Source organism: Rattus norvegicus, chromosome 15, assembly GCF_036323735.1.
Source record: "Rattus norvegicus strain BN/NHsdMcwi chromosome 15, GRCr8, whole genome shotgun sequence".
NCBI lineage: Eukaryota > Metazoa > Chordata > Mammalia > Rodentia > Muridae > Rattus > Rattus norvegicus.
The window spans coordinates 69,946,826-70,018,914 of NC_086033.1; the positions used below are offsets into that span (position 1 = coordinate 69,946,826).

The window sequence follows — 72,089 nt, forward strand, 5'->3', positions numbered from 1 at the left end:
TTAGAAAGGGAAACAAAATAGTCACAGGAAGCAGAGGGAGGGAGGCAACTGGCTGGGAGAGGGGAGTGAGGGGGGATGGGGGCAAGATCAGGTATGGGGAAAGACAGGAGAGAGGCCCGGAGGGCCAGGAGAATGAGTGGAAATTTGAAGCTATGGAGGTTTGGAGGAAGAGGGTGGGGAGAATCTCTAGGAAGTCCTAGAGATCTGGGATAGGGGAGGTTCCTAGGAGTCAATATGGGTGATCTTAACTCAGATGGTGGGGACATGAAACCTGAACAGGTTACCTCCTACAACCAGGCAGAATCCCTCTATCTGAGGGATAAAGACACCAACCCCACCAACAAAATTTTTGATCCAAAATTTGTCCCATCTAAAGGAAGTGCAGGGACAAGGATGGAGCAGAGACTGAAGGAGTGGTCACTTGAAATAATCCCACAGGCAAGCACCAATCCCTAGCATCATTAGTGGTACTCTGTTATGCTTGCAGACAGGAGCTTAGCATAACAGAGGATTTCAAGAACCTCTGAAAGGCTCTACCCAACAGCTGCCTGAAACACAGGCAGATACCCACACTGGAACATTGGACAAAGACCAGGGATTCACTGGGTGAAGGATTGAAGGCCCTGAAGGGGATAGGAACTCCACAGGAAAACCAAAAGAGTCAACTAACCTTGACCCCTGGGAGCCCCTCAGAGACTGAGCCACCAACCGAGGAACATACAGAGGTTGGAACAAAGCTCATGCTCTCCACCCCTGGGCACATATGTAGTAGACATGCAGCTTAGTCTCTGTGGCTCCCTTGTCTGGCCTTAGTAGGAGGGGATGCACCTAATCTGGCAAAGACTTGATACAACTGGGTTGGGGGACACTTGGGATACCATCCTATCTGGCACTTTGCTAAGTCTATCCGTCAGAAAAGAATTTTTTAGGTGGTTAACTTACTTGTTGCTTTTCAAGAACAATGATACTGAGCTGTGAGTGTATATCATGTCACTGTTGTTTATAGGTAAACCCTCAAAATGTTGATCTGATTGAAGAAGGTAGTAGAATAGTGATAAATAGAAAATAGAAGAGGCAGCAGGTAGTATGGAGGGAAATTGCATAATAAATACCATGTAATCCCCGGAAGAGAATTTAAACAGCTCAAAGCCTAGTAGCATATACAATGAGATTAGCACAGTTGTTCATGTCTGTCCCTTGTAATAATAGCTACTGTCTATAGTGGCATAGGAGCCACCATAGGCAATCTCTTTCAGGTGCATTGACAGGAGCATGACAGTGATCTTGAATAGAACATAGATTTACAAAGCTTCCAGCAAATAACCTCAGTGCTGAAAATAACTCTAGTCCTGGAGGACAAAGGCATATAAAATTGGCAGCGGTGTGTGATGCTTGTAGAAGAAAACGGGAATCATTCAAAACTGTCCACGGAGAGGGAGGCCCACAGCCACTGTCAGGATGACAAAGAGGATGGTTTCATTGGTCAGTGATACATCTTAAGAGGCAGAGGCTAAATCCGCTCTGTGCATTTAGCCAGACATAGTGATCCAATAAACTGACTCTTGTATAAACTCTTGTATAAAATACAAAAAGCAGAAGTGTGGCTAACTCCATTTTAGACCAGCCTAAATCTTGGGACGGAGAAAATAAATAAAGTGATAGATGTTATTAGAAGGAACAGACATGTGCAAGTTATCTTAATCTCTCTGATAGTACTTTCCCAGGCTTTGAGCAATTTAAAGTCTTTTCTAAACCACAAATTAACTTTAACATTTCTAAGGGACACGGATGTGTCTTAAATTGATAACCGGAGTGTCAAGCATCACTTCCAGCGACAGAAAAAGAATCCACAGTCTTTAATTTTTATGTCTAATTGACTTCGGTTGAGGTGTAGTCAAATGTATATTATTTCTTAATTTGACACCTTCCAGTTAAGAGGTCTTATTTTATATGTGTCAGAGATGCAGGTGTGAAAATTAGCCACTAGGAAGGCTAACTGCTCCAGATTCTTTTGACCTTATGGCTGGAAGGGATTTAATTGTAACCTCATAAAGAGAAAGGAATTCTGGCCACTAGGGAAGATGATTACATGGTCATTGACAATGTGAACTTGAACGGCTACATTAGCTCTTTAATTATAATGAATCCAGAAGAAATGTTCAAGGTTGGAAAGAAGGCACTGGGTAGGGGATAATGACAGGTCCTTATGCAAATGGCTTCAACACTAGAAGAACGAAGAGGTTGGACCTGCTTTAAAGAGTCTCTTTCATTGAAGACGTCAGCTAGGAGTGAGAAGTACAAATCTTGAAAATGTTCAGCGTTTGTCATTAAAACTACCCTGTAGCGTGACACATTTCTAGTCACTAAATCTCAAACGAAGACTTTTCTTGGTCTGGAAGACGTTTGTTTTGTTTCCTCCTCTTTCAGTTTTCCATGCTTTTTAATGCTTTCTAAATAGGAAAATAAAATAACCAAGATATATATAGCAAATCCCCCTGCAAACAAAGTTTTTCTTGTATAAAAAAGTTTATTTCTGATTTCTAGCTCTGGCTTCAACTTCTATCAATTCCAAGTACCCAAGGCTGTTCTTAACAGACAGAACATGTGCTTTAAACCTACATGAATAAATTAATGATAGAAAGACTGGATGATTATGGAGACATGAATGTTGCAATGGAGAAATAAAAGCAACTAAAACTGGATTAAGTGAAACTGCTTCAACATTAAATCTCAATTTACATACCTTTTACGACACTGAAAATCAATGTATTTCTTGGAATTCTGTAGGGGCAATCTGTTGGGAACACTTGTGAGAGACTCATTTTTAGTCAGAGATTACTTAATTAAGGTAAGGACATAGAAACAGCTTTTTGTACCATAGGCAAAGTACTATCATTTGTCAGAGTAATGAAACAGGATTTTGTATATAGGAAACCAAGCTTTGCCCCCTTGAAATAGTGAAAGAAAAGAATAGGACTGAAAAGCAGGAGTCCTTAGCATTCATTCTTCACCTCATAATGTAAGGAAATGAGAGATTTTTCTTCCATGTATGTAAAACTTGTTACAATAATTTCCTTTCCCCTCTTTTTTTGCTTCTATTGGGGGGGGGTTAATTTACTTGTTACCATGACAGAATACCTGACCAAAAAAAAGCAGCCTAAGGGAGGAAGAGTTTATATTGGCTCACATTCTGTGAGGATACAGTCTAAGGTGATAGGGAACAGATGGCGGCAGAAACAAGAGGAAGCTGGTCACCTTGCATCCATAGGAAGCAGACAGTTGAATAGTTAGGGTCAGGTTACTTTTTCCTCTTCTTATTCAGACTGAGACCTTAGCCCATGTCGTGGGATCACCTATATTCAGGGCGGGTCTTCCTTCATCAGTAAAAACTCTCTGCAAACACCTTTCATTATCACCAAAAGATGTGTTTCCATGCCAAGTCTAAATCCAGTCAATTTGACAATGAATATTACGGTTCACACTTTTGCATTTTTGTTTGATTTTCCGGTCTTGATTGAGATGTTACTCTTTTTGTGTTTCTATGTCTTGTAATGCTTGGTGCTCAAACCCATACATTGCACGTGGTATGTAAGCACTCTGCCACTGAGCCTCGTGGTCCATGAATTACCTTTCTGGATGTTACCTTTTGGTGCTCCCTAGCTTGCAGCAGAAGTTAATCTAATCACGTTATCTAATCACGATGTTATTGACATTGAATGACAATTTCCTCAAGTCTTTCTTTCACCAAGTTGTACATGCATGAGTCTTATTGTTTATACTAAGTCACTTGCATATATATGCATATTTATGTATATAAATTTGGACACAATTGGTTTAGTGAATTAGTGGGTTTGTGTTTACTTAATATGTCTTTTGTTTGTTTTCAGTAGAGGGATATCATCCTTGATTGATGTTGAAGAGGCTCTGGGCGACCTAAGCATGGCAAACATGTCTCTCTCAGGTTTTCCTCCTCTCCCCCATTCCCTCTGCCTTGCTAAAAACCATTAGATCACATGCCTAAATCTAGTCCCAGGGACCATTCCCTTATTTGGCCTTTTGCTCCTCCTGAGGCTGACTACCACGGACTAGCTATCAAAGAACTGAAGTCCAACACCCTACCCCCTTTGGCCACCTTAATTAACAAGCCCAATCAAACTCAACCATCTCATCCTAACACGTGGATGCCCCCTTTGCCTTTATAAATTGTCATTTGCCTATGGGCCATGCCTGTCTTCTCTCTATCTAGAAATAGTTCCTTGTCCTCCAGGGACAAATATCTCTTCCCCTTCTCTGCCTTGTTCCCTTCCCCATTTCTCCATTCTCTATCTCCTGTGTTTGTCTCTTTCTTATTTTCTGCCTTTTGTTTCTCTGGAGCAAATAAGTCTTCTTTGTGCTGAGAACTTGGTCTTGGGGTATCTTGTGCCAAATCTTGGTACCTTTGATGTCTAATTATTTGGTTTTGTAACACCCCTCCTTTCCCTCTCCTGTGTCCTTTATCCTATTCTTCATTCCTCATGTTTTCTCTTCACCCTTTCACAAATACTGGCAGTCTTCTGCATACCAACAATTGCTTTCTATTTCTTATATACTTGGTTTTCTCTACCTGATTTTGTTTCATATCCCCCTCCCCTGAGGAATGTGGATAATTTTAAAGATCCTTCCAAATCATGTTTATCTTCATAGTGAATGTGGAGGACAAATATTTTGTATGGAATAAGAAATATGGATACTTGACCCATAGCAATGACCATGTCTTGCTTTATTTTTCTTCCTTCAATATATAATAATAGCAGAGTAAACATATCTAGTGGGTTCCTCATCTATGTTTGTGTTGATGAAGGAAAGAATACCGAGGTTATCTGCAGTGCTTCCCGGTGTGTTGGTAGATGTTGTTTGTTTCAGTACAAATCATGAAGACTTATGTGACAGCGGTGGGCTGGTGTATTGGATATCTGAGAAGAAAAGAAGCTTTGATATATAGCATTTGCCACTTTGATGTTACAAATACTTCTACCACATGGTTTCTTTTTCTTTTTTCTTTTTTTTCCAGGTGTACTGGCTGGTTTTCTGTGTCAACTTGACACAAGCTGAAATTATCAGAGAGAAAGGAGCCTTCCTTGAGGAAATGCCTCCATGAGATCGAGCTATAAGGCATTTTCTCAATTAGTGATCATAGGTAGGAATGTCCATTGTGGATGGTGCCATCTCTGGGTTTGTGGTCTTGGGTTTTATAAAAAAGCAAGCTGAGCAAGCCAGGGGAAGCAAGACAGTAAGTGACTTCCCTCCATGGCCTTTGTATCAGCTCCTGCTTCCTGACCTTCTTAAGTTCCAGTCCTGACTTCCTTTGGTGATGAATAGCAATGTGGAAGTGTAAACTGAATAAACCATTTCCTCCCCAACTTGCTTCTTGGTCATGATATTTTGTGCAGGAATAGAAACCCTGACTAAGACATGGTCAGGATAAATTACTGAATACAGGGGTAGATAGAATTTGTACCTGTGAATTGGTCCAGCATATCCCTGTTATATGAGAGATCACAGGCTTTGAGAAATGGGTACTGGACAACTGATCTTAGCTTGTCCAGCATCATGATTTCCTTTTTTGGGGGGGTAGGGGGTCTGCCCTCCCTATGACATACTTGTCAAATGTTTATTATGGTGGGGTGGACCAAGGAATGAATTTCTTATAAAAGTTGGGTTTTGATCCATTTGAATGGTTTCATAATCAGAGGAAGTATAAACCAGGAGTAGATATATGACAGGAAAGATTACATCCTTCCTCTCAGCTTGGAAGAAACCCTGTTACAGCAAAAAGGGAACAGAAATTGAATATACAGATGAGGAAATCTCAGGTCTCTAGGCTGCCAAGCAGTCTTGGATCAGCGAGACTCCTTAACTCCCTTGGCTTAAGTAAGGTCCGTGGTGTTTGAAATTCATGATCTTAATGTCATAAAGGATTTGTCTGAAAGCCCACAATCTACTCTGCCCTTCTCTAGTATGTGTGTACTGCTATCACTTACCCGGAAATTAACCTCTGGAACATTTATTGCAGAGAATCATTCGTCTACAGAAGATCTCTGTCACAGCAACATTCTCCATTAGGTGAATTGTTTTCCAAGCATCTTTCCTAGAGTTTCAGCTTTTCTCTGAGTCATTCCTGGGAGTGGAAGGACAATCACAGTCAGAAAGGCTTAGACTCCATTTATAGCACCAGTATAGCAGCTCTGGACTAACCTACTGAAAACATTTTAATTTCCTTTATTATTTCATTTGCACAAACTTTGCCCTGCTGAAGCTTTAGGTCGAATTCTGAAGAGGTCATCTTGAGTCCAGGGTCCATTATAACACCTTTTTAGCTTCTGCTTTCTTCCCAGACATAGGTCTTTGTGATCTTCTCCAGTGTTCCTACAACTAATGCCTACAGAGGTGGCTCTTTGGGGAAGGATGGATTATCTAGAACATATAAATATGCAACTAGCTCATAAGGCAAATTCTGTCAGTGTCTTAATAGAGCGCAACTTAAAGCCAAGGGAAGGAGCCCTAGGAGTCGAATTTCATCCATGGGCAGAGAAGTTAGTATATGGGTCATGCTATGGTTGGGGTGGGGTACTTTATTTCTTTGAGCCTTTGAAATTTATCACATAGGTGACTAACGGAGGTAACAAACTTAGAATTGTCTGGAGTCAACACCTTTTCTTTAATCAGGGACTCATCTTGAAATAGACTAAATCTATGGTCAATACATGGAAAGTTGCTTGTGTCACCATCAGTAATATTTGCTTTTTACTAGAAAATATAAATGAGGGAAACAAATTATGATATAACTGAACTTTTGATGCAGTAAACCAAACCAAACCAACCAACCAACCAACCAACCAACCAGCCAGCCAGCCTGCCAGCCAGCTAACCAACCAACCAACTAACCAACCAACCAACCAATCAACCAACCAACTAAACAAACAAATAAACCAACAAAAACAGCTCTTAACACTGTTCACTAATATTTTCCTCATTCAGTATTGAGTATGCTTACTAATAGGCCTTGCAGATATATAGAGGGAGATCACACACCAAAGTCACAGCTATGTGTGATAAATAGCAGAAAGACAAACATGTTACTTTGGAAAAACAAAACCACCAAATGCACAGTAAAACCAGAGGACACCCCAGAGTATGGTCATTTATAGAAACTGTTGAGCACCAGACTTCAGCGCAGAGAGCAAGCAAAGCTATGCAGAGAACATTGGCTGAGTTCTAACATGCCCTAGGCTGCAAATGGAAGTGTGAGTGTGTAAAATGTGGAAATTACCTTGAATCCCAGGGGGTTTCCTGTGGGCCGTCACAATGTAATTGCACAAAATAGGATTATGTAGCGAGCATTCATTTGCAGAATGTGTTCACTGTAACACTGAGAGTTTATTGAGTGTAACCCACTTAACAGGATACCAGACATATTTAGTTCTTTAAAGGCAATTATGGGTAGGATATGCAATACCTTTGAAGTACAGTGTGTGCTTTTTCTTGTTCTGTCCCATCTTTTCTTCTTAGTTTGTCACTAGACTCATTTAGCGAGACTATTGGACTTTGATGTTAACTACTCTCACCCTTTCTACGTGAACTTTACTTTAATAAAAACACTTATTAAATGTCTTTGCCTATCTTAATTTTATAGGTTGTATAGCTAATAACATTAGCTATTAACTTGACACACCAGGGAAGAAGGCGTTTTCTCAATTGCTGAATGACAATGGAGGATCCAGTCCACTGGGGCAGCACTGTCCCTGCAGTGGTATCCCTGATGGGTGGTCTTAGGCAGTGTAAGGAAGGTAGTGAAACAGGTCAGTAAAAGGAAGCCAGGGCAGGCCAAAGGAGGGAGCCTGGAGGCAGTGTCCTCTGTGGTCTCAGCCTCAGTTCCTGCTCCAGATTCATGTTTGATTTTCTGCCCTGACCTCTCACAAGGATGGTCGATAATGTAGAAAGTGTCAGTCAAACAAAGCCTTTCCTCCCCCACTTTAGTCATTGTTCTATCACAGCTGCAGAAAGCAAACCGGGACATGGTAAGTATTTCCTCAGTTAGACTTTCTTTTTTTTTCTTTCTTTCTTTTTTTTTTTTTTTTACAAAGTCAAATAGAATGACAACTAGTGGCTGGCCATTGTACTTGCTCCTGCCTCTGAAGTGGAAACAGACAAGTGGATGAACTGAATGGGGCAGTAAAACCAGAGAACACCCCAGAGTATGATCATTTATAGAAACTGTTGAGCACCAGACTTCAGCGCAGAGAGCAAGCAAAGCTATGCAGAGAACATTGGCTGAGTTCTAACATGCCCTAGGCTGTCTACTAAGTCTAACTTACTACTACTACTACGACTACTACTACTACTACTACTACTACTACTACTACTACTATCTACTACTACTACTATCTACTAAGTACTATCTACTAAGTCTACTAACTACTATCTACTAAGTCTAACTTAGTCTTCGATCTTCATAACACATTCTTATTTGAAGCAATAGAATCCATCCATTCATCCATCCCTTAAAGGATGTTGTAAGCTAATCACTTAAACGTCAAGGGACATGGCATGTTCCTGTGTGATTTTCCAGAAATTGGCACACGTATCACTGTCATGGAGACTCAGGAGTGATAGTTTGTTGGTATGCTTACTGCACCCTTTCGTAAAGCACATCTAAGTATTAACAGCCCCTTTGGTTTTCCTCTTTCTCTCTGTGAAGACAGGCTGGAAAATCTACTTAGGAGGCTTTGAGAACCTGTCCCACCTAGCTTTGCCTATCCTAGAGAACTAAGTATCAGATCTTCTGATCTTGACTGGCTTACAGACCAATAGTTTCTTTATGTAACAAATATTTACAAAAAGAATGTGCAAACTAATTGTTACTTCTAACTCTGCTGTCATTGAAAGAGTGGATCTTGATTGGAAAAACAAAGAAAAGCCAATTTCTCTAGAAAGGAAAGAGACACTGAAGGATGAGTATGTGTGCCAGACTTTACAACATCTTGGAGTGTTTACTGAGCTTCTTCATGTTTATTACAATATACATTGATTTCACCATGAAATTAAGGGCATGTTATTTCTTTGTGGCGAAGAAAGCTATTCTGTGACCTGTGTGACTTCATTTCTTGTTAATGAGTTGGCGTTTGGATTGTTTGTAGATTGTCTTAGGTCTCTTAGTTTGTTTAAAGATGATTATTGAAAAGAGATGAACTTTTGAAAGTAATATGTCAGCATTGTCTTGAACTCATGGTAGTTATCTTTGAGGGCAGTGGTTTTTAATTGACTTCTCTGAATAAATTGGAGAGGTTATCCAAGGTGTCTCATCAGAAGCATCCCAGACTTGGTAGCTCTAAAGGCACCATCGCCACACATGATGGGGTCTAATGCTAACAGGAACAACAGTGTGTTTGTGGAGGTGGGATGCTATTCTAAGTTAAAATAATCACTGGGGCTGGGGAGATAGCTCTGTGAATAAATTGCTTATAGAGCAAGCATGAGGACCTGAGTTTAATTCTCAGAACCTATGTAAAACATTTAGGCATGGTGGTTGACACAATTTCAGTGTTTGGGAGACAGAGGCAGGTAGAGTCCTAGGGCTATCCAGCCAGCCAGTATAGCCTAATATAAAAACTCCTGGCCAATAAGAGCAATGACAGAAACCTTTAAAAATAAAAGGTTTTAAAAAGAAAAGGGAGCTAGCCCTTGAGGAGCAAAACAATTGTGGCCTTCACATGTACGTACATACACACATATATGTCAAAGATTAATAGTCAGTTAATATTTATATTATTCATAAGAACTTCTGAGTGCTTCATTTTCAGTTGTAGATTGTCATTTATCAAGTAATCAAACTATAAAGACTCACTGAATGAACACTGAATGACTACACAGTCTTATTAATTTGGTCAATTAGAAATAAAGCATATGGCAAATGTAACTTATTAGCCACAGGCATAACTGGTAATCCATCAGGTAGTGCTTAAGAAAGCATTTATTGAGAATAGTTAGCTCTTTGCTACTCTTTTTGTGACCCTCTCTCTAGCAGTCTTAGCATCTCCCCTGCTTGTTGGAAAGTACAGAAGAGTCTCAGATGCTGCCTGGAGTTTCTGAATTAAGATCTGCACTTTCACAGGGGCCCCAGGAGATTCACACATACAGTTTGAGAAGTATTACTCCAAGGCAACTTATAGCTGAGGTAGATTAAAAAATGTCCGGGAATGCCTCTGCCTTGCCTGAGCTTGCTTGTAATGACAATTAGCTGAAAACACATGAACTAGCAATTAACAAAAGACAGAAAGAGTTCTGTGCCAAGCTGGTGGTATCCACAAAAAGGAGTACAGAGAGAAAAGCACAATCATAGCTAATTAGATTTACTGGTATTTCAATTTTTTACTTCTAGTACCTGCCATAAACTCCTGCAGCCCTAGGGGGCAATGTAGTCTAGTAAAAGCAGGTTGTACCATGTCTCCAGTGCTCTTTGTGGTCCTTCGACCTTGACAAATCATTTACAATCCCCCTGAGCCTCAGAAATTTTAGGAAAAGGAAAGTAGTGTTGTTGCAAGCAAAATATATTTCATGCCCAGCTCGGATCAGGGACTCTGTTTCTCCCTCGTTGACTTCCCATGTTTAATTTATAGAATGAAGACCACTTCCTGCTCTTCAAAGGCGGCTCCTTTGGAAGAATGCTGTCATCTATGGCTACGTTGATAGGGTAAGTAAGGAAGGAAGCTTGTAAGCAGCTTCTCTGCACTCCTGAAGGGGAGGGAGACTTGTAATCACTGCTGTTACAGTGGTCTCCAGAAAACCAGACAGTAGCTTTAGCCTCTGGATTTTCTTCCTTTCTTTCTTTCTTTTTTTAATCTTTATTAACTTGAGTATTTCTTATTTACATTTCGATTATTATTCCCCTTCCTGGTTTCCGGGCCAACATCTCCCTTGCCCCTAACCCTCCCCTTCTATATAGGCTCCCCCTCCCCACCTTCCCCCCATTACCGCCCTCCCTACAACAATCACGTACACTGGAGGTTCAGTCTTGACAGGACCAAGGGCTTCCCCTTCCACTGGTGCTCTTATTAGGCTATTCATTGCTACCTATGAGGTTGGGGCCCAGGGTCAGTCCATGGGTAGGGGCTTAGTCCCTGGAAGCTCTGGTTGGTTGGCATTGTTGTTCATATGAGGTGTTGAGCCCCTTCAAGCTCTTTCAGTCCTTTCTAAGATTCCTTCGAGAGTCCCGTTCTCAGTTCAGTGGTTTAATGATGGCACTCGCCTACGTATTTGCTGTATTCTGGGTGTGTCTCTCAGGAGAGATCTACATCCGGTTTCTGTCAGCCTGCACTTCTTTGCTTCATCCATTTTATCTAGTTTGGTGGCTGTATATGTATGGGCCACATGTGGGGCAGGCTCTGAATGGGTGTTCCTTCTGCCTCTGTTCTAAACTTTGCCTCTCTATTCCCTGCCAAGGGTATTCTTGTTCCCCTTTTAAAGAAGGAGTGAAGCATTCACATTTTGGTCATCCCTCTTGAGTTTCATGTGTTTTGTGCATCTAGGGTAATTCAAGCATTTGGGCTAATAGCCACTTATCAATGAGTGCATATCATGTGTGTTTTTCTGTGATTGGGTTATCTCACTTAGGATGATATTTTCCAGTTTCATCCATTTGCCTATGAGTTTCATAAAGTCATTGTTTTTGATAGCTGAGTAATATTCCCTGTAGATGTACCACATTTTCTGTATCCATTCCTCTGTTGAAGAGCATCTGGGTTCTTTCCAGCTTCTGGCTCTTATAAATAAGGCTGCTATGAACATAGTGGAGCACGTGTCTTTGTTATATGTTGGGGCATCTTTTGGGTATATGCCCAAGAGAGGTATAGCTGGATCCTCAGGTAGTTCAATGTCCAATTTTCTGAGGAACCTCCAGACTGATTTCCAGAATGGTTTTACCAGTCTGCAATCCCACCAACAATGGAGGAGTGTTCCTCTTTCTCCACATCCTCGCCAGCATTTGCTGTCACCTGAGTTTTTGATCTTAGCCATTCTCACTGGTGTGAGGTGAAATCTCAGGGTTGTTTTGATTTGCATTTCCCTAATGACTAAAGATGTTGAACATTTCTTTAGGTGTTTCTCAGCCATTCGGCATTCCTCAGCTGTGTATTCTTTGTTTAGCTCTGAACCCCATTTTTAAATAGGGGTATTTGTCTCCCTGCGGTCTAACTTCTTGAGTTCTTTGTATATTTTGGATATAAGCCCTCTATTTGTTGTAGGATTGGTAAAGATCTTTTCCCAATCTGTTGGTTGTCATTTTGTCCTAACAACAGTGTCCTTTGCCTTACAGAAGCTTTGCAGTTTTATGAGATCCCATTTGTCGATTCTTGATCTTAGAGCATAAGCCATTGGTGTTTTGTTCAGGAAATTTTCTCCAGTGCCCATGTGTTCGAGACTCTTCCCCACTTTTTCTTCTATTAGTTTGAGTGTATCTGGTTTGAAGTGGAGGTCCTTGATCCACTTGTACAGGGTGATAAGCATGGATCAATCTGCATTCTTCTACATGCTGACCTCCAGTTGAACCAGCACCATTTGCTGAAAATGCTATCTTTTTTCCATTGGATGGTTTTGGCTCCTTTGTCAAAAATCAAGTGACCATACGTGTGTAGGTTCATTTCTGGGTCTTCAAGTCTATCCCACTGATATATCTCCCTGTCTATCTGTACCAATACCATACAGTTTTTATCACTCTTGCTGTGTAATACTGCTTGAGTTCAGGGATGGTGATTCCCCTTGAAGTCCTTTTATTGTTGAGGATAGTTTTAGCTATCCTTTTTATTCCAGATGAATTTGCAAATTGTTTTGTCTAACGCTATGAAGAATTAGATTGGAGTTTTTTTTTTTTTTTATTAACTTGAGTATTTCTTATATACATTTCGAGTGTTATTCCCTTTCCCAGTTTCCGGGCAAACATCCCCCTCCCCCCTCCCCTTTCTTATCGGTGTTCCCCTCCCCACCTCCCCCCATTGTCCCCCTCCCCCCAACAGTCTAGTTCACTGGGGGTTCAGTCTTAGCAGGACCCAGGGCTTCCCCTCCACTGGTGCTCTTACTAGGATATTCATTGCTACCTATGAGGTCAGAGTCCAGGGTCAGTCCATGTATAGTCTTTAGGTAGTGGCTTAGTCCCTGGAAGCTCTGGTTGCTTGGCATTGTAGATTGGAGTTTTGATGAGGATTGCATTAAATCTGTAGATCACTTTTGTTAAAACGTAGGCTGATTATTATTGATACATTAGTTTGAACTCTTTTCTTTCTGATTTGACTATAAATGATCTTTCTTGGTTTTAATTTTTATTTGCATGGGATACCTCTATCTGTCCCTTAATTTTCAGTTTATATGTGTCGTAAGAGTTAGAATCAAGTCTATATAGGCAGCATATGATTGACTCTGTCTCTAATCCTTTCACCTACTCCTTTTTTTATTATAAAGTTTAATTTTTTTCCATCTGAAGTTATTCTTTACATATAATTACTTACCCCACCATTGTGTTGTTTTATAGATATATTATTATCCTATGACCCCCCATATTTGTCTTATTAACAAATTAGTTTTACATTGAGAATATACCTTGAATTTGTTTTCATTATTTCTGTTAAAACTTTGACAACCCTTGTTTTACTCTAAACATTACTTCCAACCTTAAATTAGAACTAACTGTATCCACGTTTGTCATGTGCATTAGTCATCATTACTTCAGAATGCTAACTGCCTGCTACCTGCTATGTGGCACATAACTGCTGTGAGAGAAATCTGTTTCTCTTCTATTATTCCACAAGCAAATGGTAATCAATGTAAGATGTCTGATAATGTACTAAAATGATCATAATTATCTGATGATTCAGTTGAGTGTCTTACAGAGAGTCTAAAGTTATTATCATGTCAATAATTCCCTTAGGTCAAGCCACTGAGGAATTACGATTTTACTTTCTTTTTAACCATCATTTACCCAATGTGGATAATTTTTTAATCTGAGACATTCTGGGAATTTTCTTTCCTAGTGGTTGTCCCTTTTTCAGAAATTTCTTCATGGTTTTTCTTGGCAGCACGCACTCTCAATTTTATTGAAATTCTTTTCTCATTTTTCCAAACATTTTATTTGTTTTTTTTATCATTTAAGTAATATGATTTGATTTTCCTCCAGATTCCATTATTACTTTGAATTGTCTTTGATTCTTTTTGTAATTTCTTCTTAGGTAATTTGTCTTCTCTCCTACAGAGTTGGTTAGTTCCTGTCCCTCCGGATGTCTGAAGTTGCTGTACTGTGTTTTTCTCCCACTTGTTTCTGGTTAATATATGTCATCTCTGAATCAGCTTCTTAAATTAGTCTTAGCAATTTGAGAAACTATCAGTCATTTTCTCTTTTAATATGGCTTCTATTTTCTTGATCTTATCTTTCAAATGTGAAAATCTGAACTTTTCTACCTCAGGTTTGTGTTAAATTATAAGTATCTTCTTTAAATGATTCTATTAGCTCATCAAATTATATATACATATATATATCATCTGCTCTTTAATCTGCACTTTAATTTTCCATTTTATTAGCATGTTTTTCTCTAGAAGAAAAGGTTTGTGTTATATTAGGAGTTTGGACATTTCTGTGATAACTCATCCTGCTGGCAAACTTTAAGCCCATCTTTTATGATTTCGAAGCATACTTAATTTTAATGAGCTTACTGCTCTGTGAGTTTGTTTTTGTTAGTTTGTCCATCTTGATTTCTGCTCATGTCTCCGTGGACCTCATATGGTTAATATTGACAGTGAATTCTATTCTCTTTAAATCTTTGTCTAGAAACTCTTTGAGGCGTGTGAAGTGCCTTTCTTCAAGTAAGGAGGAACTTGTTTTCTTTGGACATGCATTAGAAGGTACTCCTAACTAAAGTTCAGTTTCTATTCAATTTCTGCTTGGGGTTTCTATACCTGGTGTGAAATCTGGTTGTAAATACCTGTGAATATGAACTCCCTGAGATAAGACTGTTTCCGTCTCACTTTGTCTAGCAGCCTTTTCTTCTAGATCTCTTATCCACGAAGGCCCAAACTTACTGTTTGTGATCTAAATTTTGCTGTTGTTTCTGTTTGTTTTATTCCTGTAGCACTAGTGATTAAACCTGAGCAAACTAGGCAACCATCCTACCTGTGCACTAGATCTCTCCTGCAGAATCCCATACTCTGCAAACCCCAGGCTTCATCTCCTATTTCTTGCAATGCTGGCACCCATTCCAACTCATGTTCAGAACTCAAGTCCTGTGGCATTCCTTTGCTTTTACAATTTGACTCCTTTTTGGAACACATGCGTTTCAATTTTCTTTCAGGCCCGTGTAAATTCCTTAGCAAGCCAGTCAGTTCAGCCATGAATAAAATAAAAGAAAAAAATTATTATTTGTACACAGTTTATTTTAAAAGATCTCTCTAGAGATCTAATTTGACATTTATGGGCATGGCCTATTTACAAAAATTATTTCATTTTTCTTAAACATTCTTTCACATAAAATAAGAGTATCTAACACCTTTAAAATTGTTTTACATCTTTATTTATCTGGACCCTGGCACAGGGTTTATATGGCTACCTAGTTAAATGCCCACAGGCTTTCCTCAGGTAGCATTGCCCCAATCACCAAAACCTAATGTTTCAGTTATCTGTGGGCTGGATGCTAGGCCATGCTACCTTTCTCCAAGCCTTCATCCCACCTCTCAAGTCCTGTGCCATCCAAAGAACCCCCTCTCTTTGTGTTTTACAGTAAGAACCTGCTAACCTTAAGGAGGCTTTGTTCCCATGATCTGAAGCTGTATGTTGCAGTTAGGACCAGCTCTGATGTCCCAGTTGCATATCAACATCCAGTGACCCCCAAATCTGAAAACATCACATCCTACTCAGCTGATCCCAAGCAGCCAAGTATGGGTAACAACATCATCAAAATGATCATTCAACAAAGCTGGGACAGATATCCAGACCAAAAGACCCAACTCACCACCGGACTGCAGGTGTTGAGATCCCATTGTAAAAACACAAGTAACTCATGCCCGCGGGCATGCCGGCAGGCACGCACACGCGACACTATATCTCCTTCAAAAATAAGTACCCCAATCGCCACCCCTTGTTCATTTCTCCTTGGGGTAGCCAGGCCCAAGAGCATCTGATTGGACTCGAAGTAGGGAAGTTTAGCAGACGGGAGAGTGCAGCACAGGATCTTAGTTGGTGATGAGAGCACCAGTAGTGAAAACACCCAGGAACAGCTTCAGACAACTGGTTTGGTTTAATGGGGGTGTGGGGAGATTTATGCTCCTGGGTAGGTTGCCAGGGTCTCTGGAGCAAGGTTTGTGTGGCTGTGTACCGTTGGTCAGGGCAGGGGTGTTGGAAGATGCTTCATCTACCTACTCAGGCCTTCGGGGCTAGAGGGGTGGTTAATAAGGCTAAACAAAGAAAGAAGCCTGATAACTGCCAGGGTAATCAATTCTTACTAAAGTCGATGTTGGGAGAGCTGGCTTTATGACACCAGGATGGGAGGGGGTAGGTAGCCAACTCTTGCTGTCCTCATGTTTGAAGTATCTGGGGTTGAAGTTCTCTCAACCCTTCCTCCATAACCCTGGGCCATTACGGTCCCATACCCCGTATGTTCACTGAGGAAAATGTTTTATTAAGGTTACTATTACTGTGATGGAACACCACCACCAAAACCAACTTGGGGAGAGAAGGGTCTATTTGGCTCATACTTCGATACTGTATTTCATCATCTAACTTAAGCAGGAACCCAACGGGGCTGTAACCCGGAGACAGGAGCTAATGCTGGGGCTATACGGTGGTATTTACTGGCTTGGTCATCATGTTTTGCTCAGCCTGCTTTCTAACGGAATCCAGGAAAATGTCCTATGTAGCCTGAACTTTTGGAGGCATTTTTTCAATAGGGGTTCTCTCTTCTCAAATAACTGTAGCGTGGGCTGAGTTGGCATAAAACTAGGCCGTGCAGTAAAGTTGTGAGAAACCAACACATAAGACAATGATCTGAAAATAACCTTTATTAACTTCAAGGAGCTCCAAAAGGACATGGATAAACGCAAATAGAAGTCTAAGAAAACACAAAAGGTTGAAGAAAATAAGGAAAACAATTCAGGGTATGAATGTAGAATTCAATAATGAGTTAGAAAATCTGAAGAGAACTTGTGTTTCAGTTTGTACTGAAATAAAACTTGAAATAAGAAAAATTAGTAAGCCGAACTAATAAGCATAGCAACCCAGTTTGCTTTGTAAAACATTTTTTTTTTTAATTTCAGCAAGGAGAAACCTGAGATTTAAAATACTCCATGACTTAACCAGTCTCTGCAGCTGGACCATTTGTAGCCAGAGTGAACTAACTCCATTGAAGGTTTTGTTTGGCATTTTTCCCCCTTCACTTTTTATCTACTCCAGAGATAAAGTAAAGCTAAAATGTTAATACAATTAATATCCACAGAGAGCATTCGGCTGTCATAAGCGTTTTGTCTTATGTGTTTGTTCTCTTGATGTTTTTGGAGATACACAAGGAAAAGTTTTAGATATGAGAACTTACATCTCAAACTGAGACTTTAGTCACAAAGTAGGCTTACAGCTGTCTTCAAAGTGGTCCCTTTGGAGATTTTAAAAAATTATTTTCCTGGAAAAAGGGGGAAATTCTTTGAGAGGAGGGACTCTTTTATCTTGAAAATCCAAGGATTCATGTAGTGCTTGGTGTATAGCTAGTGAATCAATGAATTCTTTGTTGACTTAGAAGAGCCTAAGTTAACGAGAAAGGAAGTAAAAGTTATCCAGGATAAGAAATGTGTGTGATGGAGATGGCAAGAGAAAGGGGCATGCAGAAGGACAGATAATTATCCTTCTTTGAGAATCATGGTAGAGCATTTCAATCTGACACGAAATGGAAACCATGATGTAAGTCTAAATGCGTAAACATTTATTCTATTGATTGATTTCCCATTTGCTGCTACACCATTTGGTGTTTGGACTCTGTCTTCTTTCTGTGTGTTTAGCCAATTATATAGCTCCTAGGAAAATCGAATGGGTTGATGAATTCATTCTGCTGTACTATCTGTAATCAGTGTCATTTTCACGTGTTATTGTCACCATTCCTGATGCCAATTTTAATGATAATGTTACTCCTACTGAAACAGTTACTATTACTGTCAGGAGGGCCTGTAAGAGAAGAACAGAGCCAAGCAGGGAATATTATCCCAATTTTTTGGAAAAGAAGATTTGAAATGATTCCAAACTTGAGTTCGGGTGTTCTGTCCGAAAATTCAGTGCTTCTTCTGAATTGTGTTTTTGCTCTTAGTATCTATAGATACTTGCTTTGGGCCGGCACTGTTGTGAACACCAGAGTAGCTAAGAAACCAGACAGCAGAATCCTCATGTTACTACAAGAATATGATTACTGTTAGCTGCTTTTTAAAGCTTTCTATTATAATCATGTACATCTTTTGGGTAGAACTTATCCCTAAATATTTATAGATATTGCCAATGAAATGTAAGTAATCATTAAGCATGTTTACTATGTGTCAGTCTGATCATCTCTGCACACACTGCTGTGAGGAGTTAAGCCTAAGTCCATGCCCACTTATTCCTATGCGTAAGTCTTGCCCACAGGCAGGAAAGCAAACAGTAAGAAAGGGAACAGGGAAAGCCTCAGGTTAGGGACTGCAGTGGAGAGATGATGACTAGGGAACAGCTATGAGATGGCTTTAAAAACAAGCTGAGGTCAGATTCTAAGTCTTGGGGCCACTTGGGGCCTACTGTATAATTTGATTATTTCCCTAACCAGACCTTTATGTGACTTGCATCTTTTTTCTCATCACACCAGCTACCAGAACATTCTCATGTGGAGCATGTGGAGTATTTGCTGGCAGAGGAAGCAGAGAGCATATGATTGATGAGCTTCAAAAGATCACTTTTGTTCTTTCTGAGTCTACTCCTGTTTGCATTTTTGCTTCTGTCTAGGAACTTGCAGGTCCATTAAAGGCTACAAGATCACGCTACTCTGTTCATTGAAGTGACTTCCAAGTTTCAAAAGAAAATCAAACATTAATTTTCAAATGAGATACTGGTCATATAATCTTGTAATGACCTTGTACCTTGGCCCAACACACTTTTGAAGGCAGACAGTTTCATTTTGATACTCTCTAAGAATGAGAGGTATTGCTTTTTCTTTCTGATACTCAGTACGGCTCATCTGATGTTTAACCCCCTTATCATCACCCCATCCACTCGTCTCATTCACAGTACAGAGGAATATATTTTATGTTCAGTCATCAAATGGAGAAACATGGAAAACTACTGGAAATCAACTGCAAATTGATATTTTCACTTTATGCAGTGTTCAACCCTTTGGTAATAACCACCTCTATGTAATCTCTGGACTCTGTGAGGGAAAGTACTTTACTGGTAAAAGACATTGTGAATAACGGAAATGTAATCTTCAAAGGGATTTGATAATGTCTATAATCCTCTGTATTATAGGCCTTGCACTTGTTAGATGAATATCAAATATGATTGTAGCAAGAAATGCATTGTTAATAGCATCTGAAGTTCAACTCAGACCTTAGGTATATTACAACAATGACACAGACCACAAGGTACTGAGCAAACATGCCAGGCAGTAAAACGGTGTCCTAAAAAAAGGAAGGGACAAGAAGAATTGAACACTTTTTATTTTGGTTTTATTCATGGAGAGACCTTTAGAACTTGTGGAGAGGAAGAATAATTCCATCATCCTTTGGGGATGTACTGAATGGTTTTGGGCCCCAGGTTACCACTTAACAGAGCCAGACCAGAGATGCCCACAGTTCTGCTAGGTTTTTTTTCTTTCTGTGAATGGTGTTTGAGATGGGAGATAAGTAATATCATGCCTTTGACTCTTACTGAATATGGACAGAGGAGGAGACTAGGGGCGTGTGCAAGAGAACATGTTAGAAAGTCATTTTATTCAGTGATAGGAATCATATAGTTGTTTTAAAGATTTGCATACACTCAGGAATTTTGCTGCAGTGTGATATAGGCCACATACGTAGTATCATGCTAAATTGGAATCCTTTTGTATTCTGTCTCACATGCATATACCTGTACATGTGTGTACCTGCTGGGTACACATCAGGCAGCATAGGAGGTATCTTACGGAAGGTCCTGCTGGTTCCCAGGCAGGGACCCTGAGCACATCTGCAGGATGAGTCCCAGGGTACTTCTGTAGGTGCTCCCAGCATGGCCTCTCCTAACATTCATTGCATCTCAGCCATTTGTTCTCCATGAAAGACTCCTTTCCCCAATCTAAGTTCCCCTGTAACATGGCTTCCCAATAGTGCCACTCAGGATTCAAATCTTGTCCTTGAAGGTCTTGGGGTATCATACTGAGTATCTGGACTCTCATAGCAAAGAGACAGCTTCTCTTCTCTTATGCACTTACTTTCTCCCAAGGTATCCAGGAGAACTTTATCCTTCAGGATCCCGAAGGAACCAGGACATGAGATAAGGGACTCTTCACCTCCTGCCTACAGACTATTAGAAATTCAGGGTGAAACAACTTAGAAGGAAACATATAACGGCATCTTGCTGAAAATAACAAAGGCTTCATTCTCAATGATAGCATCTTGTATTTTCTTGGTTGCTTTCTCTGATTCAGAAGGAAATAGACTGCAAATGTGTTTCTTCTGTATACTTCAACCTTTTAGACTGTAAACTTCCAGGGGCCAAAACCAAGATTTTAAATCCCCTCATAATTATATTTATATGTTATAATATTTATAGTATCCAATTATATTAAACCAAAGATAATCATGGACAGATAGAAATGGACTGAGTAAAGGAGCAAGTGTGGTTATCCTTGTCTTATTTGAGGAATTTCTTCAATATTGTAACTTGGATTTCCAACCCAAAGGGTCTGTGCTTCTTGGGAGAGCTATAGCCTAATCATATAGACATGCTTAAGATGTATGGATCCCTCTTCCTTCAGGTCCCACTTAACCTGTAGTGGCCTGGATGTCTCAGATACTCTGAAACACAGGTGGCAGGCATGGAGGTTGTGCTGGTCTAAGGAGGACAGCACTACAGTGACTTTTGGCATGTCCTGAGAGCTCCTTTTCTTCTCCCTGTACAGAGAAATGCCAGTAATGATTCAGTGGCGTCTCTCATTTGACAAAGCAATAGAATCAGCTCTTCCTTAGGTCAATTCGAGCTCCACTCTCCATGTTTGCATTAAAAGGTTAATTGCTTTCCACCTACAAGTCCCCAGGTTGGCTTCCCTGAGAAAGAAAAGCCGTTTCAACCAGTGCTGATTTGTACTGCAGTATCATCGGCTGCATCAGGTACACAGAATCTCTTTATTTGCGGCCAAGTGCACATTCCCATTTGAGAGACGGTTGCTGTTGGCAGCCAGCAGTGGCTGGCTGGATAACTGCTTGGTTCTAAAACCCTTGAAGACTTTACTCGGTCTTTTTATTTACAGAGGACTGGTGGAGAGCGGTACCTTATTTTCAAGGGCAGCCTTTAATGAGCACCCAGTGGCTTTTTGATGTTTTCCCTACCACAGACTGTGGGTAAAGGCAGTGCTAGGCATCAGACGTTTTCATCTGTGGAAGTATTTTGTATTGAACCCTGTCAAAAATAACACTGCCTTTGGGATACAGAAAATCCAATTTGATAAGAATGTTCCTCCTTTTTTTTCTTCCTCCTGGACGAATTCTATCAGTGAGGGTGTAGTCTTTGGACTTCAGACATTTTGCACGTGGATAGTAATTTTGGTTGTGGCTTTTTGTAGTTTAGTGATGACTTGAATACCTATGGTCCTGGTCTAAAATGACCTAAATTAGAAACTATAAAGGTGAGAGAGGAAAGAGGAGAGCAGTCAGTCATCTGCTTTCCTTGGTGACATCCCATAGACATAATTAACTCAGGAATGGGAGTTTCATGAGCATTCAGTATCCCCAACTGCTTCTCTCCCAAAGCTTCCTGGGAGGAAGAAGAGGGATTTGGGGCTAGTGGTAAGAATGTGTGTTTCCAGGCCTTGCAATTCTGACTCTGAACAGGCAGTAAGTGTTCAACAGGAACTGTTGGTCCAAACAGAACTCACATCGTGGGTTTGCAAATCACTATTCCTGTGACTTGTTCACTAACAACATGTATTTAAGCATCTATTGTGTTGCAGGGCTACCTACGGATAAAGTTTTGATTTGATCTTTAAGGCCTATAGTTTAGTAGAAGGAAAGAGACAAGAGAGTAAACAAATATAAGATACAATTAGAACTAAAACTTACGTACAGATACAATATTAGCACAGGGCACTGTTCCTTACCTATTTTCTCTATGACCACCCCTTAAAGGAGATTAGTCCTCTTTTATATAATTAAATGCTTTATTTGAAATTTAACCATTATACATATTATATATGGGGTTATGTATTATATATCAATTTATATATGATGCCAATAAATTCTTTGCATTTTGCTTATTGGTTAAGTTTGCTCTTTGACATTTTTATGCATGTCTCTAGTGTGTTTTGTTTGCTATCATTCCTTAATCCTCTCCTATCTCCTTTTCAACACTGTCACCCCTCCTCTTTCCTGCAAGTCTCTTTCATATATTCATGTCTTTCTGGAATATTCTCTCTCTCTCTCTCTCTCTCTCTCTCTCTCTCTCTCTCTCTTTCTCTCTCTCTCTCTTCCTGTGACCCACTGTTTTTAACCAGGTTTGTCTTTGTCACCATACATTTAGAAATATCCACTGGAACCTGGTAAACCCCCTCTTTACTTCTCTTAGCTTCTGTTAGTAAGAAGCAGTTCAGCATTAAGAAGTAATGCTCTACAATTGACTCTGTTTTATTGGATATTTTATTTATTTACATTTCAAATGTTATTCTTTTCCCAGTTTCCCCTCTGGAACTCCCCTATCCTATCCTCCCTCCACCTGCTTTAATGAGGGTGCTCCCCTACCCACCTATTCACTCTCACCTCCCCACCCTGGCCTTTCCCTACACTGGGGCATCGAGCCTTCCCAGGACCAAGGGCCTTGCCTCCCATTGATGTCCACAATTGACTCTTAACAGGCCCAATTTTGTTCAGGGCTCGTCCACAAAAGTTTAGCTGCTGTGAGTTCATGATTGTGAAGCTATGTCAAGGCCAGAAGAAGATAGCATTCTGCAGCCATTCTCTCTAACTTTGAGTTCTTAAATTCTTTCAATTCATTCTTCTATGATTTTCCCCAAGCCTTAGAGGTGGTGGTGTACACGACTGAATTCGCGATGAGAAAAGAGCTGCAGACCAGAAAGAGGATCAGGGTTGGGCTGGTTCTGCAGCCTCCTCAGTTTTCAACTCTCCAATTTCCAGACTCTGGGAAAAAAAGGAAACCCCATTGTTTATAAGTACCTAATTTCTAGTATTCTGGTATAGCACTGCAAGTACCTGATTTCCGAATGACATCACTTCAATGGAAAATGTAGGTTCTAAAGGAGGTGGCAGTAGTTTTTCCACTGAAAATCCCCCAGTAAGACATAATAGAAGTGACATGTGCTACTTAAGGCACTAAAGATTGCATAGGTATCCTCACAGCTAGGAAGAGAGAGAGCTATGTATGACTACAGAATTATAAGTGGGAAAGTGGCAAGCTATAAAAGGGAGCTTATCTTGTGACATGCAGAAATAAAGCTTTCAGATCGAGGCCTCTGTGGGCTAAAGCACACATTGCTAAACCTCATGACCTGAATTTGTCTCTGGAACTCACGAGGTAGAAGAGGAGTACATATTCCTACAAGTTATCCTCTGACTCCCGTGTTTGTGCAGAGGTATGAACACACACACACACACACACACACACACACACAGAGTAAATAATAATTGTAAAAATTACTCTAGACTAGACTAGGTAGTTTTCCTTTTACATTAGCCAGAATTGACTAAGACAACAGGGCATTGAGAATATTTGGTTAGTGGTGAGAACTTAATAACTCTCCTGAGTAGAAATAAATCCTCTGAATTCAGGGGGGGAAGTAACAGGAATTCAGGGGCCCTGGTCAGAACTCAATGTGGATAATGGGAATTTAATGAGGATAATAGGCAGAGTCAGTGGTCAAGTGGGCAGATAGACAGAGTGGTCATGGTGAGCATTATAAAGTGTACTGATAAAGTAGTCATCTGAATAGTTTGATATACTGATATTTTTGATGTTGGCTGACTGGTCATGGTGTCTTTTGAATTGAAATAAATGGGCAGTGTGTGATAATGAATGAAGCAAGCCCTCTTTGGGCTTTTAGCAGTTGTCTTACTGTGGTTACCACAAAGCTGAGTTATAGTCTGGAACAGTTAGGATAGGGTTTGAGTTCATCCTCCAAGAGTTTGTGTTGGAAATCTGGTCAGTTCCCAAGAGGTGGTGGCAACTTCAACAGGAGGAACCTAGTTGGGAGTTGAAAGATCATTTCTCTTCATCCTGTTTGGGCTCCTGTCTAAAGCTGAAATGATGTCCCAGATTGAGCCAATTCACAGAAATAGAGACTCTAAAATAGAAGGGAGCCTGGAAACCTGGGAGGAAGAGTTCTGCTTCCCAGCCACAAAGGATACTATGAGCCTTTCTTTCCTTAAAGAAACATTCAGTTACTCATCTGGATGACTCCAATGGGAAAGGAAGGAGTTCAAACTAGCTAACTTTTTGGCTCTGAATAGAGACTAATTATTTGTGACTTAAACTACCTCAGGATCAAAGAGATGAGTAATGGAATTTTGTCTTTAGTCTGTCCCAGAGTGGCTCAAGCCTGCCTAATGCCTATTTTCCTGATCTGGAATTTATAGTTGCTGGAGTCATATTTAGGCAATAGAAAATTCCTGATGTTTCCCAGGCCCATCAAGAGCATTGTTAGAGCAGGAAAGGCTGCCTAGAATCAAGTCCAATGGCTACATCTCTAAAAATCATGGTCTGAAAGCCACAGTGGTCTCCTGGAGAGGTTGTAGGGAGCTGTGATTCCTGTCACATCCTGATTTAACTCAGCTGTGTGGCACTTGCAGGCAAGTGATAGATTTCCACGTAATTAAGTGATGAGTTCAATCGAAACTTCCAGGTGTTGTTTCTTTACCAGGGAAAGTTAATAACTCCTGACAACCACTCTGCAGTTTGAATAGGCTGTAGTATCTTGTTATTTACCAAAATATCAATCTATGTTTTTTTTTCTGTGAAGACATTTTTGAACAGTGTGTTAAAATCTATAGCCAGACACAGGAAATGTGATATACATCTGTCATTTCAGGAACTTAGGGGCCGAGGCAGGGGGAACATGAATTCAAGAATGTGTTAGGCAATATGGAAAAAAAAGCCAAACCAAACCAATCCCCTCTTCACTACCACCACCAACAAAACCAACCAAACAAAAAGTACCAAAGCAAAGGTGATTATTTTAGATAATGTGTATATATACAAATCAGCAACTGAGATATGTAAAGAGCAGAAATGAAGTTTTTTTCCCCTGTAAAATCAGCATGAAGCTATGCATGACCATGTAAGCTGCTCCTTCCCTACAGTCTGCCCCATAAACTTCCCACTTACTTACTCAGCCCTACAATCCTATGAGCTAATTCCTTACTTTGTCTCTCCCACCGGCTCTCTTTCCCTAGTTAAATCTCAAAGGACACAATGATTGATGTGAAGAGTGTTCTTCTATTGATGTTGATAAACATCATCAGAGGAAGTCTGCTTTCAAAGAAAAAAACCCAGCATATCTCTTAAGTGTTTTTCTCAGAGTTAAAATTTCTCTCCAATTCTGTTATAATCCTGTCCATGGGGGTCTTGATTACCTCTAGATTCCATGCTGCTCCACTAATTGATGATATTATACTAATGTGACTAGTGTAGCAACTTGGTAAAACATGCTCAAGACAGACGATAGGAAACAACATTGCTCTGAATGTAGAAATCTTCTACTGTGTAATAATTATGAACCTCCTAGTGTTATACTGTATTCCTTCCAAACAAAAGACAAATTGCAAACCACCTACAACAATAATGGTGATATTGGACTTGAGAAGTAAGTTATTCATTTTGACACGGTACTCAGACTTATTGGTCAAATCATTTAAAAAGCTATTATGTTTGGAGCGTCTCAGAACAAAAGACATTTAATAGATAGAGTTGCTTGCTATGACAATGGATTCACTACTAAACTGTTCAACTTAACAAATCCATCTGCTGGTGGCTGACGGTACAATGATCTCTATGGGGCTGCTATGGGTGAATAGTGTCACTGCTGTTTAGAATTTTGATGTAAGTGGTGCTAATTTCTGAAGATAACTAATAATCTACTCAGAAACAACTTCTGGCTATTATCGAATGCTATATTAGATTATGGACCTTTTAGATAACCATCATTATATCTTTGTTCTCTGGCTTAGTGAAACTACTGGGTGTATTTAGCAGTATCCTCGTATCAAGTGTAGGTGATATATCTGAGATGAGGCTTGAGAAGACCTTGAAGTCTCAAATAAGTTATTGGAGAAGGGAAGAAGCTACAAGCATAGCACCATCTGGGTGGCAAAGATGTGGGGCTGGAACAGTTTCTTCCCGGATGGGATTAAGTTGGCTTTGAAGATGTATATATAATACTGTTTCTCTCATTGCACTCAGAATTTATTTAGTGCCAGTCACCTGGCAACCTCGTCTTCCTCATGCCAGTGACACTGCATATAAAAAGTTTTGGTTACTTCTCTGAAGTGACTAATCCTATGAAGAGAATAAAAGTTATGCAACTGAGCCAGAGAAGTCTTGAGATCCCCTCTGGGGCTTATTACTTACATGTTCTGTGACAAAAGTAACAAAGTATTCTCAACCGCCATGACTGCCAGGAAGTTAGACTTACATCTTTTTTTTTAGATTTTTTTATTATATATTTCTTTACTTACATTTCAAAGGTTATTCCCCTTCCCATTTTCTGTCCAGAGCCCCCATCCCTCCCCCTCCCCCATACTTCCCTCCTATTGCCCTCCCCCATGTAACTTGCATCTTTTCTTACGCAAATAACAATGATTGACTGGAGTGTTGTTGTATGTATGTAAAATAGGAAGCAGAAGAATGTTTTAAATAACTGATTATGGGGTAATTTGTAGAGAATTAGTAGTGATGATTGTCAAATGTCAATATATTTGTGTATGCAGCAGCTAATTTTTAAATTTCCTGTTCCTTCTTCCATTCTGTTTCTTATATAGTACAAACGATGGTTAATTTCCCGTGTCATTGTCATTTGTCATAAGATAGCAAAGACAGAGTGACTGAGTACAAAGAAATGAGCATCGCCAAAGATGGGTTAAGTGTTTCTGTGGGTTTTGGGAGAGAGTGATCAGTTTGTGTTTGTGTGAGTGTTTCATCATATTAATTAGAAGCATCATTTTACAAATATCTTTATTTGAAACCTGAGGCTGATTAAAAGATGGCTGTGGGTGGTAAATGGAAAGGGAAGGGAGTACAGAATTGTGCCACTGACAGGAACTATATTTTTCTGTAACCTCTTGTATGGTTAAATGATAAACAACAGAATATAGCGCTTGCATAAAGTTTAAGTGGTAGAGTGACTCGGAGGCCAACTTACTTTTGGAAGTTTGTAATGTTCAGTGTGTCTGGCAGGTTCCACTCTGAATCTAACTTGCTTTCCAAACTGCTGGTCAGGCTTACCAATGGTTACTCCAGGTCTACCGACAGATGTTTGACTGTAAGCTTATACAATAGAAACAGCACCATTTCAATCTTGCGGTGACTTCCCTATGTGGTCCACATATGACCCTATTATGACTGATTAGAAATTCTTGGCTTCCTGAATTTCTCTGCAAACTGAAAATTATCCAACTAGGCAGGATGATGGCAAGTCTCACTCTCATTGTGGCCCTGTAAAATTGTCTTCAGACCTTCACTTCTGCAGCATCTCCCATATAATATTTGCAATAAATTCTCTCTTTCCGTCATATGCAGTCATCATGCCTCTGCTTTACTATCTAAATCTCAAACCATGGTTTCGTTTAGAGGCATTGTTATTACAATTATTTCTTCTCTATTTCACAACAGAATTTGTCTTCAGATCATTCTGATGCCAGCTAGGGGGTACAAGAATGGGTTCATTTTCTTTGTAGATTAAAATAAGTAAAAAGAAGAAAAACTGTGTAATCAGACAACTTGGAGCATTCCAGTGGAGACACTACGTGCTACTGGAGAAAAGAAGGTCTCATTTTGGAATTCTTAGTCTCACCAATAAAACAATTTAAGGACAGACTCAAATGGAGTCTCAAGGATAATTTATTAGAGAAAGAAAACCTTTTGGCAGGTAAGTTGTAAATCTCACAGCTATACAGAGGAGGAGAAAGGAGAAGAGGTAGGAAGGTAGGAAGGAAGGAAAGAAGGAAGGACAACCCACAACAAAAAATTAAAAAAAATAAACAAACAAAACACCTAACCCATGCTTTTGAGAAAAGCCCTCAAATGTTAGCTACGTTGTGGTAGGCAGCCATGTGGAGAGAAGGGAAACTTCAGAGAAGGAAGGTGGAAGCCCAAAGTCCAGGGAATTTAAAAGCATCCTATTTCTCTGACCAGCATCTAAAAACAAAAAAAGCCAAAAGGGAAGAAAAAAAAGGAATACTACAGAATCGTTGAGGAATCAAAAAGGATAGATGACACAGTTCAACCTCATGGTGACTTGTAAGGACTGAGCTGGGTTGGGGGTGGGAATTCTGGGGAGGAAAAGGGCCTTTATAGGGGTGGTCCCTTCTCCCTGAGAGATAGTTCATTAGCCTCAATTCTGGGGACGAGACATGACACGGTGATAGATTCTATTTTTTATTATATCAATCCAAATATGCAAAAATTATAATTTTCCTAAATTTAAACATACTCTTTTAGCACTATATCATATTTCAGCTACAATTACGCATCTGTGTTTCCAGCAGCCACTGAACTACTTAAGGCTTTTCATTTTCCTCCTTTTTTTTCTGTTATCTATTTTGGTCTGGTTTCTTCCTGTTACCATTCATAACAATGGCTCTTCCCATACTCCTTAATGTTTTGTTATTAATTGGGACAAGAAATTCTAGTTCTTTATTTTTAAATTTTTTTTTGAGACAGAGTCTTGTTAGCAGCAAAAGTTGACCTTAAATCATTACTTTTCTTTTCAGCGCCTCCTGTGCTACAGTTACAGGGACACACCACTACACCTAGAGAGGTCTAAAAATTATTCAATTTCCACTTTGTTCATTAGTTGATCATTTCTCCTTGCAACCCTTTCTTTAGTTATTCAAAGCCTCTCTCTCCCTGTCTCTGTCTGCCTCTAACTTGTTCTTCTCTGTCTTTCCAATCCGCCATTGCTCAGGCTGAGTATCAATTTTCTCATATATATGTTCACCTCTACTCCTTAGATATGCTCATCTAGTTACAGCCTCATTTATTTTTGTGTTGCAGATGATTCCTAAATTTGGGACATCAATCATAACCTCCAGAATTCTTTCTCAAAAGTCCCCTTGACATCTTTATCTGGATATCAGGCAAAAACATAAATATGTCCAAAACCAAAAATGTAATCTTACTCCCACTCTCCAACCTCTTTCTTCTAAATTCAACCCCTGGTCAGTGAATGCTTACTCAAGACTTCTACATGCTGGAACCAAGTATTTGGAATTGACTTTGATGTATCTCTTTAACATCTCATCATCAAGGCAACAGAACATTCTGTATATGGATGTGAAACTGGATTTCTTCTCAACATTCTTACCATATTACTTCAATTACTGTCATATTTTGCCTGGATAATTGTCTATTATATGGCATTGTTTCTGGGGGCAGGTATGAATATATGTCTATTCATCCAACATATAGAACCAAAGTTAAGAAAGAGTTCACCAAAGGTCAATCTATTGAACAACTGAATTTATTGGAAGTTTTAAAAATTTTTCTTATAGAAGTACGGGTATGGGTCTTATTTGTAGTTAGATTCTTCACCAGAGCCCACCTCAGTATGGAATTTTACAAATAAAGCTGGAGTTCTCATGCTCTCTCTATGACTTGCAGGCAATTTGACATATCAGAGTCTCTTCTACTCAACAGGAGATTGTAACATTGTAGAGGAATGGGTCTTGGACATCTGGTAAATTTCAGGGACTTCCGGAGACTTATGAGTTGTTTACTTATATGAACTTCACATTAGAAGTTCATGAGTCTTAATGAGTTTCTTCCCTGGAAGGAATGTTCCAGTTTGTAGGAATTTGCTATACAACTTTGCTATCAAGTTTGAATCATTCTTCCTGGTTCAGATCTGGTTTTATACCTTCTCATTTCCTGGTGCCTTTTTTTCTAGATAACAACTATCTTGGTGAGAGTGTCTGTTGGGAGAAGACACCATGGCCACAATACCTCTTATAAAGGAAAGCATTTAATTGGAGCTGGCTTATAGTTTAGAGGTTTAGTCCTTGTCATCATGGACAGAAGCATGACTCAGGCAGAAATGGTGCTGGAGAGGTAGCTGGAAGTTCTACATGTGGATCTGCAGATAGCAGGAAGAGAGCACCACACTTGGCCTTCCTGAGCACCTGAAAACTCAAAGCCATTTATCAGTGTGACACACTTCCTCCAACATTGCCACACCTACTCCAACAAGGACACAGCTCCTAGTAATGATGCCTTTGGTGCCGTTTTCTTTTAAACTACCACAACAGCAGAAGGGAAAAATCTATTAAAACTGAAATTTGATCATGCCAATTGACTGTTCTATCACAAGAGTGGTCTACCTGTGTGACCAGAATGTTCTGGTCCTGCATATTAGCAGTATTAGTTTTTATTCCATTTCTTGAGTACATCAAGCACTTTTCTCCAGAGGTCTAACATCTGTTTTTCCTCAACAAAATTGAACAAAAAGTATAGGGATTTTTGCATATTCTCCACCACTTTTGCGGAATACATTTTTTTCTAGATTTTTCTAGATTCTCCCAACCCCTTTCCGGTCTTTGCTTAACTATAGTGAGACTTCCTATGATCATATTATCCAAACAGTAATTCTTCCTCACCATGTTCTTTCCTAACTCCTTTTTTACTTTTCTTTCACAGAATATGTATAACAGACACACACACACACACACACACTCACAAACACACACACACACATACACAAACAGACACACAAGACTTATTATATGTATTATACCTATTTATTACTATTATTGTTGTTATTTTATTACCACTACTATTTGTCATAGACGATAACAAATCCCACAAAGGGTTGATCTTGACCACAAGTAAACAAGAATTTTTAGCACACACTTATTCTTTTCACTTCTGTAATAGTTACTTTATTGATAGACAATGCCACCCACTTGTATATAGTAGTAACAGCTTCTTTAATCTCCTAATAGTACATTGGCAATCAGGTGCTTTGCTTTTGTGTACAGTTGTCTTTCTCTTCTAAATCACGAGCCTATCCTCCTTGAATATATGAATATTTGTCACTCTTCTCCCCTGGAAAAAATTGTTAGGGAACTTTTAGGTCTTTACACAGCACAGAGTTCTGCTGCAGATACTGTTTTCTGCTTACTTTGTCTCCCTAACTATCAGTTCCTGGCATGAGAATGATAAGTTAGTTACAAAAGATGAGCTAACACATCATAATCACCCAAAGTCCAGAGTCTGAAGCATCCTGGGAGAATCTTTGTGAATCTTGTAGGTCTTGGGAACTTCCTGTGTCCTGTAAGTTTTGTCTAATGAGTCTCATAAGGTTCCCTTTTCTCTCCATGGAGAATGTCTCAATTTATAGACCATAGCTGTACAATTGTAGTTTTTTTCTTACACATATAAGCATTTCAAGTTTCTCTGTATCTTTTAATGGCTTAAGAGCTCATATATTCCTCTTTTTCAGGTGAATGAAATTTTACTGTATGGATGTACCACAGTTTGTTTATTCACCCTTTTAAAGTAGAGTTCTCTTCAGTGTTGTATTAGCTTCTGAAACACTGCTTGACACATAGTAGATATGCCTCTTATCATACAATTTTTCTCAGTAGCATTTCTCTGTGCTAAGTGATTCAGTGTGATAAGCAAAAATCAATTTCCAAGTGGTTGGAGATTTCCCATTTGTGTTATCGCTTTCAGCCTCTCAAAAGTGGCTCCTGACTGCTGGATGCATCCATCTTTTTATTTTTAAACTTATTTTTATTTTTCTTATTTTTTATTGTCATCAGTCTATCATAGCTTCATTAACTTCTCTCAGATTAAATACTAGCATTTTGATTCCTATTTCTGACTGTAAGGCATAATATCTTTTAAAGCACATACTATTATGCTGGACCCTGGCTTGAAATATTCAGTAGATTAAAGTTGAAACTCATTTGCATGTGTTTACATTTTTAAAGACTTAACTCTTATGAGGTGCACAACTTTCTGCTCAGCTTCTCTTTGCACAAACTCCTTCCTCCTACTCTGCTCTAATAGCTTTGAATTATTTGGTAAAAACCAAACTAAGGTGTGGGTGCTTGCCAAAGTCAAGCATATTTATGTGGATCTCAAATTGTTCTTTGCTTTTCCCCTACTTTATTTTGGTATGTTGAAATGATGAATTAATTTCATTATCAGTTCTATATTTAGGAGATGAATTTGGCGTGAATTACAGAGAAAAAATACAGAACTGACAGCTGGCGCTGATGGTTTTGCCTTCTTTAGTTTTCCATCTAGTAGTTGGGTGCTGTTTCATTGGCTCACAGACTAGACAATAAAATTCCTATAAACTAGTAGAAACAGTGTGGTTCTTACACACAAATGCACAGTGTAAGGTCTCTAGATTCTGCTGTGGAATAGCAATAAACAACCCAAATTGGCTTGATCGTCACTTCAAATGAAAGTCTACTGTGTAATGCAATATTTTTCACTGCCCCGTATAATACCAATATCCTGGCTTCAGACTTTTATTTTTGTTTAAATAAAACAGACGCGGTTTAAAAATGTCAGAAAAAGAATCAGTAGAATAAAATTCCACTGCCATAAAGAGAATAAATAGCTTTTCACATTCTGTGAACTTCCACCTCACTTTGAACATTGACTATACACACACGTGTGTGTGCACGTGAGAACACACACACACACACACACACACACACACACACACACAATTTAACCTTAGAAGGGTTGGAATGATGTTATGATGTTAGGAACAAGCATGTGACATAATTCAGGACAAGGGAAAGTCAGCATACTTTTAAACAGATAATGTAATCTTTTCTCACAATGGCTGCATACCTTAGTAACTAAAGGATTTGGTGTAATGAGATGCAGCTGGGCTTGGGAAATTTCATCAACTGTTTGATTGCAAGTGATTTTATTCTTTCCTTAGCTCACAGCAACACTGGACTTTGATATTAAAATATGAATAAAATACTGTGTTATGCTTTATGCTTTTAAAAAAATTATTCTGGTTCTTACCATTCCACAGAACTTCATGATAATTTCTGAATCCTCGAGAAGCAGGTAGGATCAATGTCTTTACAAATTGCTTTGGATTGTCTGTTGTTAGGGTATCAGAAATCCCAAAATGATAAGTGAAGGTTAACATAGTGCAAATCAGAGCTAAACTCATGCCTAAGATTCTGATTTATGAATTTCCAGGTTTATATTCATTCATCAAGTCTATTTTCTCCTTCAGTTTTTCAGTGTATTACATTTTGTAATAATCATATTCATACAAAGTTCAGATGGGTGGTTTACATCTATTGATTGATTGATTTTTTTCATTTTCACATGTGTTTGTTCTTGTATTCATACTTGATTCACAAGGATGTGCATGCCTGTACATGCATGTGTACATGCAGGACAGAGGCTGATGTGGAAAGTTATCCTCTATTGCTGTTTTGGTCTTGCTCACTGAAGCAGTGTCTCAGAATCTCAGGCAAACTTAGAGCTGGCCTAAGTTAGGGCTAGTTGCTCTAGGCAACAAATTGCTCTGGGGATTCTGTGTCTATATTCTGAGGCAGTGATTACAGGCAGGATGCCACACCCACCTAGGATTTCATGGGTTCTGAGCTGCATTTCTCATGTTTGTGCACTCAGAGCTCTGTATTCAGCATAATTAGTTGGCTAGCTGAGTTCCAGGGAGCCTCTTGTCTCCAACCACCCACTGGTGGGATTACAATGGGAGCTACTATGCTGGTGATCTAAACTCAGTTGTTCTGAGTGCCTTAGTGCTTCTGTAGCAAGCAGAGAGGATTGTAGAGAGATTGAGCCATCTCTCTAGCCCTGTCATTATTTCTTTTAAAGGTGGTTTACTGTTAATATTTCTGGAATTCAGTTTATTCACTTCTAAAAATCAAGCTATTAAAATTAATTAAACAAGTTAAAGTTAGTAGAAAACTCCACTTGACATACTGATCATGGGTTTTACACTCATTTTTCCCCTATAAGATAAAAAGAATGTTATCCACAAAAGGTTCATGTGCTGGCTAGTTTTATGTCAACTTGACACAAGCTAAAGTCATCTGAGGAAGTCTCAATCAAGGAAATGCCCCCATAAGATCAGGCTACAAGCAATCCTGTAGGGCATTTTCATAATTAGTGATTGATGACAGAGAGTGGAGCCCGTTTTGGGTGGAGCCATCCCTGAGCTGGTGGTCCTGAATTCTATAAGTAAGCAGCCTGAGCAAGCCTGAGAAGCAAGCCAGTAGGCAGCACCATTCCATAGCCTCTGCATTAGCTCCGGACTCCAGGATCCTGCTCTGTTTTAGTTACTGTCCTTACTTCCTTCAGTGATAAAGTGTTGTGAAACTATAAGCTAATTAACTGTCTTTTCCTCAAGGTGCTTTGTTCATGGTGTTTTTCATGGCAATAGAAACCTTAACTAAGAGTACATCTTAGAGACACAGATTAGATAGGCTATTGATGTGCCAGCCTTGTATATACTTATAGGCACTCATCATAGATTTTTATTTAAATCAAAGAGGCACAGGGACAGTGAATGGATTGACATTGATGGTACTATAGCTGCTCAACTCTGTTCTTAGCTCTCTTCGTCAAGGAAATACCAGGGAATGACTACTTCTTAGTTTATTAATATCACTATGTAATGATTGTGTTTAAAATCTTACAATTTCCATAAAGTTACCTAGTTCTTCAACAAGAAACTACCATTCCAGACAGGTTACACACTTGGGTCAGCTCATCGTACTCTCAAAGCAGTTTGGAAGGGAGGTTTTGCTGAGTTAGCTCCCCTTTGTGTTGCTCAGGGAACAGAAGCACAGTAAGTTTAGTAACCTGTCCAGTTTCCCCACTAGTATGTCAGAGCTGAGAAAATCTGGCTTCAAGACCAGGATATGAAACTGTTGGGCCACACATCTTGAATGTTACTAATATTGAAATGCCCTGTAAATTCCTTTCATATTTGTACATATTTTTCATTTAAGTTCAAAAGTCATTTAAAGTCAGTTATCCAGCCTTGTATTTCTTCTTTCCTCTGCGCTCGGTTCCCCAAGCTCATTTAATCCATCTAGTTTCCCCTTTATCTCTCTCTAACGCTGTTCTCTAGTTCCTTTTCCTTAGAAGATCCCCTACACTACTCCCTTACTAGCACCTAAGCTTTATGCTTATTCATATTGAAGTACACATATCTAAAGTTTTAATATATGCAAAAACATACAAAATTTGTTTTCTAGGGTATGGATTACCTCATTCAGGCTGACTGTTCTTAGCTTCATCTATTTACCTGTTAATTTCATAATTCAGTTTTTCCTTTTTTATTGGATATTTTATTTATTTACATTTCAAATGTTATGCTCTTTCTGGATTTCCCTTCTATAAACCCCCTATCCTATTTCCCCTCCTCCTACTTCTATCAGGGTGCTCTCCCACCCACCCACCCACTCTCACCTCACCACCCTGACATTCCGCCCCTCCCCTATACTGGGGCATCAAGCCTTCCCAGCACTAAGGTCCTTTCCTCCCATTGATGTCTAACAAGGCCATTCTTTGCTACATATGTGGCTGGAGTCATTGGTTACTCCATGTGTACTCTTTGGTTGTTGGTTTAGTCCCTGGGAACTCTAGTGGGGTCTGGTTGATTGATATGATTTTTCTTCCTATGGGGTTGCAAACCCCTTTAGTGCCTTCAGTCCTTTCTCTAACTCCTCCATTGTAGACCCTGTGCTCAATCCAATGGTTGACTTCGAGCATCTGCCTCTATAATTCCATTTTTTTCTAGCAGCTGAATAATATTGCATTGTATGACTGTATCACATTTTTATTATGCATTCATCAGTTGATGGAGATCTAGTCTGTTTCTGACTAGCAATGAACATGGATGAACAAGTATTGCTTTAGTAAGATGTCGAGGGCTTTTGATATATGCCTAAAAGTGGTATAGCGGGATCTTTTCACAGATTGATTTTTCAACTTTTTGATGAACCCACATACTCATTTTCATAAAAAATATGTCTTTCAGACATAACAAGACTGAAACACGTATATGAACTCACAAAGACTTTGACAGCACACAGACGACATTCACAGGTCAAATCAGACAAAATCCCAGGAGTGAGAAGGAACTAGAGTTCCACCCTTAACAGGAAGCTATTTACAAGTGGTACCTCCTGGGAAAGGATACAGTTTCCTCCAATGGAGTGTCATTGGGAATATCAACCACGTTCCCGTGTAAGCCGCATGCCTAGGAGTAGTTGCCCAATACAAAGAAGACTTTTTTTTTTTTTTTGGTGAGTATGTTATTAGATCTGATACTTTTTATCTTGCTGGTTTTTGTTCATTTGTTTTGTTTTTGAGACAGGGAGGGAAAGAGAGAGGGAGAGGGAATGGGAGAGGGAATAGGAAAGGAAATGGGGAGGGAGAGGGAGAGGGAATGGGAGAGGGAGGGAGGGAGGGAGGGAGGGAAAGAGAGAGAGAGAGAGAGAGAGAGAGAGAGAGAGAGAGAGAGAGAGAGAGAGTCCTAAAATTGGGTAGGAAGTGATATCGGAAAGATCTGAGAAAATTTCAGGGAGAGAAAAGTATATGATATATTTTCATATAATATATTCAAGTATATTGTATGAAAAATTTAAAAATAAATTAAAAAATGCTACTGCCATTCTAGGAAATGTTGCACAACATACATAAATGAATAGAAATCCAGGATATGGGGTAAAAGTTGACAATATTTCTTTTTAATTTATCCTTTCTCACCTAGAACAAATTGAAATTCTGAGATTGACAAAGCCTATGTCTTGTGCCTATTTTTATCTAGAATGACCTCCTTGACACACATTCAATTCCAGCTGAGTAAAGGAGCAAAATGTGTATTTGAAAACCATCTCTTTATAAAATAAAGAGCCAGTCTTCCTCTTGTTCTGTAGGTGTCACATTCCTGAGGTGCTTCCCATGATCCTCCTCACCTGAATGAGCTCCATCCATCTTCCCACAGCAACTCATTCATACTTCTGTCTAACCATCCACACGGTATTTAATTGCCTATAGGCAAGCCTGTCTTCACTGTCCAGATAGACATTCAATGGCCTGAACTTTTTCTTACTGATTTTTAACTTCTTATCTAGCAGATGCTTTGTACTTAATAGGTATCTGACAGGTGCTTATCAGAGTAGAATGAGGGCACTAGGCATAGAAGTGCAGGACTTTAATCCAGCTAGCTACCTGAGAGGCAGAGACAGGGAGGTTCAGGAGTTCAAGTCCTGCTTGGAAGTTAGTGAAACTGTTTCACAAGGTAAAAAGAGGGCTATGGATGCAATACAGTGAATGAGAACTAGCATGGACAACATCCTATTTAGGAAGATAATGCTTGATTTCCTTACTCCACCTATGTCTGACTTGAATACTTCTATTTACATAACTTTTGCATATAATTGTAGTGAGAATTTTGATTTCATAAAACACACACACACACACAGAGAGAGAGAGAGAGAGAGAGAGAGAGAGAGAGAGAGAGAGAGAGAGAGAGAGATTATAGAAATATGTTTTTGTTTTAATGCTAGGTGTGGAATATGTAGATTGTCCACAGCAGCTAACTACAATTTGCCTTGTGCTCTAGCAGGGTTGTGAATTTGTGAGCTGTAGATAGTTTCTGCAAGCATATGATGTTTGGAATGCTGGGAACTCTCTAAAGTGTATATAAATGCTAGGGCCCTAGGTTCCTCCTCCTGCTGCTCTTCCTCCTGCTGCTCTTCCTCCTGCTCCTCCTCCTGTTTCTGCTGCTGCTGCTTGTGGTGGCTGCTGGTTACTTACTGTTGCTGAGGTTGTTCAAGTAGTTGTATGCAAAGAGATGAGAAGAAATTGGACACCCTGATGGAGAACATCAAATTTGCGCCAAGAAAGTCAACACCCCTAATCAGTAGGAAGTAGTCTAATGATATTATCTCTCCTTTCTACTCTAATATTCTTACTCTTATACCTAGTGTTGGAGGGATTCTAGGGTGAAATATGGGTAGAGAAAGGTGATAAAGAACGAACCCATAAAGCAGCCATAAGTACTAACTAGTCACATCTAGTACTTACTGTTTTTCTCTCTACATATACGATAATATAGAACAGATATTAACACAAGCAGATAGGTGGATTACATGAAAACTGACTTTTTAGATTTATTCTGAAGCTGGGAACAGTTTTGTCAGTGGAGAAAAGTCTGCTAAGATAGCAAATAGATGTTCAGTGACAGTGGCTTAACACATAGCATGACTTCTCATTTATGCAAATGTAGTTAGTGTACTGTGTTGTGTACATCTGGTCAACCTCCACAGCTGCTTTCTTGCAAATATAGATTTAGAGTCTCCAGCTTTCAGAACTTTGTATCTCTGCTATGTCAAACTGTGGGCTTCCCAGTTACCATTGCAGGAACTGAATGCTGCATTTTGTCTTTTAATTGCTTTGGTCTCAACATGATACACTTCTGCTCACAGCCCTTTGGCAAAGACAGCCCTGCCAAGTGCCAGGGAAGCATGGAAGACAAGAGCAAATGCCTCTGCCACGTAGGCAGAGCAAGCTGAATAGGATCCAACAGCTAATATTTGTGTTTAGTTTCAATCTGGTATGTCTATTTTTTAAAAATAGAAGTAACCTGCTTTTAATTAATTTGCTAATTTTTTAAAAGTAATATTTAACTAAGGCTTCATGTAACCAGGTAAGTATTCTAGCACTGACATGTATCCTTAGCCCCTTAATAATAGGGGGGGGGAGACAATAAATTATTCTAAAAATTTTTGCCTAAGGATCGGAAAATGTTTCTTATCTCCCAGTGACAGAGCCCAAATTAATAAATGGATAACAACAATTAAAACTGAAAGCACACAAAATCCCTTGTGACAGAGCATAGAGACTACAGAAATAAGTTCTTATCCTTTAGTTATTGTTTGTTGCATCACGTATGATGCTCCTGGAATGGTGTAATCCTTGGCTTACCAGGCTTCTCAATAGCCAGATTTCTCCTCTGAGCCTTTGTTGACAATGGAAACAAGGTTCCTTGTTAGAACCTAAGCTGGAACTCTCAGCTTGCTCAAGACTGTCTTGGGAAAGCAGTGGCACTCAGTCTTCCAGTCACACAATCTCCTAAGGGACTGTAAACAGGGCTGAAATTCATTATAAAGGTCTCAGCATCTCAGGGCACTCATATCACTGAAGTGGCCAGTGGTGGCTGGTAAGAGAGAGGATACACTTTTGCTACCTATGGTAATGTAGTGAATGAAGTCCTTTCCATGACTTTTGGGTACTATGGAGGAGCTACTGGCTCATGGTAGACACTTACGTCAATGAGAAACTGCTGCTGTGTTAAGGCATTGCTACTGCCAGGTTTATTGACCACAACATAGTACCTCCTAATTTGCCTTGTAAAGTCATGGGTCTCTAAGGTCTTTTGCTTGGGGCCACTTCCATGCAGATCTATTGTCCTTACTGATGCTATGTTTCCAGGGAAAGGGGCTGGAGCAGAAACTCCAGTTTAGATTCTTACTTCTACTATTGTATTAAGCAATTAATTGCTTGATTTGCAGATTAATTTTGGATTGTTTTAATTTTTTTCCGCCACATGGCAACTCAGTTAACAATGTTACATTTCTACATAGATGAAATCACATAAATTCCATTTTGATATTTTTAATATTTAATGTATTTGTTGACTAATTGTTTTAAAACTAGTAGATATCTCTTGATGATTTAGGAAAGATCTTTATATATTAGTAAATATCACTATACTACTTATAATCTATGCTGTATCCTTAGCTAATTTATTATTTGTCTTCTGATTTAAATTATGCCAAATTTTCTATGTATTAAATTTAAAACATTATCACTCAATCTACCTTCTTTCTGCCTGTCATTGGTTTTATTTTCTTGCTTGAGTCAAATTTGGAAGAATTTATTTTTCCACTGTAGGATTATGAAGTAATTGCCCCTTTGTTTCCTTCTGATTTTTCTTTTACAGCTAAATCTGTGTTATTTTGCATTTGCTCTGTTATAAGGGGTAAGATAATTCAATTTCAGTTTTCCTTACCGGTACATAAATTCCCAGATAATATGTGAATAACTTATTTTTTGTCAGATAAATGCCATCTTTCTTACATACTATGTTCTATGCACACTTTCTTCCTGAATTCATGAATCTGTTTACATTGTGCTGTTGTACATTTTTGTTTGTTACCGTTTAAGTGTTTCAGTAACTCATTATACACTCCACTTACATATCATGTCCTTCTGTCCTAAGTTTTTTCTCTTTTTATGTCTTCTTTAAGAATTGAAAAATGAACAGTGAGACTTGATTTCCTTTTACCGCAAATATATAACATCTTTTTATTTATTATGTTTTCCTGTTAATTTGTTAGTTGCATTAGAGATAGTTTCTTTTTATGATTGTGAGACCCTTTATCTCTTTGTTTTCTGTCTTAGTCTCTTTATAGTCTCCCATTACTACAAAATGATTATTTAGAAGAGTCTGTAAGTCTATTAATAAGACTCAATAATCAATTGAGATCTGACAAACAAGTGCCCCAGACAAGCTAGCTTGGAGTCTCAGGCTTGCTGCATAAATGACTACTAGTGTAAGGATTAAAGATAACTCATAAGGGATTCTAGATTGTGTCTATATATGTGTCTCTCTCTCTCTATATATATACATACATATATATATATATTTGAATAAAGAAAGATAGGGTCTTCTTTTTATTAATGTAAAGATAAATATAACTGGCATAAATCTAGTATATATTGCAAGATCTCACTCAGATGTAGAGTATGAAAGTTCATTTCAGAATTGTGGTATAGAATTGTCACTGTAAGAGACAGGGTGGGACTTGGGGATGATGGTCAGAGACTGGCCAGCTGGTCCAAAGTTAGAACTAGAATTTAGGGATAGATTGTGGTATTTTGAAGCACAGGAAGATGACTAAAGTTAATAATACAGGTGTATTATATGTTTCAACACAAGTAGAAGAAATACTTCTGAAGGTCTACACCACAAAGAAATGACAAATGCACAGAAGATGGGCATACTAAATACTGTGCTTTGATCAAGGAGCTGTGTATACATGGATCTACATATCACATGGCACGGCATACATATGGGCAATTAAGTGCTAATTAAATACAAGATGAAAATAGATGAGCAGAAGACATTTTGTTCCATAAAGGGAGACTGTTTTCTCATCTGATTCTCCAAGTTACTTTTGATAGAATAATTTTACGATTTCACAGATTAAAATCTATTACTCATAGACATTTAAAAGGTTTTTTAAATTAACCTTTAAACCAAGGCTCCCTTACTCTACAATCCAGCAGCAAGAGATAAACATGTATATATGGAAAAGCTTTGGGGACTCATTTGAAAAATATATACTCTTTTAACTTCAATTTATTTTTTAGTCTTCTACATTAAGCCATAAACCAAAAGTTTACGTGCATCATATTTTCATGTGAGATATGTTATTTACTTTTAGATTACAAGACCATCTTAAGGAAAGAGACACACGAAGGAAAAAGTCAGCATGTTTCTGTTTGCTTTCTTTTTCCTTTGGGTTCTCTTGTACATCTGTCACATCTGTGTTACTGCTTTTGTCTCTCTACCTGTAGAGCTTATGGCAGCCTGGAAAATAGTCTTGGGAATCTAGCCTTGCTCTGTTTTTCTTTTCTTCCTTCCTTTTCACTCCCATCCTCCCCTTCTTCCCTCCCTACTTCCCTTTCTCCCTCCCTCCTCCCCTCTCTTCTCTTCCTTCTTTCCTTTTCTTTCTCCCCTTTCTCCCCTTCCTTCCTTCCTTCCTTTCTTTCTTTCTTTATTTCTTTCTTTCTTTCTTTCTTTCTTTCTTTCTTTCTTTCTTTCTTTCTTTCTTTCTTTCTTTCTTTCAATAGTGTGTCTTTGTGCAGCCCTGGCTAGCCTTGCTTTTCTCAAGAATTCTTTATGTAATCACCAGAACAATACACTATAAATTTATAATGACCACCTCTTACTCTCTGAGGAGTAAGCACTTGCTGGAGCTTCTCAAGCCTCTTCCTTGGTGAAACCTCTGTTTTCCAGCCTCAAATATTGTAGAATACTCTACAAGTGCCAATGCTCAAAGCTTTTCTAAGCATACAAAATATCCTTTAGTTATTCTGAATTCTGCCTTTTACTACCAATACTCCTGTTTTTACCTGACTCACAATTCTTTTCCTTCAACAAGCTATCTGTCTTTCTCTCAGATCCTAATGCTTGCCTTCTTTTTTCTGATATTCCTGGTATAGCCTGTCTAACAGAAGTCTTGTCCTGGGACTGTGGATGTGAAGACTGTATCCATGTCTCACTTATATCCCCATGCAATCCCCATCTCAACACAGCTGAGAAGAAAGAACTCACAGAAAGACTGACTGTGAGTATGTCTACTGTATCTATCGGGACACTTTCTTGATCTTTAACTGCTATAGTAAGGACCAGTCCATATTGGGCAGTGATATTACTAGGCAGATGGATCTAAACTCTATAAGTAAAGTAACTGAATGTGAGCCTGGGAAAGGTCAGTGAACAGTATTTCTTCTTGTTGGTTTTTGCCTGAAGGTCCTGTCTTGAGTTCTTGCCTTACTATCCTTTCATGATGGACTGTAATATGTAACACGAAATAATTATTTTTTAACCTATTCTGTTTTTGATTATGATATCTATTACTTCAAGGGTAAAGCAAACTTGAAAACTCTAGTACCCATATCAGTTTGTCTCTTAGAAATTTGGTACTCCAAAGACACCAGATCTGTGAAAAGATAAAGAAATCCTCCCCCTTCTTTTAACAAAGTTTTAGGAAAATATTTTTTCTTAACTTGGGAATAATCTTAAGAGGATTAAATTAAGCTTCAGAAAGCCTGGGTCTAATTCTGGTTGTATTTTCATTCTCTCTGGATTGCTAAGACAGTCTCTGCAGGTGTGTGGGCACATGATTCTCGATGGAGAGCTGGAGTCTACATCAGCCTAGAATTGGGTAAAGTTCAGCTTTAAACATCAACCTTAGTATAGAGTCCCTCCATTCTGGACTGTGTAGTTCCCTTTTTAATGCTGTTTTTCTTGTGGACTTCTTTAAAACACACATGCTCCAGCATATATTATATGCACAAGGTGCCTTAGGCATTAGATTTGTTTATACTCTACCCTTCTTCCCAGCTCTCAAGTAACTAACTTCTGATGTTGTAATGTAACTCAAAGATGAAAGACCTGTAACAAATAATAATGAGAGGGTGTCAGCATGAGGGTTGTCTTTCTCATCACAAGTCTATTTGGTTGGGCTTTACACATTTCCTATGAAGTCTGGGTCACCAGGAAAAATGTAAAGTGCATTTTGTTTATTACTCAAAGGACCAGGGAAAACCTGTGCAGGCCAGTTAGATGGGAGAGCAAGCCACAGTGAATGGTGTGAAGGAAGGGGATGCAGGGAGCAGGGAAAGGAGATAGAAGCCTCTCAAGGAAAGTCTCTCTCACAGGGGAGAGGTATTGAACTCTGTCCTCTATGAGCAAGAACAGAGATCTTGTAACCTAAGTAGAAGGGGGAACTTCTTTATGGAAAGGCTCTTAGATTTCTCCTCTCTTCACCTCCTTGCACTTCTGACCAAAGTGACTCCCTGAACTCCTAAAAGTTTGCATATCTTCGGTCTGACTGACAGAGGTAGGTGATATGATGCCCTTCCTTCCTCTTCTCCATCTAGGTTTCTTTAGAGTTAGAAAGGCAGGAGATGAAAAGTCCTCCATGGGATGCCATGGGGCCATAGAAGACACACTGTCTTGATTGTTGAAGACACAACAGCTTCCTTTCATAGTAGGAGACTTAGTATTCAGGGAAGAGAGTGGGAACCAGCAGAAGGGAAATAGTCAGAGCATGAGTTTTTATTTTTAGCTCAACTCAAGTAATTCAGTCTCCTCCTCCTTCACCCTCTGCTGTCTTGTGTTAAGCATTTGCATTTATATTTGCTCCAGGCTTTCATTTCATCAAACCATATTTTCATCTATTGTTACAGAATACATAACCACATGTTATCATACAAATTATTTTGTTGTTGTACAAGTTAAGGATACATAAAGAAAAGAGCCCAATAGATTAAAGTGCCTTGAAACACTTCGCTTTCAGCTTCTTGTTTTTCACAGGACATGATGGAACCTTGAGGTTAATGTTTCTCTTCATGTCGACTTAAAGTATAATTTCCCAAATATAATTTCCCTAGGACAAATTTTCCTTTCCATGATCCTGGCACCAAAGTAACCCAATCCTTCAAAATATGCTGTGACAAAACATTGAAACAGAGATAGGGCAGAGAGGGTACCTTCTGCTAACTGCCCACTGCTGGGCTTCACCTCAGCATTACTTAGGCCTTCTCCAGAGGTGGAGGGCAAGCTTTCACTCTCAGTTCCGTCCTGTTAGGTGTTAGAATCTAAGTACTGCTCTCACTGTCTGTTTTGGGTTTACTGCTACTTTTATATACTTCCATTTTCATTCTTTTGGTAGCTGATCAATTAAAAAAAACCCTACTTTTTTTTTTTTATTAACTTGAGTATTTCTTATATACATTTCGAGTGTTATTCCCTTTCCCGGTTTCCGGGCAAACATCCCCCTCCCCCCTCCCCTTCCTTATGGGTGTTCCCCTCCCAACCCTCCCCCCATTGCCGCCCTCCCCCCATAGTCTAGTTCACTGGGGGTTCAGTCTTAGCAGGACCCAGGGCTTCCCCTTCCACTGGTGCTCTTACTAGGATATTCATTGCTACCTATGGGGTCAGAGTCCAGGGTCAGTCCATGTATAGTCTTTAGGTAGTGGCTTAGTCCCTGGAAGCTCTGGTTGCTTGGCATTGTTGTACTTTTGGGGTCTCGAGCCCCTTCAAGCTCTTCCAGTTCGTTCTCTGATTCCTTCAACGGGGGACCTATTCTCAGTTCAGTGGTTTGCTGCTGGCATTCGCCTCTATATTTGCTGTATTCTGGCTGTGTCTCTCAGGAGCGATCTACATCCGGCTCCTGTCAGTCTGCACTTCTTTGCTTCATCCATCTTGTCTAATTGGGTGGCTGTATATGTATGGGTCACATGTGGGGCAGGCTCTGAATGGGTGTTCCTTCAGTCTCTGTTTTAATCTTTGCCTCTCCCTTCCCTGCCAAGGGTATTCTTTTTCCTCATTTAAAGAAGGAGTGAAGCATTCACATTTTGATCATCCGTCTTGAGTTTCGTTTGTTCTAGGGATCTAGGGTAATTCAAGCATTTGGGCTAATAGCCACTTATCAATGAGTGCATACCATGTATGTCTTTCTGTGATTGGGTTAGCTCACTCAGGATGATATTTTCCAGTTCCAACCATTTGCCTACGAATTTCATAAACTCGTTGTTTTTGATAGCTGAGTAATATTCCATTGTGTAGATGTACCACATTTTCTGTATCCATTCCTCTGTTGAAGGGCATCTGGGTTCTTTCCATTTTCTGGCTATTATAAATAAGGCTGCGATGAACATAGTGGAGCACGTGTCTCTTTTATATGTTGAGGCATCTTTTGGGTATATGCCCAAGAGAGGTATAGCTGGATCCTAAGGCAGTTCAATGTCCAATTTTCTGAGGAACCTCCAGACTGATTTCCAGAATGGTTTTACCAGTCTGCAATCCCACCAACAATGGAGGAGTGTTCCTCTTTCTCCACATCCTCGCCAGCATCTGCTGTCACCTGAGTTTTTGATCTTAGCCATTCTCACTGGTGTGAGGTGAAATCTCAGGGTTGTTTTGATTTGCATTTCCCTTATGACTAAAGATGTTGAACATTTCTTTAGGTGTTTCTCAGCCATTCGGCATTCCTCAGCTGTGAATTCTTTGTTTAGCTCTGAACCCCATTTTTTAATAGGGTTATTTGTTTACCTGCGGTCTAACTTCTTGAGTTCTTTGTATATTTTGGATATAAGGCCTCTATCTGTTGTAGGATTGGTAAAGATCTTTTCCCAATCTGTTGGTTGCCGTTTTGTCCTAACCACAGTGTCCTTTGCCTTACAGAAGCTTTGCAGTTTTATGAGATCCCATTTGTCGATTCTTGATCTTAGAGCATAAGCCATTGGTGTTTTGTTCAGGAAATTTTTTCCAGTGCCCATGTGTTCCAGATGCTTCCCTAGTTTTTCTTCTATTAGTTTGAGTGTGTCTGGTTTGATGTGGAGGTCCTTGATCCACTTGGACTTAAGCTTTGTACAGGGTGATAAGCATGGATCGATCTGCATTCTTCTACATGTTGCCCTCCAGTTGAACCAGCACCATTTGCTGAAAATGCTATCTTTTTTCCATTGGATGGTTTTGGCTCCTTTGTCAAAAATCAAGTGACCATAGGTGTGTGGGTTCATTTCTGGGTCTTCAATTCTATTCCATTGGTCTATCTGTCTGTCTCTGTACCAATACCATGCAGTTTTTATCACTATTGCTCTGTAATACTGCTTGAGTTCAGGGATAGTGATTCCCCCTGAAGTCCTTTTATTGTTGAGGATAGCTTTAGCTATCCTGGGTTTTTTGTTATTCCAGATGAATTTGCAAATTGTTCTGTCTAACTCTTTGAAGAATTGGATTGGTATTTTGATGGGGATTGCATTGAATCTGTAGATTGCTTTTGGTAAAATGGCCATTTTTACTATATTAATCCTGCCAATCCATGAGCATGGGAGATCTTTCCATCTTCTGAGGTCTTCTTCAATTTCTTTCCTCAGTGTCTTGAAGTTCTTATTGTACAGATCTTTTACTTGCTTGGTTAAAGTCACACCGAGATACTTTATATTATTTGGGTCTATTATGAAGGGTGTCGTTTCCCTAATTTCTTTCTCGGCTTGTTTCTCTTTTGTGTAGAGGAAGGCAACTGATTTATTTGAGTTAATTTTATACCCAGCCACTTTGCTGAAGTTGTTTATCAGCTTTAGTAGTTCTCTGGTGGAACTTTTGGGATCACTTAAATATACTATCATGTCATCTGCAAATAGTGATATTTTGACCTCTTCTTTTCCGATCTGTATCCCCTTGATCTCCTTTTGTTGTCTGATTGCTCTGGCTAGAACTTCAAGAACTATATTGAATAAGTAGGGAGAGAGTGGGCAGCCTTGTCTAGTCCCTGATTTTAGTGGGATTGCTTCAAGTTTCTCTCCATTTTGTTTAATGTTAGCAACTGGTTTGCTGTATATGGCTTTTACTATGTTTAGGTATGGGCCTTGAATTCCTATTCTTTCCAGGACTTTTATCATGAAGGGGTGTTGAATTTTGTCAAATGGTTTCTCAGCATCTAATGAAATGATCATGTGGTTCTGTTCTTTCAGTTTGTTTATATAATGGATCACGTTGATGGTTTTCCGTATATTAAACCATCCCTGCATGCCTGGAATGAAGCCTACTTGATCATGGTGGATGATTGTTTTGATGTGCTCTTGGATTCGGTTTGCCAGAATTTTGTTGAGTATTATTGCGTCGATATTCATAAGGGAAATTGGTCTGAAGTTCTCTTTCTTTGTTGTGTCTTTGTGTGGTTTAGGTATAAGAGTAATTGTGGCTTCGTAGAAGGAATTCGGTAGGGCTCCATCTGTTTCAATTTTGTGGAATAGTTTGGATAATATTGGTATGAGGTCTTCTATGAAGGTTTGATAGAATTCTGCACTAAACCCGTCTGGACCTGGACTCTTTTTGGTTGGGAGACCTTTAATGACTGCTTCTATTTCCTTAGGAGTTATGGGGTTGTTTAACTGGTTTATCTGTTCCTGATTTAACTTCGATACCTGGTATCTGTCTAGGAAATTGTCCATTTCCTGAAGATTTTCAAATTTTGTTGAATATAGGTTTTTATAGTAAGATCTGATGATTTTTTGAATTTCCTCTGAATCTGTAGTTATGTCTCCCCTTTCATTTCTGATTTTGTTAATTTGGACGCACTCTCTGTGTCCTCTCGTTAGTCTGGCTAAGGGTTTATCTATCTCGTTGATTTTCTCAAAGAACCAACTTTTGGTTCTGTTGATTCTTTCTATGGTCCTTTTTGTTTCTACTTGGTTGATTTCAGCTCTGAGTTTGATTATTTCCTGCCTTCTGCTCCTTCTGGGTGTATTTGCTTCTTTTTGTTCTAGAGCTTTTAGGTGTGCTGTCAAGCTGCTGACATATGCTCTTTCCTGTTTCTTTCTGCAGGCACTCAGCGCTATGAGTTTTCCTCTTAGCACAGCTTTCATTGTGTCCCATAAGTTTGAGTATGTTGTATCTTCATTTTCATTAAATTCTAAAAAGTTTTTAATTTCTTTCTTTATTTCTTCCTTGACCAGGTTATCATTGAGTAGAGCATTGTTCAATTTCCACGTATATGTGGGCATTCTTCCCTTATTGTTATTGAAGACCAGTTTTAGGCCGTGGTGGTCCGATAGCACGCATGGGATTATTTCTATCTTTCTGTACCTGTTGAGGCCCGTTTTTTGACCAATTATATGGTCAATTTTGGAGAAAGTACCATGAGGAGCTGAGAAGAAGGTATATCCTTTTGCTTTAGGATAGAATGTTCTATAAATATCCGTTAAGTCCATTTGGCTCATGACTTCTCTTAGTCTGTCGACATCACTGTTTAATTTCTGTTTCCATGATCTGTCCATTGATGAGAGTGGGGTATTGAAATCTCCCACTATTATTGTGTGAGGTGTAATGTGTGTTTTGAGCTTTAGTAAGGTTTCTTTTACATATGTAGGTGCCCTTGTATTTGGGGCATAGATATTTAGGATTGAGAGTTCATCTTGGTGGATTTTTCCTTTGATGAATATGAAGTGTCCTTCCTTATCTTTTTTGATGACTTTTAGTTGGAAATTGATTTTATTTGATATTAGAATGGCTACTCCAGCTTGCTTCTTCTGACCATTTGCTTGGAAAGTTGTTTTCCAGCCTTTCACTCTGAGGTAGTGTCTGTCTTTGTCTCTGAGGTGTGTTTCCTGTAGGCAGCAGAATGCAGGGTCCTCGTTGCGTATCCAGTTTGTTAATCTATGTCTTTGTATTGGGGAGTTGAGGCCATTGATATTGAGAGATATTAAGGAATAGTGATATTGCTTCCCGTTATATTCATATTTGGATGTGAGGTTATGTTTGTGTGCTTTCATTCTCTTTGTTTTGTTGCCAAGACGATTAGTTTCTTGCTTCTTCTAGGGTATAGCTTGCCTCCTTATGTTGGGCTTTACCATTTATTATCCTTTGTAGTGCTGGATTTGTAGAAAGATATTGTGTAAATTTGGTTTTGTCATGGAATATCTTGGTTTCTCCATCAATGTTAATTGAGAGTTTTGCTGGATACAGTAACCTGGGCTGGCATTTGTGTTCTCTTAGGGTCTGTATAACATCAGTCCAGGATCTTCTGGCCTTCATAGTTTCTGGCGAGAAGTCTGGTGTGATTCTGATAGGTCTCCCTTTATATGTTACTTGACCTTTTTCCCTTACTGCTTTTAATATTCTTTCTTTATTTTGTGCGTTTGGTGTTTTGACAATTATGTGACGGGAGGTGTTTCTTTTCTGGTCCAATCTATTTGGAGTTCTGTAGGCTTCTTGTATGTCTATGGGTATCTCTTTTTTTAGGTTAGGGAAGTTTTCTTCTATGATTTTGTTGGAGATATTTACTGGTCCTTTGAGCTGGGAGTCTTCACTCTCTTCTATACCTATTATCCTTAGGTTTGATCTTCTTATTGAGTCCTGGATTTCCTGTATGTTTTGGACCAGTAGCTTTTTCCACTTTACATTATCTTTGACAGTTGAGTCAATGATTTCTATGGAATCTTCTGCTCCTGAGATTCTCTCTTCCATCTCTTGTATTCTGTTGGTGAAGCTTGTATCTACAGCTCCTTGTCTCTTCTTTTGGTTTTCTATATCCAGGGTTGTTTCCATGTGTTCTTTCTTGATTGCTTCTATTTCCATTTTTAATTGCTTCAACTGTTTGATTGTGTTTTCCTGGAATTCTTTCAGGGATTTTTGCGATTCCTCTCTATGGGCTTCTACTTGTTTATTAATGTTTTCCTGTGTTTCCGTAAGTGTGTTCATGTCTTTCTTGAAGTCCTCCAGCATCATGATCAAATATGATTTTGAAACTAGATCTTGCTTTTCTGGTGTGTTTGGATATTCCATGTTTGTTTTGGTGGGGGAATTGGGCTCCGATGATGGCATGTAGTCTTGGTTTCTGTTGCTTGGGTTCCTGCGCTTGCTTCTCGCCATCAGATTATCTCTAGTGTTACTTTGTTCTGCTATTTCTGACAGTGGCTAGACTGTCCTATAAGCCTGTGTGTCAGGAGTGCTGTAGACCTGTTTTCCTTCAGTCAGTTATGGGGACAGAGTGTTCTGCTTTCGGGCGTGTAGTTTTTCCTCTCTACAGGTCTTCAGCTGTTCCTGTGGGCCTGTGTCTTGAGTTCACCAGGCAGCTTTCTTGCAGCAGAAAATTTGGTCTTACCTGTGGTCCTGAGGCTCAAGTTCGCTCGTGGGGTGCTGCCCAGGGGCTCTCTGCAGCAGCAGCAACCAGGAAGACCTGTGCCGCCCCTTCCGGGAGCTTCAGTGCACCAGGGTTCCAGATGGTCTTTGGCTTTTTCCTCTGGCGTCCGAGATGTGTGTGCAGGGTGCAGTCTCTTCTGGTTTCCCAGGCTTGTCTGCCTCTCTGAAATTTTAGCTCTCCCTCTCACAGGATTTGGGTGCAGAGAACTGTTTATCCGGTCTGTTTCTTTCAGGTTCCGGCAGTGTCTCAGGCAGGTGTCCTGCCGCTCCTGGGCCCTCCCCCACGGGAGCCCAGAGGCCTTATACAGTTTCCTCTTGGGCCAGGGATGTGGGCAGGGGTGAGCAGTGTTGGTGGTCTCTTCTGCTCTGCAGCCTCAGGAGTGCCCACCTGACCAGGCGGTTGGGTCTCTCTCTCACCGGGTCTGGGAGCAGAGAGCTGCTGCGTGCGGGGATCCGCGGGTGTGGGACTTCCAGTAAACACAGAACGTGCCCGGTCCTAGAGAAATTCTGCTTCTGTGTGTCCCAAGCTCACCAGGCAGCTTTCTTGCAGCAGAAAATTTGGTCTTACCTGTGGTCCCGAGGCTCAGGTTCGCTCGTGGGGTGCTGCCCAGGGGCTCTCTGCAGCGGCAGCAACCAGGAAGACCTGTGCCTCCCCTTCCGGGAGCTTCAGTGCACCAGGGTTCCAGATGGTCTTTGGCTTTTTCCTCTGACGTCCGAGATGTGTGTGCAGGGAGCAGTCACTTCTGGTTTCCCAGGCTTGTCTGCCTCTCTGAATGTTTAGCTCTCCCTCCCACGGGATTTGGGTGCAGAGAACTGTTTATCCGGTCTGTTTCTTTCAGGTTCCGGCGGTGTCCAAAACCCTACTTTTATAATTTTCACCCAGGACAAGAGATGTTGATTTGCCAGACACCTCTGTAATGCTTCAAGGTTGTAAACATGCTTGTCAAGGTGTCTACTATTCTGTACTTTATAGAAATCATGTCCTTGCATTTTACTTTACAAATTTGCTTCCTGATATAATGTCCTTGTGAATCATGCCTTAGCCTTTTTCTATAAGAAACTGATGCATTTAGATTCCCAGACACATACAACATTCCATCCTTTTTTTTCTCCTTACAATTGTCTTGATCATGAGCTCAGACAATCTAAGCTATTTCCTATTGTCTAGATTTTGTTTACTTTTCATGTTTTTTTTTTAACTTTCTAATTCCTGAAAAACAACAGAGGAATTTAGAGGACTGATGTTTTGACAAGATTATAGGAAGCACAGAATGTCTGATTGCTTCTGCTTTTGTTAGCAGATATTAGCTCTCAAACTTTGGTCTGCTAGTTTGTTGGAGGGGAAACAGCATCAATTAGCAAGTATAAGAATCTGTGATTATTTTTAATATAGCATTTATTTGTTATTGAGAATTACATACAATTTGATTACATTCACTTCTTACTTGCCTTAACATGTCCTACATCCTCCAGCTCACCACCCCCCTCAATTTCATATAGTCTTAAAAAAACGAAAATAATCCTTCAGGTCCAATATGTGCTGCCCATATGTTCATGAGTGTGAGGCCACCCATTGGTGTGTAGTCAGTACAGTAAGAGCTACACCCTTAAGGAAAACTGACTCCTCCTCAAGAAGCCATCCACTGTCAAGAGGGCCTCAGTTAGTAGAGTAGGGTTGTGAGTTGCTACCCACCCCATGATGGAATTAGCTTGACATCGTGCAGGTGACCACAACCACTATGAGTTCATGTGTGCAGTGATTCTGCCATGTTCATAAGTCAAGGTCTTATTCTGGTCCTCCACAACCTATGGCTCTTACAAATCTTTCTATCCCATCTTCTGTGATGGTACACGGTAATGGAACCTGCAGGTGATGAGAGAAGACGTCTCATTTCTGCCAAGATAGCCTAGTGATACTTAACTTCTTTTGGTTATGGGGAATCTTCCTGCAGGTAAGTAAGGTTAGTTGTGAGTTTCTATGATTAAGCCAACCACTACAAAAAGAAATGTCTCTGATGAGGTTTGATAACTGCACTAATCCATAGCTATTGAGGTCTGTATTTAGAGAACATCTTGCTGCTATGCCCATTTAGCAGAATAATAAATGGTATTTGGATTCATTCGTGGGGCCCATGAGCCTTTTAGCCAGGAGCTGTTTGTGAGATTTACAGTATAAAGCATGTATTCCCACTTGTGAAGTAGGGCTTGAAGTCTGAGAAAGAAGTTGGTAATTCTGATAATATTTATGCCACTATCACACCCATGGGCAACCTTAGCCCATGTATTATTTACTTATCCAGGGTCATCTTTACAGAGAAAAGGTAGATTATGAACTTGATTTATTGTTAATTGATAGTTTTATAAAAGGGATTAATTTTAACAAATTAAATACCACAAATTAGTATATCTGGAAATCTTGGCTAACTTTTTTATACATGAGCAATTATTGTCCTTGCTGATGCCATATTTTCCCATCTTTCATCAGTAGAAATCTCATAGGGTTGACTCGTTGTACTAATACATTTCTTGTAGTCTTAGAATATTTCTTGACAAACTGTTAAAACTGTCTTCTTTACCTTCTTCTCAAGATGGGTCAGCGAATCCACCAATTGGTCACATTTCTATTAATAGGAAAAGGCAAATAAACATCTTAGTCTCAATCCTTTTTTTAAAAAAGTTCCTCCTTTTCTTTATTCATGTATTTATTTATTATTTTTATAGATTTTTCCCATATAAAATATTTTGATAATATTTTTCCATCCCCAATGCCTCCAAGTTTCTCTTTTTCTATTCACCCAACTGCATGACTTCATAGTCTTTCTCTCTCTCTCTCAAAATAAAACCCACCATAACAAAAGAAAAAAAGGAAAACAAAATCACCAAATCAAAACAGACCCACACAGAAACATGTAGTCAGTCCATTTTGTGTTGCCCAACTACTCCTGGGTATGTGGTTAGACTTAAGAGTGTGACTCATATACACAGAGATACTCCATTGGAGAAAAGTGATTTTTTATTTCCTAGTAGGTACCAATGGCAAACAGCATCTTGATTAGGGGTGGAACATTGTGTCCAGTTGTCCGTCTTGTTGCTGTGATTTTTTCTGGCTTAAACATGTGTATATCTGGTTCATGGTGCTGCAGTCTCTGTGAGTTCATATGTGGATTAGTCCTGTTATGTCTGGAAGATGCTTTTTCCTTAGAGTTATCTACTACATTTGGCTCTTATACTCCTTCCAACTCTTCTCCATAGATTGCTGAATCTTGAGAGGATAGATTGAATGAAGGCATTCCACTTAGGAATGAGTTCTCCAAAGTTACTCATTCTCTGAGATTGTTTGTGGGTCTCCATGTTAATTAACATTTACTGCAGGAGGAGAATTCTCCGAGGAGAGGAAAGCAAGGCATTGATCTGTAAGAATAGAAATATGTCATTAGGGGGGTATTTTATTGCTATATTCTTTTAGGTGAATAAAAAGTGGATTTCCCTCTAGGTTCATGATTTCAGTTTTGTGGCCACGTTAGCAGGGTCCATTTCATGGAGTGAACCCAAAATCTAATAAAAAATGGGGTTCAGAACTAAACAAAGAATTCACAGCTGAGGAATGCCGAATGGCTGAGAAACACCTAAAGAAATGTTCAACATCTTTAGTCATAAGGGAAATGCAAATCAAAACAACCCTGAGATTTCACCTCACACCAGTGAGAATGGCTAAGATCAAAAACTCAGGTGACAGCAGATGCTGGCGAGGATGCGGAGAAAGAGGAACACTCCTCCATTGTTGGTGGGATTGCAGACTGGTAAAACCATTCTGGAAATCAGTCTGGAGGTTTCTCAGAAAATTGGACATTGAACTACCTGAGGACCCAGCTATACCTCTCTTGGGCATATACCCACAAGATGCCCCAACATATAAAAAAGACACATGCTCCACTATGTTCAAAGCAGCCTTATTTATAATAACCAGAAGCTGGAAAGAACCCAGATGCCCTTCAACAGAGGAATGGATACAGAAAATGTGGTACATCTACACAATGGAATATTACTCAGCTATCAAAAACAATGACTTTATGAAATTCATAGACAAATGGTTGGAACTGGAAAATATCATCCTGAGTGAGGTAACCCAGTCACAGAAAAACACACCTGGTATGCATTCATTGATAAGTGGCTATTAGCCCAAATGCTTGAATTACCCTAGATGCCTAGAACAAATGAAACTCAAGATGGATGATCAAAATGTGAATGCTTCACTCCTTCTTTAAAAGGGGGAACAAGAATACCCTTGGCAGGGAAGAGAGAGGCAAAGATTAAAACAGACACAGAAGGAACACCCATTCAGAGCCTGCCCCACATGTGGCCCATACATATACAGCCACCCAATTAGACAAGATGGATGAAGCAAAGAAGTGCAGGCTGACAGGAGCCGGATGTAGATCTCTCCTGAGAGACACAGCTAGAATACAGCAAATACAGAGGCGAATGCCAGCAGCAAACCACTGAACTGAGAATAGGACCCCCGTTGAAGGAATCAGAGAAAGAACTGGAAGAGCTTGAAGGGGCTCGAGACCCCATATGTACAACAATGCCAAGCAACCAGAGCTTCCAGGGACTAAGCCACTACCTAAAGACTATACATGGACTGACCCTGGACTCTGACCTCATAGGTAGCAATGAATATCCTAGTAAGAGCACCAGTGGAAGGGGAAGCCCTGCGTCCTGCTAAGACTGAACCCCCAGTGAACTAGATTGTTGGGGGGAGGGCAGCAATGGGGGGAGGGTGGGAAGGGGAACACCCATAAAGAAGGGGAGAGGGAGGGATTAGGGGGATGCTTGCCCGGAAACTGGGAAAGGGAATAACATTCGAAATGTAAATAAGAAATACTCAAGTTAATTAAAAAAAAAAGTGGTTGGTTATTCCCTTAACATTGGGCCATGGTTGAATCAGTGTATCTTGCAGTTGTGTTACCATATAGGTCATAGGTTTGTAGCTGACTGATATTGACAGTAGCAGGCGAGGAACTTTCAAACACCATCAGTGCTTGTCAATAGGGGCCACGTTTCTAGCTGAGTACCAGTTTAATTTCTCAGTGTTCATGGAAGTAAGAAGTGCCTTTCTTTAGCACTAGGTTCTTTTTTTTTTTTTTAATTTCACAAATATCTTTTATTGTAATGATAGTATATTTTAATATTTTAATGTAACACATTCCATCATAATTCTGTATTAAATTGAATCAACATTGTATTCAATCCTCACAGAAAGTTACTTATTTTCTGTATTTTATTTTCATAATCAAAACTTCAAAATATTATTTTATAAATGTCTCTGTTCAATTGTGTGATTATATTCTTTTTTTTCTTTAATAGTTTTATTATTTTATTACTTTTTTTTATTAACTTGAGTATTTCTTATATACATTTCGAGTGTTATTCCCTTTCCCGGTTTCCGGGCAAACATCCCCCTCCCCCTCCCCTTCCTTATGGGTGTTCCCCTCCCAACCCTCCCCCAATTGCCACCCTCCCCCCATAGACTAGTTCACTGGGGGTTCAGTCTTAGCAGACCCAGGGAGCACTAGGTTCTTATCATCACGGTGTGAAGAATAACCAATAGCTTTGGAAATAGCCTGTGATATATTGGGGAGTATATAAGATCTTTTTGGTCAATGACTGAACAAGATGTATCTCATTCTTGGAATTGAGGGTTTTGCTTTGTAGCATATGATGTCTGTGATGGATTGTCTCCTCATGATATGGTAACTAAACTTAAATTTGTTTTATACATGAATATATTTTAGAAAGTTTCTATAAAAGTATATTTCCTTGAGTTAATTTTGTATCCAATCACTTTGATGAAGGTGTTTATCAGCTGTAGGAGTTCCCTGGTAGAAGTTTTGCGGTCGCTTATGCATACTATCATATCAATCTGCAAGTAGGGATACTTTGACTTCTTCCTTTCCAATTTGTATTCCATTGATCTCCTTTAGTTACCTTGCTTCTCTGACTAGAACTTCAAGTACTATATTGAATAGATAGGGAGAGAGTGGGCAGCCTTGCCTTGTCCCTGATTTTAGTGAAATTGCTTTAAGTTTCGCTCCATTTAGTTTGATGTTGGCTATTGGCTTGCTGTATATTGCTTTGATTATGTTAAGGTATGTGCCTTGTATCCCTGATTTCTTTAATAACTTTAACATGAAGGAGTTATATCTCAGAGAAGAGAAAGTGGGAAATACCCTTAAATGCATTGGTAGAGGAGACAATTTTCTGAACAGAATAGCTCAGGCTCTGAGATCAACAATTGATAATTGGGACTTCATGAAACTTCCAAGCTTCTGCAAGGCAAAGGACACTGCCAATAGCACGAATCAGCAGCCTACAGAATGGGAGAGGATCTTCATCATCCCTACATCTGACAGTGGGCTAATATCTAAAATTTGCATAGAACTCAAGAAATTACACACCAACAACCCAAATAACTCAATTAAAACCTGGGGTACAGAACTAAACAGAAAATTCTCAACTGTGTTTTTTGAATGGCCGAGAAGCACTGAAAGAAATGTTCAAAGTCCTAAGTGATCAGGGAAATGCAAATCAAAACAACTATGGGTTCAATGTTACATCCATCAGAATGGGTAAGATCAAAATTTCAAGAGATATCACATGCAGGAAAAGATGTGGAGCAAGGGGAACACTTGTTCATTGCTGGTAAAAGTGCAACCATGTTTAATAACTTTAGAATGCTATTTGGTGTCTTCTCAGAAAACTGGGAATAGATCTGTCTCAAGACTCAGCTGTACTACTCCTAGTCATATACCAAAAAGATGCTCCAACATCCCACAAAGACAATTGCTCAACTATGTTCATAATCACTTTATTTGTAATAGCCAGAAACCAGAAACAACCCAGATGTCCCTCAACCGAAAAATGGATAAAGAAAATGTGATACATAATGGAATACTTACTATTCAGTTATTAAAAACTAAAACATCATAAATTTTGCAGTCAAATGGATAGAACTTGAAAATTGCATCCTGAGTGAGGTAAGTCAGTACCCAAAAGATGTGCATGGTATGTAATCATTTATAAATGGATATTAGCCATAAAATACAGGCACCATGCTTTATTCCCCCAGATACAAAGAGTTAAACTAGAAGGAAGATCCAGGTAAAGAAGCTTGAATCTTACTAAGGAGGGGGAATAAAATAGTAATAAGAGGCAGATGGAGGGAGGGGACTGGGAATGAGGAGGAATGAGGACAGAAATGAGGGGGATTCAGGATCAGGTGTGGGAAAGGACAGGAGGGATGGCTAGCTGGCTATAAAAATGAATGGAAATCTGCACCTGACTGGCATGAAGAGGTGGGTTCCATCTCCAGGAAGAGACAAAGATCTGAGATAAGGGAGGCTCCCAAGAATCAGGTGTCCTTAACTGTGACTCACAGTATTGGGAATATGGAACCTGAAGAGGTCACCTCCTCTAGTCAGACAGGAAGGAACCAAGTGGAGTGATAGAGACACCAACCCACCCACAAAACTTTCACCCCCAAATTTATCCTGTGTAAGAGTAAATATTAAAAAATGAATCTACCATTCCATGCTACAATTCTGTCTACAAGAAATGCAGGCAGTGGGGGATGGAACAGAGACTGAGGGGAAGGGTTAACTAATAACAGGGCCAACTTGAGACCCATCCCATGGGCAAGCATCAACCCCTAACACTACTAAGAATACTCTTATGCTTGCAGACAGGAACATGTCCTCTGAGAGAGTCTATCCGGTAGCTGACTCAGGCAAATACGGATACCCACAGTCCAATAGCGAATGGAGCTTGGGCACTCTTATGGGAAAATAGAAACTCCACAGGAAGACCAGCAGAGTCAACTAACCTGGGACCCTTGGGGCTTTCAGAGAATATACAGAGGCTGGACTTAGATCCCCAGCCCACCCCTGCACATATGTAACAGATATGCAGCATGGTCTTCGTGTGGGTCCCACACAACTGGAACCATGGCTATTCCAAAAGCTGTTGCCTGTAGCTGGGATATGTTCTTCTGGCTGGGCGGCCTCGTCTGGCCTCAGTGGGAAAGGAAGTGTCTATCCTCACAGAGTCTTGAAGTATCAGGTTGGGGAGATACCCAGAGTTTTACACTAGTTCACAGGGAAAAAAGAGGGGGAATGGGAGAATTGTGGGAGGGGGTGACAGGGAGGGAGCAATGAGTGGGTTGTAAAGTGAATAAGTAAAAAATTAAATTAAAATGTCCTTAATGATAGTTGTTCCTCCCCATATTATTACCTTTTTTTTTTTTAAATTAACTTGAGTATTCCTTATTTACATTTCGAGTGTTATTCCCTTTCCCGGTTTCCGGGCAAACATCCCCCTAATCCCTCACCCTCCCCTTCTTTATGGGTGTTCCCTTCCCCATCCTCCCCCCATTGCCGCCCTCCCCAACAATAAGGTTCACTGGGGGTTCAGTCTTAGCAGGACCAAGGGCTTCCCCTTCCACTGGAGATCTTACTAGAATATTCATAGCTACCTAAGAGGTCAGAGTCCAGGGTCAGTCCATGTATAGTCGTTAGGTAGTGGCTTAGTCCCTGGAAGCTCTGGTTGCTTGGCATTGTTGTTCATAAGGGGTCTCGAGCTCCTTCAAGCTCTTCCAGTTCTTTCTCTGATTCCTTCAACCGGGGTCCTATTCTCAGTTCAGTGGTTTGCTGCTGGCATTCGCCTCTGTATTTGTGTATTCTGGCTGTGTCTCTCAGGAGAGATCTACATCCGGCTCCTGTCAGCCTGCACTTCTTTGCTTCATCCATCTTGTCTAATTGGGTGGCTGTATATGTATGGGCCACATGTGGGGCAGGCTCTGATGGGTGTTCCTTCTGTGTCTGTTTTAATCTTTGCCGCTCTATTCCCTGCCAAGGGTATTCTTGTTCCCCTTTTAAAGAAGGAGTGAAGCATTCACTTTTTTTTTTATTAACTTGAGTATTTCTTATATACATTTCGAGTGTTATTCCCTTTCCCGGTTTCCGGGCAAACATCCCCCTCCCCACTCCACTTCCTTATGGGTGTTCCCCTCCCCATCCTCCCCCCATTGCCGCCCTCCCCGCCAAAATCTAGTTCATTGGGGTTCAGTCTTAGCAGGACCCAGGGATTCCCCTTCCACTGGTGATCTTACTAGGATATTCATTGCTACCTATGAGGTCAAGGTCCAGGGTCAGTCCATGTATAGCCTTTAGGTAGTGGCTTAGTCCCTGGAAGCTCTGGTTGCTTGGCATTGTTGTACATATGGGGTCTCGAGCCCCTTCAAGCTCTTCCAGTTCTTTCTCTGATTCCTTCAACGGGGGTCCTATTCTCAGTTCAGTGGTTTGCTGCTGGCATTCGCCTCTGTATTTGCTGTATTCTGGCTGTGTCTTTCAGGAGAGATCTACATCCGGCTCCTGTCAGTCTGCACTTCTTTGCTTCATCCATCTTGTCTAATTGGATGGCTGTATATGTATGGGCCACATGTGGGGCAGGCTCTGAATGGGTGTTCCTTCTGTGTCTGTTTTAATCTTTGCCTCTCTATTCCCTGCCAAGGGTATTCTTGTTCCCGTTTTAAAGAAGGAGTGAAGTATTCACATTTTGATCATCTGTCTTGAGTTTCATGTGTTCTGTGCATCTAGGGTAATTCAAGCATTTGGTCTAATAGCCACTTATCAATGAGTGCATACCATGTGTGTTTTTCTGTGATTGGGTTACCTCACTCAGGATGATATTTTCCAGTTCCAACCATTTGTCTATGAATTTCATAAAGTCATTGTTTTTGATAGCTGAGTAATATTCCATTGTGTAGATGTACCACATTTTCTGTATCCATTCCTGTGTTAAAGGGCACCTGGGTTCTTTCCAGCTTCTGGCTATTATAAATAAGGCTGTGATGAACATAGTGGAGCCATGTCTTTTTTATATGTTGGGGCATCTTTTGGGTATATGCTCAAGAGAGGTATAGCTGGATCCTCAGGTAGTTCAATGTCCAATTTTCTGAGGAACCTCCAGACTGATTTCCAGAATGGTTGCACCAGTCTGCAATCCCACCAACAATGGAGGAGTGTTCCTCTTTCTCCCCATCCTCGCCAGCATTTGCTGTCACCTGAGTTTTTGATCTTATCCATTCTGACTGGTGTGAGGTGAAATCTCAGGGTTGTTTTGATTTGCATTTCCCTTATGACTAAAGATGTTGAACATTTCTTTAGGTGTTTCTCAGCCATTCGGCATTCCTCAGCTGTGAATTCTTTGTTTAGCTCTGAACCCCATTTTTTAATAGGGTTATTTGTCTCCCTGTGGTCTAACTTCATTAGTTCTTTGTATATTTTGGATATAAGGCCTCTATCTGTTGTAGGATTGGTAAAGATCTTTTTCCAATCTGTTGGTTGCCGTTTTGTCCTAACCACAGTGTCCTTTGCCTTACAGAAGCTTTGCAGTTTTATGAGATCCCATTTGTCGATTCTTGATCTTAGAGCATAAGCCATTGGTGTTTTGTTCAGGAAATTTTTTCCAGTGCCCATGTGTTCCATATGCTTCCCTAGTTTCTCTTCTATTAGTTTGAGTGTATCTGGTTTGATGTGGAGGTCCTTTATCCACTTGGACTTAAGCTTTGTACAGGGTGATAAGCATGGATCGATATGCATTCTTCTACATGTTGACCTCCAGTTGAACCAGCACCATTTGCTGAAAATGCTATCTTTTTTCCATTGGATGGTTTAGGCTCCTTTGTCAAAAATCAAGTGCCCATAGGTGTATGGGTTCATTTCTGAGTCTTCAATTCTGTTCCATTGGTCTATCTGTCTGTCTCTGTACCAATACCATGCAGTTTTTATCACTATTGCTCTGTAATACTGCTTGAGTTCAGGGATAGTGATTCCCCCTGAAGTCCTTTTATTGTTGAGGATAGCTTTAGCTATCCTGGGTTTTTTGTTATTCCAGATGAATTTGCAAATTGTTCTGTCTAACTCTTTGAAGAATTGGATTGGTATTTTGTAGGGGATTGCATTGAATCTGTAGATCGCTTTTGGTAGAATGGCCATTTTTACTATATTAATCCTGCCAATCCATGAGCATGGGAGATCTTTCCATCTTCTGAGGTCTTCTTCAGTTTCTTTCTTCAGAGTCTTGACGTTCTTATTGTACAGATCTTTTACTTGCTTGGTTAAAGTCACACCGAGGTACTTTATATTGTTTGTATCTATTATGAAGGGTGTCGTTTCCCTAATTTCTTTCTCGGCTTGTTTCTCTTTTGTGTAGAGGAAGGCTACTGATTTATTTGGGTTAATTTTATACCCAGCCACTTTGCTGAAGTTGTTTATCAGCTTTCGTAGTTCTCTGGTGGAACTTTTGGGATCACTTAAATATACTATCATATCATCTGCAAATAGTGATATTTTGACTTCTTCTTTTTCTGATCTGTATCCCCTTGATCTCCTTTTGTTGTCTGATTGCTCTGGCTAGAACTTCAAGAACTATATTGAATAAATAGGGAGAGAGTGATCAGCCTTGTCTAGTCCGTGATTTTAGTGGGATTGCTTCAAGTTTCTCTCCATTTAGTTTAATGTTAGCAACTGGTTTGCTGTATATGGCTTTTACTATGTTTAGGTATGGGCCTTGAATTCCTGTTCTTTCCAGGACTTTTTTTTTTTTTTTGCTGTTTTAAATACTTTATTCTTTCATGTGCAGAGCATGTTATGTGGACTAATACCATTCGCTTCCCACTCTGTTCACATCTTTGTGGAGATCTTCCTCTGCTGTGTATTCCAAGATTGTATTACTTATTTTCTATCAGATTGCTCAGTCTGAGAAGCTGTTGATTGTATATCATTTCTGATGAGAAATCTAAGAATATGCCCTTGAAAGTACATTTACTTTCTTTTTTTTATTTATTTATTTTTATTTTATTTTATTTTCTTTTTTTTTTCTTTTTTTTTTTTCTTTTTTTTTTTTTTTATTAACTTGAGTATTTCTTATATACATTTCGAGTGTTATTCCCTTTCCCGGTTTCCGGGCAAACATCCCCCTCCCCCCTCCCCTTCCTTATGGGTGTTCCCCTCCCAACCCTCCCCCCATTGCCGCCCTCCCCCCATAGTCTAGTTCACTGGGGGTTCAGTCTTAGCAGGACCCAGGGCTTCCCCTTCCACTGGTGCTCTTACTAGGATATTCATTGCTACCTATGGGGTCAGAGTCCAGGGTCAGTCCATGTATAGTCTTTAGGTAGTGGCTTAGTCCCTGGAAGCTCTGGTTGCTTGGCATTGTTGTACTTTTGGGGTCTCGAGCCCCTTCAAGCTCTTCCAGTTCTTTCTCTGATTCCTTCAATAGGGGACCTATTCTCAGTTCAGTGGTTTGCTGCTGGCATTCGCCTCTATATTTGCTGTATTTTGGCTGTGTCTCTCAGGAGCGATCTACATCCGGCTCCTGTCGGTCTGCACTTCTTTGCTTCATCCATCTTGTCTAATTGGGTGGCTGTATATGTATGGGCCACATGTGGGGCAGGCTCTGAATGGGTGTTCCTTCAGTCTCTGTTTTAATCTTTGCCTCTCCCTTCCCTGCCAAGGGTATTCTTTTTCCTCATTTAAAGAAGGAGTGAAGCATTCACATTTTGATCATCCGTCTGGAGTTTCGTTTGTTCTAGGGATCTAGGGTAATTCAAGCATTTGGGCTAATAGCCACTTATCAATGAGTGCATACTATGTATGTCTTTCTGTGATTGGGTTAGCTCACTCAGGATGATATTTTCCAGTTCCAACCATTTGCCTACGAATTTCATAAACTCGTTGTTTTTGATAGCTGAGTAATATTCCATTGTGTAGATGTACCACATTTTCTGTATCCATTCCTCTGTTGAAGGGCATCTGGGTTCTTTCCAGCTTCTGGCTATTATAAATAAGGCTGCGATGAACATAGTGGAGCACGTGTCTCTTTTATATGTTGAGGCATCTTTTGGGTATATGCCCAAGAGAGGTATAGCTGGATCCTCAGGCAGTTCAATGTCCAATTTTCTGAGGAACCTCCAGACTGATTTCCAGAATGGTTTTACCAGTCTGCAATCCCACCAACAATGGAGGAGTGTTCCTCTTTCTCCACATCCTCGCCAGCATCTGCTGTCACCTGAGTTTTTGATCTTAGCCAATCGCACTGGTGTGAGGTGAAATCTCAGGGTTGTTTTGATTTGCATTTCCCTTATGACTAAAGATGTTGAACATTTCTTTAGGTGTTTCTCAGCCATTCGGCATTCCTCAGCTGTGAATTCTTTGTTTAGCTCTGAACCCCATTTTTTAATAGGGTTATTTGTTTCCCTGCGGTCTAACTTCTTGATTTCTTTGTATATTTTGGAAATAAGGCCTCTATCTGTTGTAGGATTGGTAAAGATCTTTTCCCAATCTGTTGGTTGCCGTTTTGTCCTAACCACAGTGTCCTTTGCCTTACAGAAGCTTTGCAGTTTTATGAGATCCCATTTGTCGATTCTTGATCTTAGAGCATAAGCCATTGGTGTTTTGTTCAGGAAATTTTTTCCAGTGCCCATGTGTTCCAGATGCTTCCCTAGTTTTTCTTCTATTAGTTTGAGTGTGTCTGGTTTGATGTGGAGGTCCTTGATCCACTTGGACTTAAGCTTTGTACAGGGTGATAAGGATGGATCGATCTGCATTCTTCTACATGTTGCCCTCCAGTTGAACCAGCACCATTTGCTGAAAATGCTATCTTTTTTCCATTGGATGGTTTTGGCTCCTTTGTCAAAAATCAAGTGACCATAGGTGTGTGGGTTCATTTCTGGGTCTTCAATTCTATTCCATTGGTCTATCTGTCTGTCTCTGTACCAATACCATGCAGTTTTTATCACTATTGCTCTGTAATACTGCTTGAGTTCAGGGATAGTGATTCCCCCTGAAGTCCTTTTATTGTTGAGGATAGCTTTAGCTATCCTGGGTTTTTTGTTATTCCAGATGAATTTGCAAATTGTTCTGTCTAGCTCTTTGAAGAATTGGATTGGTATTTTGATGGGGATTGCATTGAATCTGTAGATTGCTTTTGGTAAAATGGCCATTTTTACCATATTAATCCTGCCAATCCATGAGCATGGGAGATCTTTCCATCTTCTGAGGTCTTCTTCAATTTCTTTCCTCAGTGTCTTGAAGTTCTTATTGTACAGATCTTTTACTTGCTTGGTTAAAGTCACACCGAGGTACTTTATATTATTTGGGTCTATTATGAAGGGTGTCGTTTCCCTAATTTCTTTCTCGGCTTGTTTCTCTTTTGTATAGAGGAAGGCAACTGATTTATTTGAGTTAATTTTATACCCAGCCACTTTGCTGAAGTTGTTTATCAGCTTTAGTAGTTCTCTGGTGGAACTTTTGGGATCACTTAAATATACTATCATGTCATCTGCAAATAGTGATATTTTGACCTCTTCTTTTACGATCTGTATCCCTTTGATCTCCTTTTGTTGTCTGATTGCTCTGGCTAGAACTTCAAGAACTATATTGAATAAGTAGGGAGAGAGTGGGCAGCCTTGTCTAGTCCCTGATTTTAGTGGGATTGCTTCAAGTTTCTCTCCATTTAGCTTAATGTTAGCAACTGGTTTGCTGTATATTGCTTTTACTATGTTTAGGTATGGGCCTTGAATTCCTATTCTTTCCAGGACTTTTATCATGAAGGGGTGTTGAATTTTGTCAAATGCTTTCTCAGCATCTAATGAAATGATCATGTGGTTCTGTTCTTTCAGTTTGTTTATATAATGGATCACGTTGATGGTTTTCTGTATATTAAACCATCCCTGCATGCCTGGGATGAAGCCTACTTGATCATGGTGGATGATTGTTTTGATGTGCTCTTGAATTCGGTTTGCCAGAATTTTATTGAGTATTTTTGCGTCGATATTCATAAGGGAAATTGGTCTGAAGTTCTCTTTCTTTGTTGTGTCTTTGTGTGGTTTAGGTATAAGAGTAATTGTGGCTTCGTAGAAGGAATTCGGTAGGGCTCCATCTGTTTCAATTTTGTGGAATAGTTTGGATAATATTGGTATGAGGTCTTCTATGAAGGTTTGATAGAATTCTGCACTAAACCCATCTGGACCTGGGCTCTTTTTGGTTGGGAGACCTTTAATGACTGCTTCTATTTCCTTAGGAGTTATGGGGTTGTTTAACTGGTTTATCTGTTCCTGATTTAACTTCGATACCTGGTATCTGTCTAGGAAATTGTCCATTTCCTGAAGATTTTCAAATTTTGTTGAATATAGGTTTTTATAGTAAGATCTGATGATTTTTTGAATTTCCTCCGAATCTGTAGTTATGTCTCCCTTTTCATTTCTGATTTTGTTAATTTGGACACACTCTCTGTGTCCTCTCGTTAGTCTGGCTAAGGGTTTATCTATCTTGTTGATTTTCTCAAAGAACCAACTTTTGGTTCTGTTGATTCTTTCTATGGTCCTTTTTGTTTCTACTTGGTTGATTTCAGCTCTGAGTTTGATTATTTCCTGCCTTCTACTCCTCCTGGGTGTATTTGCTTCTTTTTGTTCTAGAGCTTTTAGGTGTGCTGTCAAGCTGCTGACATATGCTCTTTCCTGTTTCTTTCTGCAGGCACTCAGCGCTATGAGTTTTCCTCTTAGCACAGCTTTCATTGTGTCCCATAAGTTTGAGTATGTTGTATCTTCATTTTCATTAAATTCTAAAAAGTTTTTAATTTCTTTCTTTATTTCTTCCTTGACCAGGTTATCATTGAGTAGAGCATTGTTCAATTTCCACGTATATGTGGGCATTCTTCCCTTATTGTTATTGAAGACCAGTTTTAGGCCGTGGTGGTCCGATAGCACGCATGGGATTATTTCTATCTTTCTGTACCTGTTGAGGCCCGTTTTTTGACCAATTATATGGTCAATTTTGGAGAAAGTACCATGAGGAGCTGAGAAGAAGGTATATCCTTTTGCTTTAGGATAGAATGTTCTATAAATATCCGTTAAGTCCATTTGGCTCATGACTTCTCTTAGTCTGTCTACATCACTGTTTAATTTCTGTTTCCATGATCTGTCCATTGATGAGAGTGGGGTGTTGAAATCTCCCACTATTATTGTGTGAGGTGCAATGTGTGTTTTGAGCTTTAGTAAGGTTTCTTTTACATAAGTAGGTGCCCTTGTATTTGGGGCATAGATATTTAGGATTGAGAGTTCATCTTGGTTGATTTTTCCTTTGATGAATATGAAGTGTCCTTCCTTATCTTTTTTGATGACTTTTAGTTGGAAATTGATTTTATTTGATATTAGAATGGCTACTCCAGCTTGCTTCTTCTGACCATTTGCTTGGAAAGTTGTTTTCCAGCCTTTCACTCTGAGGTAGTGTCTGTCTTTGTCTCTGAGGTGTGTTTCCTGTAGGCAGCAGAATGCAGGGTCCTCGTTGCGTATCCAGTTTGTTAATCTATGTCTTTTTATTGGGGAGTTGAGGCCATTGACATTGAGAGATATTAAGGAATAGTGATTATTGCTTCCCGTTATATTCATATTTGATGTGAGGTTATGTTTGTGTGCTTTCATTCTCTTTGTTTTGTTGCCAAGACGATTAGTTTCTTGCTTCTTCTAGGGTATAGCTTGCCTCCTTATGTTGGGCTTTACCATTTATTATCCTTTGTAGTGCTGGATTTGTAGAAAGATATTGTGTAAATTTGGTTTTGTCATGGAATATCTTGGTTTCTCCATCAATGTTAATTGAGAGTTTTGCTGGATACAGTAATCTGGGCTGGCATTTGTGTTCTCTTAGGGTCTGTATAACATCAGTCCAGGATCTTCTGGCCTTCATAGTTTCTGGCGAGAAGTCTGGTGTGATTCTGATAGGGCTCCCTTTATATGTTACTTGACCTTTTTCCCTTACTGCTTTTAATATTCTTTCTTTATTTTGTGCGTTTGGTGTTTTGACAATTATGTGACGGGAGGTGTTTCTTTTCTGGTCCAATCTATTTGGAGTTCTGTAGGCTTCCTGTATGTCTATGGGTATCTCTTTTTTTAGGTTAGGGAAGTTTTCTTCTATGATTTTGTTGAAGATATTTACTGGTCCTTTGAGCTGGGAGTCTTCACTCTCTTCTATACCTATTATCCTTAGGTTTGATCTTCTCATTGAGTCCTGGATTTCCTGTATGTTTTGGACCAGTAGCTTTTTCCGCTTTACATTATCTTTGACAGTTGAGTCAATGATTTCTATGGAATCTTCTGCTCCTGAGATTCTCTCTTCCATCTCTTGTATTCTGTTGGTGAAGCTTGTATCTACAGCTCCTTGTCTCTTCTTTTGGTTTTCTATATCCAGGGTTGTTTCCATGTGTTCTTTCTTGATTGCTTCTATTTCCATTTTTAATTCCTTCAACTGTTTGATTGTGTTTTCCTGGAATTCTTTCAGGGATTTTTGCGATTCCTCTCTGTAGGCTTTTACTTGTTTATTAATGTTTTCCTGTGCTTCCCTAAGTGTGTTCAGGTCTTTCCTGAAGTCCTCCAGCATCATGATCAAATATGATTTTGAAACTAGATCTTGCTTTTCTGGTGTGTTTGGATATTCCATGTTTGTTTTGGTGGGAGAATTGGGCTCCGATGATGGCATGTAGTCTTGGTTTCTGTTGCTTGGGTTCCTGCGCTTGCCTCTCGCCATCAGATTATCTCTAGTGTTACTTTGTTCTGCTATTTCTGACAGTGGCTAGACTGTCCTATAAGCCTGTGTGTCAGGAGTGCTGTAGACCTGTTTTCCTCTCTTTCAGTCAGTTATGGGGACAGAGTGTTCTGCTTTCGGGCGTGTAGTTTTTCCTCTCTACAGGTCTTCAGCTGTTCCTGTGGGCCTGTGTCTTGAGTTCACCAGGCAGCTTTCTTGCAGCAGAAAATTTGGTCTTACCTGTGGTCCCGAGGCTCAGGTTTGCTCGTGGGGTGCTGTCCAGGGGCTCTCTGCAGCGGCAGCAACCAGGAAGACCTGTGCCGCCCCTTCCGGGAGCTTCAGTGCACCAGGGTTCCAGATGGTCTTTGGCTTTTTCCTCTGGCGTCCGAGATGTGTGTGCAGGGAGCAGTCTCTTCTGGTTTCCCAGGCCTGTCTGCCTCTCTGAAGGTTTAGCTCTCTCTCCCACGGGATTTGGGTGCAGAGAACTGTTTATCCGGTCTGTTTCCTTCAGGGTCCGGCGGTGTCTGTGGCAGGGGTCCTGCCGCTCCTGGGCCCTCCCCCACGGGAGCCCAGAGGCCTTATACAGTTTCCTCTTGGGCCAGGGATGTGGGCAGGGGTGAGCAGTGTTGGTGGTCTCTTCCGCTCTGCAGCCTCAGGAGTGCCCACCTGACCAGGCGGTTGGGTCTCTCTCTCACCGGGTCTGGGAGCAGAGAGCTGCTGCGGGCCGGGATCCGCGGGTGTGGGACTTCCGGTAAACACAGAACGTGCCCGGTTCTAGAGAAATTCTGCTTCCGTGTGTCCCAAGCTCACCAGGCAGCTTTCTTGCAGCAGAAAATTTGGTCTTACCTGTGGTCCCGAGGCTCAAGTTCGCTCGTGGGGTGCTGCCCAGGGGCTCTCTGCAGCGGCAGCAACCAGGAAGCTTATTTTTTTAATTTAGAGAATACTTTATTAGTTTTTGTAATCAAACCCACGTAGATAAGACCTTACATATTTAATACAGTGTGTTACCCCTGTACAAATGGAAAAAACTTAAGTTCAACATTTCTAGACCAATATGGCTGTTAATTTCTGTACAGTGCCAACTCAACACAGTAAACGGGGATACTTTTTTCCAAAGTTGACAGCACAGCTAAAGTTTCAAAAAATTCAAATTACATAACTGTATATATATATTTATATTTATATAAAAAGACCAATAATAGCAGTGTGTTATGCATCAACAGCAGCAACAGCTTTTCCAGGTTCTGCAGTCATCTGAACAAAACTGTAGAGACATCCAGCACACTCCATTAAAAAAAAAAAAAGTAAAAAAACAAAACCCGAGAAGACAGCACAGTTCTGTTATTCTTGTGGTACCTAGCCCCATTTTTTTTTAAATTAGCTTCTCAATCATCATCTGGAAAGAAAACATTCTGAGCAACATCATTAAAAACAGCTCTGATAAAGCACGGTCACTACTACGTATCATAAAGCAGGTACAAGCTATTTTACATCCACAGAGGTATGATACAGTACTGTCCTACATCTATAATACTAGAGGATACAATTTAAAAGGCATTATTTGAGACTTGATTCTACTTTTCCAGCTGAGGGCCCAAAGGATGGTGTGACACAGCTTTGTAAAGAAACATACTCTAGACAGGATTTCCTTTCACTAGTGGCACAGTTCTAAGGATTCATTCTCTCCATGAATGTCAGCTAAAACCGTTATTAAAAAAATGAAATATCCCTAGAACAAAACCGTATAACCACCGGATTCACATGAAGATGACCTAGTGGAGACAAGCTGGACCTCACCTTACCAACAAGCTATCAAATCTGTTATGTTTAAACAGTGAGACCTCCAAGGAAGGAGATGCCAAGTAGTGCTTCAAAGCTTCGGACTACAATCAAACACAGCATCCTTTTCAACAGAAGCAGAAGCTCATCTGAATATGCTCAAGGATGCTGACATCAACATTTAATCATCTCCTCACTCATCCAGGAAGAAGGGGAGATCAGTTACTACTGTACTTTATTGTGTTCAACCAAATCACCATGTTACAAAAATAGCAAGCTGCCATAATAAAAAATAAGGCTCCTCTATCCAGCACCAGATAGCATCATTTTACTTTCAAGCCTAGAAATTGCACACTTGTATATAAACCAACCGAAGATGAGGATTGAGAGTTCATCTTGGTGGATTTTTCCTTCGATGAATATGAAGTGTCCTTCCTTATCTTTTTTGATGACTTTTAATTGAAAATTGATTTTATTTGATATTAGAATGGCTACTCCAGCTTGCTTCTTCTGACCATTTGCTTGGAAAGTTGTTTTCCAGCCTTTTACTCTGAGTAGTGTCTGTCTTTGTCTCTGAGGTGTGTTTCCTGTAGGCAGCAGAATGCAGGGTCCTCGTTGCATATCCAGTTTGTTAATCTATTTCTTTTTATTGGGGAGTTGAGGCCATTGATGTTGAGAGATATTAAGGAATAGTGATTATTGCTTCCTGTTATATTCATATTTGGATGTGAGGTTATGTTTGTGTGCTTTTCTTCTCTTTGTTTTGTTGCCAAGACGATTAGTTTCTTGCTTCTTCTAGGGTATAGCTTGCCTCCTTATGTTGGGCTTTACCCTTTATTATCCTTTGTAGTGCTGGATTTGTAGAAAGATATTGTGTACATTTGGTTTTGTCATGGAATATCTTGGTTTCTCCATCTATGTTAATTGAGAGTTTTGCAGGATACAGTAACCTGGGCTGGCATTTTTGTTCTCTTATGGTCTGTATGACATCTGTCCAGGATCTTCTGGGCTTCATAGTTTCTGGCGAAAAGTCTGGTGTGATTCAGATAGGTCTGCCTTTATATGTTACTTGACCTTTTTCCCTTACTGCTTTTAATATTCTTTCTTTATTTTGTGCATTTGGTGTTTTGACTATTATGTGACAGGAGGAGTTTCTTTTTTGTCCAATCTATTTGGAGTTCTGTAGGCTTCTTGTATGCTTATGGGCATCTCTTCCTTTAGGTTAGGGAAGTTTTCTTCTATGATTTTGTTGAAGATATTTACTGGTCCTTGGAGCTGGGAGTCTTTACTCTCTTCTATACCTATTATCCTTATGTTTGATCTTCTCATTGAGTCCTGAATTTCCTGTATGTTTTGGACCAGTAGCTTTTTCTGCTTTACATTATCTTTGACAGTTGAGTCGATGATTTCTATGGAATCTTCTGCTCCTGAGATTCTCTCTTCCATCTCTTGTATTCTGTTGGTGAAGCTCTTATCTACAGCTCCTTGTCTCTTCTTTTGGTTTTCTATATCCAGGGTTGTTTCCATGTGTTCTTTCTTGTTTGCTTCTATTTTCATTTTTAATTCCTTCAACTGTTTGATTGTGTTTTCCTGGAATTCTTTCAGGGATTTTTGTGACTCCTCTCTATGGGCTTCTACTTGTTTATTTATGTTTTCCTGGAATTCTTTTAGGGATTTTTGCGATTCCTCTCGTAGGCTTCTACTTGTTCTCCAAGGGAGT

At 39.8% G+C, this 72,089-nt stretch overlaps 1 long non-coding RNA gene across 1 annotated transcript; it reads left to right on the plus strand.

Moving 5' to 3' along the window:
* The first annotated feature begins 221 nt into the window (after positions 1–221).
* On the plus strand, positions 222–36,784 carry LOC134482000 (uncharacterized). Its single transcript, XR_010057981.1, has 3 exons — positions 222–5,176; positions 10,656–10,729; positions 36,486–36,784. It is a non-coding gene; the product is annotated as an uncharacterized LOC134482000 (long non-coding RNA).
* The last annotated feature ends 35,305 nt before the right edge of the window (positions 36,785–72,089 follow it).